This window comes from Juglans microcarpa x Juglans regia, chromosome 8D (genome assembly GCF_004785595.1).
Source record: "Juglans microcarpa x Juglans regia isolate MS1-56 chromosome 8D, Jm3101_v1.0, whole genome shotgun sequence".
Taxonomy (NCBI): Eukaryota; Viridiplantae; Streptophyta; class Magnoliopsida; order Fagales; family Juglandaceae; genus Juglans; species Juglans microcarpa x Juglans regia.
Genome location: NC_054608.1, coordinates 13,119,902 through 13,191,990, shown reverse-complemented (window position 1 = coordinate 13,191,990; position 72,089 = coordinate 13,119,902). Strand labels below are relative to the sequence as shown.

The following is a 72,089-nucleotide window of genomic DNA, read 5'->3' as shown; positions in this document are numbered from 1 at the left end:
AAGAGGTGATGGTTGTGCCCCTACCATCAAAGTTCAAGGTCCCCACCATGGAGATGTACAATTGAGGAAGGGACCTCCTTGAGCACCTAGAAACCTTCAAGGCTCACACGACATTGCATGGTTTCCTGGGGGAGGTGGCATACAGGGCGTTCCCGCTAACCCTAAAGGGCCTCCACGAGTATGGTTCGGGTCTCTAGCGCCCGATTCCATAGACAGATTTGGCGAGCTAGCTTGGCTATTTTTGACCCAGTTCATGTCAAGTCGAAGAAGGCAATGCCTAGCAGTGTACCTCCTCACCATCAAGTAGGGAGATGAGGAAAGCCTGAAGACATACCTGTCCCGATTCAATAGGAAGCGTATGACCACTGATGATCAAAATGAGAAGACAACCCTGGCAGCGCTCCTCGGAAGGGTCTGGCCACGATCCCAATTCATGGTCGAGCTGGAGAGAAGGATTCCAGTGATGCTGTGGGAGTTTATGGACCAGGCCGACAACTTTTTAACGTCGAAGACACTTTTTGGTCCCTATCAGAGCCAAGGAAGAAGAAGCTGGAGCGAGTGGAGAGGAAGGCAAGGGCCCAGCCAAGGTTGAGGCCCACAAGAAGCCAAAAAAAGAGCTCCCATGACAAGAGAAGGGAGGAAGCTTCGACGAGAGGACTAAGACCTTGCTTTGACCGATCCATGTTTACCATCCACGAGGCTGACACCTCCGTCGCCAGCGAAAAAGATGACCTAGGCATTGCCCTCCGTTACTGCACATACCACAGGTCCACCTCACACAACACCAAGGCAACATTACCCCCTGCCTAAAGGTTGGAGTAGGAAAGGAGGGGAAGATCAAGAAAGAGGAGCATGGACCAAGTCGACCGACGCAGAAGGGAAGAAAGCCCTCAGCAATGACAACCATAACGAGGGTCGCAACAAGATCGCCCCTGCTCACCACCGCGGGGGGACCTTCACTTGGGGAAATCCAGACCATAACCGGAGGATTCCCAGGTAAGGGCACTTCCTCCTCAAGCAGAAAGGTACACACTAGGTGGGCTCGGTACCACGAGGTGTACTCGGTGAAGTACCACCCTGCCAAGCATTGAAGGGGCGAGTCGATCTCAATCATCTCCTTTGGGGAGGTTGACGAGGAATGGGTCCTATACCCCCACGATGATGTGCTGGTGGTGATGATGTTGGTCACCAACTTCACCACCCGAAGAATCCTCATTTACAACAGGAGCTCTACGGACATCCTGTTCTGGGAAGCCTTCATCAGGATGGGAATAGACACTGCTTGACTACCTCCAACCCCCATGCCGCTGAAGGGCTTCTCTGAGAATATGGTTCATCCTGTGGGAACCATCACGCTATCGGTCCTCGCAAGTAGCACCCTCTGTACTACCTCAGGCTAGCGGCAAGAATCTCATTATCCTATAACGCCATCATCGGAAGGCCTACCCTCAACAACTTAAGGGCGATCATGTCAACCTACCACCTCAAGTTGAAATTTTTGACTCCCCATGGAGTGGGCGAAATCCGAGGCAAACAGGCCCTGGTGAGAAAATGCTACGTCCAGGAACTAAAGAAGAAGGATAATGGGGTCACCTCGGACAGCACCTCCAAGAGAGAGTAGGGCATGCACCACTTGAAGAGCCCTAGCAGGCCTTAGTCTACGACTCACCCTACCGAGCTTAAGGGGGAGCCGGAAGGTGCATGGTCCCAAAGGCAGAGGTAGAACGGGTGAAAGCTCCCCAGCTGAAGGCTCCATCTCCCCTTATTATGTAATTTGTTATTTAAATACTGTAAATTATTGTTGTTTAATGAAATGCATGATTTTCTTGGACAGTGCAACACACCTATTTCGAACTTTCGCATTACTGACAAAACACTGACAAGATGATCTTCAATTAACATAATCTGCAATGAAAAAATCATTGCCAAATCAATGTCTACCTTCCTTACGATGTCAACGGGCGGGAGCAGGTTCAGTTTCAAACTGCCCAAACAGCGTACCTCTCATGGGATTAAAGGGAGAGCTAGGCCGAAGGCCGCTCTGCCCCTCTCGTGATGGGGAGCGGGCCCTACCCCCCGGCATCCCAAACAATTTACCCTGACCCCCATCGTAGCGAAGAGAAGACCAGCCACATCATGGGAGGTACGAAATGGATGAGTATGCCAAAGGCTGCTTCATCCTTCCGGTGACAATGTGCTGGCCAACCTTTTGGCGGCCCGAATGCTTACCCTGACCTCCACTGCGAATGAAGAATGGGTTCAGTGCCAGCCTGACCCAAATCTTACCTTTCCTTGCAATGTCAACAAGTGGGAGCAGGTTCAGTCGCAAACTGCTTGAACATATTACCTCCTCGTGGGGTAGCAGGGGCAAGTTGCACAAGAGGCTGCTCGGTCCCTCCCGTGAAAGAGAGGGAGTCCAGCCTTTTTGTTGCCGAAATACTTACTCCGACTATCATCATATTAAAGAACGAACAGACCCCACGGCTACCACAAAAATTACCTCCTCGGGGGCTAAAGTGGCAGATTGGCCTGAGGCATCCTGACCCTTCCCTGATGGAGTGCAGGCTAGGTCATTCGACTGCCAAAATACTGCACCAAGGAATGCGGACACCAACAACCCGATAAAAAGCGACAAGCAAATCGCGTCATAGGCCAGAGGGCCCAAGTTTGCGCAATCTAACTCCTACAAAGCTAAGGATAAAGTTATGATGACGTATTTATCTTTCAATCAAGAATTAATTACGCAATGCCAACGTGAGGGAGCGGGTCCAATCTCAAACTGCTCGGACAAAAGAGACGGGTCGAGACAGAGGCCGCTTTGTCTCCCCACAGTGAAGAGTTGGACCTGCCCCACAGTTACCCGAATAACCTTTCCCGACCCCCAAGGCAGCAAAGAGTAGCCCGGATTAGTTATATTCAACTCCACGGCCACGGTGATACTTAGAGGAGCACAGACGCAACTTAACTCTTAAGGGGGGATTTCCATCCCCTCCAAGCCGACGACAGCAAGCGAGGACCAACATACGCTAATGGCATTTCTCTCCTCTTTCAGTTACATACCAAAATAAAGCACAACAACACAAAATGGAAGACCTAAAGGACTATGTGGGGTAAAGCGCATGCACGAGACAACCGACAAAAATGAGGAAATTGGCGTAAAGAATAAGTGGAGAGACATCGGCAAGGGTCTTGTCAAACAATATCGCTAAAGGCCCCAAGAGGACAACTGCCTAACAAGGATGAACGAAGACTGTATAAACAGAAAAGTTGTTAGCCAACGAGGTTGTCAGAAATTGGTTAGGCACTAGCAGGGTGGACCGTAAATCATGACGGCAATCCCCTTGCCTAATGCCAAGCCCATGGTATCCTATGACAAAACCTCCCAGGCCAGCCATAAAAGAAGAAGAAAAAGGAAGAAGAAGAAAGAAAACATCGAAGAAGAATACGCAATGACAAGCAGTCTGGCACAGCAAAGTATAAGGCAATTTCATTAATGATCAAAAGTTACACATGAGCAGCATGGCAACGGCACACAAGTATATACATTCATAAAAAGAAAGAGAAAAAAGAGAAAAGTGAAATGACAGCAACGACTTAAAGAAGCTAGGGTGTAGTAACGCCAGGCACCATGCTCAGAGACCTCGGCATCGACACTGTCGACCTTAGGGATGTCAGGCTCCACCATGTTTAGGAGCAACAAGCTTGGACGTGGTCGGGAAGGCAGGACCCATAAAAGCATCAGGACCACGTCCATCCCCAGCTTGCGGCCCAATGCAAAGGCTTCTCTGTCATCAACAACTTGGGTAAGGTCAAGGTCCCGCAAATGTTTCTCGAAGGTCCGCAAAAATAGCTATGAACTCTCTAGAATGTGGTCCTGCATCGACCTAAGGCCCTTAGCACACCCATGCGCCCACGCAGTATCGAGAATGCCCACAACCAACTTCAGCTAACTGTCTAGGCAAGAAGCAACGTCCTGCACTTGGGACAAGTCACTCTGAAGATCTGCGACAAGTTACTCCAAGCCTGGCATCCTCTGGGCATCTTCCCTCACCTTCTTTTTTAGCTTCTTCCGATGGCGGGTAAGCTTCTCAGTTTTCTTGCGACCCTCCTCCAGGGCAAGCCATACCCTCCTCAGCTCTTGCTCCAGCCATTCTCTCTTGTCCCTCTCGCCAAGAGCGTGTTGTAGGGAAGTTCGGGTCATTGCATGAAGGGCATGGTTTTCCTACTTAACGATCTCTTGGTCGTCCACATTGAAGGTTGCCAGATGAGAGGAACCCTAACAACAAGAGAGGCCAATGTGGAACGGTTAATAAAAGGAATCTATAAAATAGTGAAAGAAAGGAAAAAGACAAAGAAAGAAGTTGCCAAACCTTGTCGAAGAAGCCAGACAAACACTAGACAACCTGATTGATGACGTCCGCATGGCACCCCCTAGTTTCCAGTCGGGCCAAAAGGGGGATGACCTCCACCGAACCCTCTGCATCAGGTGCGTGTGCAGTTGCCTCGGTTCGATGGTCTCAATCAACGACCACCCTAGTTGCAAAGGTCAAAGGTTGACCTTCGATGCTTTCTACGAAAGTCGAGACAACCTCTTCAGCAACCATTCCAGCCTAGACAAGCGGATCTTTGCATGGATCCACTGAACCTTTGCTGACTACAACATCCAAAAGGAGCCCACCTTCCGCTTGGAGCTCCACCTCCGCAACACGATTATTAGAAGTATCGGCAGCCACCCTTATAATGATGGAGTCCAAGTCTCCGAGCCACTCGAGCTCCTCTCCACCCACAACAAGAACAGGATCATCCCATCCCACGGTAGCAGGCAAAGACATTGCAAAAGGAGTTGCCACAAAACTGGGGGCCCCGACCTTGACCTCTCCTTCAAGAGAGATATTGTCAGCAGTGGAATGAGCAAAAGAAGTGGAAGAGACTGCCAGAGGACACTACGGATGTTGGCCCATGTCAGCCCGCTAGGGGACCCTGACCCCTAAGGTTTTCGAAAGTAGGGCGATAAGGTCATCAATTTTCGGGAGCACGCCACCGACGCCAGTCTGTGGGGGAGGCACTGGAGGGATCTCAGCCAAGGGGCTTCTCACCGATGGAACCGAGTTCTCCATAGAAGAAGATTTTGTCGGCACCTCCACGCTAATAGCACAACGGGATGTTTCCACCTGCATGATCAGGACGATGGGACGATGGGCCTTTGGCGTACCTTGTGCCCACCCATCAGGAATCGAGACTTCGGCAAGGGGCTTGCTGTCGACCCCAGCCCCTTCCAAGCAAAGTTTCTTCCCCTTGCCCGCTGGAGAAGGATTCAAGGGACGCAATAGCGATACGCCTCGACTCGACAGGGGTAGCCGTCGAACACACCGCCTTATCCTCAGGAACCCTCCCTCAATCAGTTCGAACTGGGAACTCCCGATGATTCACCTAACCAACCAGGAGCTTTCATCCACGGCCGGACACAAAAAACAACTTTGAAGACCAGTCTTTCGCCTTGCTGTACCACAACTTTGGATTAACAAGGGCATTTGTCACCCTGAAGCTGCAAACATTCCCCTTCTGTCACAAAACAGTCCAGTAAGGCACGCCACCAGATGATACTGTAGCAAATCAAAAGCCTCCAAGCATTCAGGTGAAGCTGGGACAAGGCCAGATTGAGGCAATCCAACAACTCGTGAACGGGAAAAGGGAAAGGAAGCCTTAAGCCACATGTAAACATAGAAGGAAAGAGAGCAATTTTGGAAGAGTAACCCTCGGCGTCAACGACATCCTCGTGTGGACCAGGGACCTCAAAGATCACTGTTTCTGGGACTTGGTAGGTAAGGGTCAGAGATGCTAGGGTGGCCGCTTGGACACTTGAATGCCAAGTCCTGCTCGAGAAAGATGGTCCGACGTCGCCAACTTTTGGTGCGTCTCCCCTACCGGAAGCCGTGGTTTGGGTGAATTTCTCAGGGCCATTGACGAGTGGGAAGAAAGTAACAGAGAAATGAGTATAAGGGAAAAAATATGAGAGTTAGAAGAAAAGAAGGGCGAGAAGATTACAGTGTAGATCCAATCACACTTATAGAGGGAGAAGGCAACAGTTAATCTCCCATGCCCCATGGCAGAAGGAAGAGGTATGAGATGCTTTGAGTCCCAGAAAATACGCACCACAAAGCAACGTGAAGGCGAAGAGCCGCCTGTCGCCCTTGATACTAACACAATTGAAAAGATGCCATCAAATACCAGCGTAGTTACTAGGAGACATGCCAACAAAGACAAAAAGGGAAACTGTACCAGGGTTGCCAAGCAACAAGGAGCCACCTCAGACTTTGAAGCCAAGCACACGTCCGCAGGGGGTTTAAGATTAAAAGGAATTCCCACCGTACTAGTCCGATGAGAATTGGTAGGGTAACTGTAATGGGTTTTTCTCCCTCTGTCTTAGTGAGCTTGAGAAGGGCAATTAAGGGAATAAGAAATGAAGGCCCAACCCAGAACAAATAAACTCTTCAGCCAAGCCCATGGGTAGGCCCCCTTGGACGCAACCTCCATGTAGGAGTGTGCTGCTGGGGGATGGGACTCACCATCCTAGAGGTCCCTTGAATAGCGCCCAGCCCTTGAGTACATGTCCACATAAACGGACGGGAAGTAAGGGGGACCTTCGATCCTCTGACAATGAGACATTGACAAAACACCAAGGACACTAGCAAGGTAAGGCAAATCAGGGAACCACGCCGCATTAAAGGCAACACTACCCGAGCTATACGCCACGTTAATGATGTCGTCGTAGTGGCACGCCGCATTAAATGATTTTGAAAAAAAGAACAATAAAAAGGACATGGACTCCATGGAAGCAGGCACGATCTATCCCACCCCAGACTCCCAGTATAAACAGCAAGTTCTAGGTACGTTAAACTCTCTCTGGTCTTTAGACTCTTTCATTATTTACAAACCTCTAAAATACTACTAATTTTGGCATCAGAGACTCCTCGATCCCAAGGCCACCCTCTTCTAGTGTTTTTCTTCTCTATTTTTGTAAGCCTAGTTCTGAAGACTTGAGTTGTTGGAACCTAATCAAAAGGCGTACAAAACACAATGTTAACACTTACGTTTGGAGGAGATACGATTTCTAGTATCTAGCCCTAGCATAAAATTTGACTTTTGAGGTCAAAGAAAACCCATTTGGGAGTATCTATTTGAAAGAAATAAAAAAAAAAAAAAAAAAGAGGAAAAAATATAAATATTTAAATATTTGACGATGGCAGTAAGTTAATGCACTCACACACCTACATAGACTTTGGCCATGATGAATTTGTGATATGTCCACACATTTTTTATTATTATTTGCTCTTTCATTTTAAACAAGAGAGGTTGAACCTCTTTTAAGGATTGGGTATATGATTGAAACATGGTGCTTAGAAAATTGGTGCACTTAGAAAAGTGAGTTGGTTTTAAAGGAATTATTTTATTAAATTTTTTCAAAAATTGTATATAAAGCTTTATTTTTTTAATTCTTACCAATTTCATATTTTTTATTTTTTATCTTGTTGGCATTTTTGCATATGAGCATTTTTTTAAAAAAACTGTAGTTGTTGGGGTTCTCAAACATCTGGGGTCTGGGCATTTTGTTTTAGCAATAATTATCAATCCTAGTGGGACTTTGAGTTTTAGTGCCAAGCCTACATGAGCAAGATTTTTAGGAGTAATTTGAATTCAGAGATGAGTTGAGATGGTTTGTAAATAGTAGAATAAATGTTGCTTTCCCTACTCTCTCAGGTCTCACACGTCCCTCACGTCTCTTGAGCCCACTCCATATTCACATAGTGCACCTCTCATGCCCTAGGGTTTACTAGATTCACTAAATAGTGTCAATTTTCATCTTCAAGTCCCTCAGCCAAGTAAGCGCCCCATTCTCATCTATCCCTTTTTTCTAGGGTTCAGATATCTTTCCCTTTGGGATTAAGTTTTGGTATCTAGTGGATGTTGAGAATTCGATTTGGATTTCGTGTGTTGGGGATGTAAATTTAAATGCATTATGATTGGACTATGAGTTTGTCTCAAAATATCTTGTATTAAGGATGGTTTTTGGGTTGGCTCTTGGTCTTTGTCATTCAGTTTCTAAGGAGTGCTCACCAAGTGTTTGATGTTCTGTCTCAACTAAAGTTTTTCAGCATTTTGTCAATTAATTTACATGCAGCCATGCACATTTCTCATTCTAGTCATAATGCATTGTAGAGTTGAGTTCATTTGGGGGTCCTTGCCACGTCAAATCAAGCTTTATCACATTGTATTTCACACGGCACACATGGGTTTGGATCTCGTTCTTTTTTATTATGACAATGTCATTAACTCTTCACAGATGAGATTCAAGGATCATGCTCATCGCAAGAAAATGAGCCATGTGCCAACTCTTCGGAACTCTTCTACCGAGGAAGAGCTTCCAGCCTATCCACCTGCACAAACCAGATCCGGTGCAGAATTTGATCGCCTCACCTCCCCTAAAGCTAAGGAGGCATACATAACTATATTCTCCCGTAGGCCTATCTTAGGTGAGCGCGACATCAGTTTAGTCAATTTCCCTTCTACTGAGTTCGATATTATAAGAAGGATTTTTGTGGAAAGACACTGGGAAAGACTTACACATTCTTCTCCTACTCCATGTGTGGAAATAGTCTAGGAATTATACTCCAATATTGCTCATTTTAATTTAGAGGATCATAATAGTACTTCTGTGGTCAGAGGAACCACAATTGAGGTTTCCCCTTCTGTCATTAAGAACATATTTGAGTTATCTGCTGTGGACTCTCCTTTATATCCATACCAAGGTATGGATGCCCCCACCAAAACAGCCACGCGTGATTTATTTGTTGGTCCTCACGGACCAAAATGGAATCCAATGGTTCAAAGAATTCCCATTAGTGTCATGCTTCCTCAATATCGACTCCTTGCCTATTTTATGACTTGGCTACTGGTGTTTCCATTGATTTTCCTAGACATGTTATAGACATCATACATCGTTCCCATGTTAATTTAACATTTGGTGGTTTGAAAACCAAATTGGCTCTCAAGGCTAACGTCCCACTTCGGAAGAATGAGCCAACCATGAAGTTGGTAGGTTCTATTTGAGCACTTACAGTGGTTAAATCTGAAGCCCAGCTATCCAAGAAGAGGCCACACGCTACAGAGTCCACCTTCTCTCCTCCCGAGCTGTCGGTGCCCACATCTCAAGTTCTGAAGCAACTGACCTTACTCTCTCAGAAGATAGACGCCATTGCTACAAAATTGGATGCCAACCAGCTCAGGCTCGAGAAGGACATTGCAGCTGTTCACTGAGATTGTGTTCAAGCGAACGACAGGTTGGTGTAGCTGTCATTGGAAATGCAGTAGGTGTTGAAGAGTGTCATGGACTCGGACACGGAAGAATAGTCACCCCAGTTAGAATATCCTTTTGGTTGTTGTTATGTTTAAGATAGTTTAATATTGAGGGGGAGAACTAAATTTTTAATTTTAAACTATTTTGAAAAAATTACTTTAAAAACTTTTACTTTGTAGTGATTTTATTTAAGTTTATTTTTGCTGAATATAATTTTGATGTTGGACTAGAACATGTTTAGACTTTGAATTGGTTTTTGAAACTTGTGAATTTGATGGTATTAATCTCAGTCACTATTCTATATCTTTGTTTGTGAGTTCAAAATTGTTTGTTTGGAATTTCTGCTCGGTTTTTGTCTGTTGTGGGGTTTCTTTGGTTATTTTTTTCAGGTTCAAGTCACATTCAACAAAGGATTAATTTTGTCACAAATCCACCAAGGGGGAGATTGAAAATGCAAATTTTAAGAGGTTGGCTAGAATTGTGTGTCTAAGATAATAGATATCATCTTTAGTTTGAATTTGTAATTTGTTGAATGTAAAATATTGAGTTTATCTGAAATCTGTAATTAAGTGTTTAGATAAGTCAAAATATTGTTGTGATGATAAATTCCAAATGTAGGTCGAATTTCAAGGGCCTTATCTTATCCAGAGAAGACTTTGAATTTGAAATCAACACATGCTGAGAAGATAAGTTCCAAGCGTTAGCTAACCGTCAGCAAAAATTGTGGTGACAGATTCAATCCATTAGCAGAGTTTCACAGTGACTTGAAAACTACTCCTAGAAAGATATATAAACCTGTCATTTTAATTAGGATGAGCAGAGATTCAGTCCTGGAGATTTTTTAGAGCACTTTTCATGTGGTTTCTCTCAAAAAGTGTGATCGTAATCCAAAGTTGAGATATAGTGATTATGTTCAGCCACTAGAGTTCCAGTAAAGAAGTCAATATTTGAATATCATTAGAGGTTTTGGCTGCTACTATGGTAGAGACAAATTTGATCGTTTGTCTAGTCAAGTAAGAATGTTAATTGACAAAAATTTTGTAATTGAAAGTTGCTTGTAACGGATTTTCAAATAATAAAATTGATTTTTCTGAGAATAACAGCCCTGCAGGATTTTATCTTTAAAGAGTTCTTTAAAGGATTTCCCTTCGTTACCAATTTTGGTGTTATGCAATTAGTTTGTTTTATGTTAATGATGAGTGAATTGGTAGATCTTTGTATTACTATACAAGGGTATTTGTGTAATTTCACCTAACAAGTATGACAAAAATTGCAAAGCTCGAATGAGAAGTTGCTATCCCAGGTAGAGAGGTTCTTGTAAAGTTGTAGCTATGGCTATAGCCTATCCCAACGTATTCCACAATTTGCTTTGAGTTGCCTGCGAACTTATGTTGTGAACTAGAGGCAATGAAGACTTGGTTTTAATGGGGGAAAAAAGGAAAGGGAATGTAAGATTCACTAGAAGTTGGGATAAAATGTGCGAGTACTCTTAACATGTGGGAGGGATGGCATGAAGTTACTACAACAAAGGATAAACAGATATTAGCAATACTAAGGCCTGCTTGTTTTCACAACTATTGTCACCTCATCTCATCTCATTGATCATTACAATTTTTTCAAATTTTCACACAAAATAAAATAAACAATTCAACTTTTTCAAATCCCAAAATAAAAATAATATTAAAAAATATATTTTAAAAATATTTTATTCAACTTTCAACTCTTATCTCATCTCACTCTTATCTCATCTCATATGCGAAAACAAACAAGGCTAAGAAGCATGCAACTGGTGTGTAATTTGGGCATGACAGACATAATCCTGGAAAGGGATGCACTAAGATTGGTAACAGATATAAATCTCGACAATTCAGTTTTGTCTCCTTCTGGAATGTGGTGGAGGAATTCTGATCAGAGTTAAAGAGTTTCAACTCCTACAACATGATTCATAGTAGCATATTGGAAAATGAGGCAACTCCTAAATTTCCTTGTTATGCTTGGAATTTGAAGGACATATTTCTGAAGACAAAAGGAAAAAGTAAGTCACCAAATCACTCAAAAGTATAACCATTAACCCTAAGAAAACAGAGTTACAAACAGTTTCTTTGTACAAGCATCAGAGACAAAATTAAATGACTATATGCCTAAAAGGTAGCAAGGACTACACCTTTCATATTTACACACTTCCATCCATTTCAAGCAACATCTCTCTTCAAAAAGCTTTAGCAGAATATGATTGAACTGCAACAAGTCAGGGATATACACACTCATTTATATATGGACAATAATATAATTCAGAGTTGAGAAATATTAGGTGCTAATCCCCATCACCGGCGTTTGATTTCGAGGAGCTAGCAATGTGGAACTGCGAAGTGTAACTGTTAGAAGCAGCCTCAGAAGCTGGTGGCTCGTTCAGAAATGCCCAGTTGCTTCTAGTCCACCTGCATTCACAAGAGAAATAAGACAAACAGTTTGCAAGCTTTTTTTTAATTATAATGGATCTCACAATCGGTAGCGTTCTAACAAAATTCTCGGAGTTATAAGGTTTATATATATATATATATATATATATATATATATATTTATATGTTTACCACGCCTTTTTCATAATCAGTTTTTCCAGGCTTTTTTCAGTTTCCATGTCCATGAAACCCTGCTGTTTTGTGTTGGCCACAGGCACGGATTTCGACCTCTCCAACTTTTTCCCAGATTCCTCAAACTTGATTTCCTGTCACATTCGTTTCAAGAATTTGTGTACAACCAACAATAAGACAAAGCATATAAAAAAGAAACAGGAAGAGGACCTTAAAATGAAACGAAATTCATGAAAGAGATGCAAAACCTGAATGCTATCAGATAAGGGAATACAAATGTCTCTGAGATGTTCTTCCTCAGCTTTCTTCTTTGCTCTCCAGTAAGCATCAATCTCTCCTCTAGTAGATGACCGATTCCTTTTGTATGCCACTGAAAGAGTTCTCATCATCATTTACCAGGACAAAAAAAAAAAAAAACCCAATGTCTTCCAACAAAAACCCATAATTTGGAAACTTTTTCCAGTAATATTCATTTGGAATCCAAGGTTACCTGACTTTGGATCTTGGACTCGAGAGCCCCAACCTGCCATTAGAGAACCCATTTGCTTTTTCTTTTTCTTTTTTCTTTCTTTTCTTCCTCCTAACTCTATATATATATAAGTTAGCAAAACCTTCTCAACTAGTTGCTTGAACAAAAAAAAAAATGGGACGTGTTGTCTTTGTTAATATCTATCGAGAAGTGTTCTACTTTTAGAAAAATAAATTTTATAAATGACGTAGATTATATTAATTTTATAATAATTTTTTTTATAATTTAACATATTATTTCAACTCACATCAATACATCAATTCTATATTTTTTGTTAAATCTTTTAAGATAAAAATATTTATCATATGTATCATATATATATATATATATATATATATATATATAAATTGATTATCATCATTCCAATCACATTTAATGCAGCATGAGATATGTTTATTTATTATCTATTAATATTTGGTTTGGATTCAAGAATTATTTTAATTTATTTTATTATTTTAAATTTTTTAAATTTTTATATAAAATATAATAAATAATTTAATTTTTTAAAATTTTAAAATAATAATAATATTAAAAATTAATATTTTAATAATATTTTATTTAATTTTTATCTCATCTCATTTTACTATCTAAATCTCACTTTTATATAAATATATATATATATATATATATATAATATCTTGAAATGATCTATTAATTGTGCGCGTAATAAAATTTAAAATAAAGAATAATATTATCAATAAATATATTATATTTTTTGTCATGGGGTCTAATCTTATTTCTTGTTCTTATCCCCCATTCGATTGTTTATCTGAAATAGTATAAAAAAGACCAAAAGTTTGACGTTAGCTGTTGTTTTGGGGGTAATTCCGATATATATGCCGTGAAAATGACAAGTTCCAACCGACCTTTTGTTCATGAAAATTTCTGTAGCAGCCCACAGATTTAGATGTAAGGTGCGTTACAGCATAGACGATGGTATTGAGAATGCAGCTTAAGGTGTCTTCACTTTACTGGTTCCCGTCACTTTTCTCACATCTTTTCGCCATTTTATATAAGGATGATGTCGTGCTTTATAAATGATAATCCCTCAAATCAAGCTGAAGATTACACAAGTAGCAAATTTGTCAATAACCAAGAATGTAACAGCTAGAAAATAAATAAGAAAATTTGACTCTGTTTTAAGCTTGTAACTGATAGAAAATATAGCCTTATTTTTAGTCTTTTTTTTTTAGAATAGATTCTACAAATCATGTATATATGTTATACTGGTCCGTGTATTATTTTTTAGTGTTGTAATACAATTGTTTTCTTGAAAACAAATATTTTGTACATACTCAATTCTCATCATGGTATCAGGAGAGCCCACTTCAATGACAATTCGATCCCCAACCCAGAAAACTCCCAACCTCCCATCAAAAACCCGCAATCCACCACAGATGCTCGCTAATTGCCCTAATTATTGCAACTCAAATCAACGAAAAGCTCACTCCCTCAACCTTTCCTCAATGGCGTGCACAGTTTGAAACCTTACTTATTGGCTACAATCTCATCGACTATGTTACTGGTGATAAACCATGTCCCTCCCCAAATGCTTCCTATGTCTCTCCCCTTGAACAAACCTACTGGGTCAGGTAGGACAAATTGATCCTAAGTGCCATTCTAGCCTCTGCTACACCCACCATAATCCCATTCATTTCCGCTGCTACAACATCTCAAGATGCATGGCACAACTTAAACACCATGTATGCAAGCAAGTCCCGAAGATATGCCATGCAACTAAAGGAGGAACTTACCTTGATCAAGAAAGAAAATCGGTCGATTCAAGATTCTATGCACATTGTCAAGGCTCTTCTAGTTGAGGTTGCATTCAATGATCATCCTATCTCTGAGGATGATCTTACTCTTTACATTCTAAATGATCCGGGACTAGATTTCTGAGAAATTTTTGCACCCATCCTAGCAAGGGAATGCCCACTGTCCTTTGAGGAGCTTCATGATCTCCTTATGAGTCATGAAAGCTATATGCGTCGTCTTGATGCCACCACGCAGCAGCTCATCACTAAGGCGAATTTCTCAAACCGCAGGTCCTTCCCCAATTCGGGAGGAGGTAATGGCTCTAGAGGCTTCAACAAATCAAGGAAAGGAGGCTAGTCCAAGTCTAATGGCTCTTCGGCCCAAAACTGCAACAATAGAGGCCCACGGGACAGCAAAAAGTCCAACAAGCCCAATGGCCCGCGCATGTATCAACCCAAGTGTCAAATATGTGATCAATTAGGCCATATTGCTAAGTATTACTTGCGGTTGAATTTCTCTGAGGCAACATGAGGCAACAATTAACTGTGCTTCTACCTTGCAAGCCAATGACACTTAATGGCTTATTGACTCGGCTACCTCTCACAATATCATCAACGATCTAGCAAATTTATCAGTCCATTCAGAATATGATGGAACCGATGAGATTGTCATTGGTGACGGATCAGGTTTGCGTGTCTCACATATTGCTTCATTGGTATTTCATTCACCCACCCGCACTTTTCATTTAAAAATGATACACTTCATGTTCTGAGTATACGTAAAATTCTTCTCTCTGTTCATCATTTCACTACCCAAAATAATGTTTTTGTTGAATTTCATCCCTCATTTTTTCTTGTTAAGGATCAGATTACAGGGGCGGTTCTACTTAAAGGTGCATGTAAAAATGATGTTTACATGCTTCTGGACTCACTGGTATCCTCTCCAAAATGGTTGCAAATGTGCATGAACAGACGTCACTCGATGGGTGGCACAAATGTCTAGGACATCCGTCTCAAAAAATTATTCAGCAACTTGTTAATTCTTTTTCGCTTCCCATAAAAAACAAAGAGCAAGTGTCTCATCTTTGTACAACTTATTCAATCAATAAAGCTCATAAACAACCGTTTCATCCAACTAGTCTTCAAAGTCATGCACCACTTGATCTAATTTACATTGATGTTTAGGGTCCCTCTAACAAGGTTGGTCTTGAAGGCTCTCGATTTTATTTGATTTTGGTTGATCATTTTACCAAATACATTTGGTTTTACCCCATGGCAACAAAATCCGGTGTAAGTAGCATTTTTCCTCAATTTAAACACCTTGTTGAAACGAAATTTCAAACAAAAAACAAGAATCTTTACTCGGATAATGATGGTGAATTTATTGCTGTTAAACAATATCTCTCTATTCATGGAATTAGCCACTATACCACCACCCCTCATACACCTCAGCAAAATGGTGTCTCCGAGCATCGTCATCGTCACTTAGTGGAAACAAGCCTCACACTTTTACATGATGCCTCCCTACCACTATCATTTTGGCCTCATGCCTTCTCCACAACAGCTTACTTGATTAATCGGTAACCCACTCCCTTGTTACAAAACAAAACTCCATTTGAAACCTTATTCCATCAAATCCCAAATTACCTGAAATTAAAAAAAAATTGGTTGTCTCTGTTTTCCCCTCACCAAACCTTACAACACAAATAAGCTTCAACCAAAAGCCATCCCGTGTCTGTTTGTAGACTATTCTCAAACTCAGAATGCTTACAAGTGTTTAGATCTCTCTACAAATAGACTCTATCTCTCTCACCATGTTACATTCGACGAAACCCAAAACCCATTTTAGACCATTTCCTCTATGCGTACACCAACTCCTTCGTCGTCTTGGACTGCTGCTTCATTGAGATGAATTATTGCATATTTTATACATTTAGAACTAATACATTTTATTTATTTCATTACATTATTATTGGTTTTAGATGAAAAATGGTTAAGATGAATAAATCCGAGTTGTGATTTAAATTGGTTAATAGCATGATTTATGCTTTAATTTTATAACTTGTGATTTAATTAGACAATGTTCATTCACATGCACAACATATTTTTTTATATTCAATTCTTCTTTTTTATTTTATTTTATTTTATTTCTTTTCTAATTTTTATTTATTTTTATATAGGCAAAGAAATGCATGAGAAAAGTCAAAGAAAAAAGACAAGTCAAAAAGTCAAAAAGAAGTAAAAAAGACACCAATCTCTTGGTGTTTGGTTATTAGACGAAAGTAACAAAGAAAGAAAAAATAAATAAAAAAAGAGAAACACACGCACGCACGCCGCACCGAAAAGAAATAAAAAAGGCAAGGGGATTTTTCGTTTGGAGGAGGGGACGAAACAACATATTTTCTTTTTTGGAGACACACACAGCGCGGCGTGAAGAACCTCGAGATCCAACTGTTGCGCTCCAGCCTTCTCCTCCATTGCCTACCACACCAATCTCTTGGTGTTTGGTTATTGGACGGAAGTAACAAAGAATGAAAAAAAAAAAAAAAAAAAAGAAACACACGCACGCATGCCGCACCGAAAGGAAATAAAAAAGGCAAGAGGATTTTTCGTTTGGAGGATGGGACGGAACAACATATTTCCTTTTTTGGAGATGCACACAGCACGGCATGAGAACCTCGAGATCCAACTGCTGCACTCCAGCCTTCTCCTCCATTGCCTACCACTTTCATCTCCATTCATTTGGCTTGCTCTTTTCACTCTCTACTATTTATTTAATTTTAGTTTAAAGTTTGTGATGTATTTTTGATCTATTTGCTTTAGACCTTTGGGTATTTTATTTGCTGTTTGTTTACTTCGTGTTAATTATTTTTCTCGCTTCTTTAAGTTTTCATTTAATAGTGATTACAAATGCTATGGATTGATTTTGAAAATTTGTGATTTGAATACAAGGATGATCTCTAGAATCTTGATTTTGGGGCTTTTCAATTCTCAGTTCATATTTTGTCAATTACTTTCTAATCTAGTTTAATTCTTACCTTAGTTTTATTAATCTCTTAATTTCATTGCTATTAGATTGAGTAAAGCTTAATTAGGACTTAAATAATTTCAGTTTTATTATTTAATTTTCAGATTAATTAAGATTGTTTAGTTCAGTTGATTATTTGGTTGTTAATTTCAATTTGTTAGTCTTTTACATTTCATTTCGACACTCAAAAATCCAAAAATATGAATCTAGTCCATGACTTGTGCCCTTTTCATTCCCGTTGCACTCTTCCATTCATTGCACATAGCACCATTTTTATTTTCTCTTTGTGAATATTTTCATCATTTTAAATGAGTTTTATTTTAAGTAACTTTTCCTGAGGAGACGATCTAGGAATTTTTTCCTAATTATTACGTGACATCCTACTGCACTTGAGATAGCCTTTGTGCTACTCATTTTTTAGTGAGTCACTACTCCACCCATTTGTGTGCCGATTCCACTGCGACAAATGCCAATGACCTCAGATCGTGCCACCACTTCCGCATGACCTTTAGGCAACTCCTCTGATCTCCCCTCTTTTGTTTCCTGACATTTGCAATTAAATTCTCCATGTTCTAACCCTAATCTCTTGCATCCCAATGAGGGCTTCTCACCCTCCACACACATGGAAAATCCTCTACAAACCCACTTGGAAGTCCCTGATTTCTCACAATTTTTACCCTCCACAGAAAATCCTCCACCACATTCCCACACAAAAGTTCCCAATTCCACACAATTTTCACCCTCTGTGTCTATTGATCCAAATGTGTCCTAGCCACAAAGAACTCACTCCATGGTCACTAGGTCAATGAACCAAATTTACAAACCTAAGCAATTTCATGCAGTCACCAAATATCCTATTCCCCCTACCATTGAACCTAGTTGACTGAACCTCACAACTCTAATGAGATATGGCACATGGATATTAGTTTCTCCACCCAAAAAATGTAATCCCATAAGCTGTAAATGGGTGTTTCGGGGTAAGAGAAAAGTCAATGGGTCGATTAATCGTTTTAAAGCGACGCTTGTTGCAAAAGACTTCAATCAATGACTTGGTTTGGACTACAAGGAAACATTTAGTCCGGTTGTGAAACTGGTTACTATTAGGACTATTTTAATAGTTGCTGTGACACAATGGTGATTATTGAGATAATGCATTTCTACATGGTAAGTTGACTGAGGATATACATGGTTCAACCTCCAGGTTTCAAAGATGACACAAAACCTAATCATGTTTGTATGTTAAACAAAGCAATTTATGGCCTTAAACAAGCCCCAAGAGCATGGAATTCAGCTCTAAAAGGTGCAATTCTAGATTTTGGTTTTGAGAACTCTAGAGCAAATTCTTCATTGTTCACCTATAAAACCAAATCTATCACTTGCTACTTCTTGGTGTATGTGGATGATTTGGTTATCAAAGGAAATGATTCCACTTTTATCTCGTCAATCATTGACCAACTAGGCAATCAATTCTCTTTAAAAGACATGGGCCAACTACATTTTTTCTTGGGTATGGAGGTTATTCCAACTACAAAATATCTCTTTTTGTCACAACACAAATATATTAGAGACTTATTGACAAACACCAACATGCATGGAGCAAAAGATGTTACCACTCTGCTATCCTCAAGCACTACTCTCAACTAATTGATAGCATATCTTCAGTTGATAGCACAGAATTCAGAAGTGTCATTGGTGCCCTGCAATACTTGTCACTCACACACAGTAAATAAACTGTCCCAGTTTATGTATAAACCAACAACAACTCATTGGACAGCTGCAAAAAGGTTACTTCAATACTTGAAGCATACAATTTTCCATGGGATTCACATTCGAAAAAGCTCAACCTCCAACCTTACCACATATTCCGATGCCGATTGGGCAGGTAACTTCAATGATCGAAAATCCACTTCAACATACATAAGTTTTCTTGGTTCTAATCTCATATCTTGGAGTTCAAAAAAAAACAAAGGGCTATCACATGATCATCAACTGAAGCTGCATATAGAGCACTTGCAAATGCTGCTTCTGAAACATTATAGCTCCTAGCACTCTTTGCTGAACTCGGCTTCTCCATTTCAACTTCTCCAAAGCTGTTATATGATAATTTGGGAGCTACACAATTGAGTTTCAATCCAGTCCAACATTTAAGGATAAAAAACATTCAGATTGACTTACATTTTATCCACGACATAGTGCAAAAGGGTACTTGAATGTTCACCATGTCAACATACAAGGTCATCTCGCTGATATCTTAACAAAATCCTTGTCACGTCAGCACACATAGAATCTTAGAAACAAGATTGGAGTAACCGATGACAACTCCATTTTGCGGGAGCGTATAAAGAATGATTCCTCAAATCAAGCTGAAGATCACACGAGCAACAAATCTGCCAACAATCAAGGATGTAACAGTTAGAAAATAAACCAAGAAATTTGACTCTGTTTTAAGCTTGTAACCAATAGAAAATATAGCCTCATCTTTAGTCTTCTTTCTTAGAATAGATTCTGCAAATCATGTATATATATGTTATACTGATCCGTGTATCATTTTTTAGTGTTGTAATACAATTGTTTCCTTGAAAAATAATATTTTGTGCATACTCAATTCTCATCATGCTTACTGCTAAGTGTACCATTAGTTATAAATTTTTTTTTTTAATTTTTTAAAGTATTTTTTTAAATATTCTTAATCATTATAAAAAAATAAAAAAATATACAATTTTACTAATAGTCACTTTCTTAATCATTAGGTAAAAAAAGAAAAATAAAAAAAAAATTAAAATGCATAAACAGTTAGTTTGAAGGGCTCCACTAGCATTTTTCTTTATATAAAACTTATCATTATTACAAAGGGTGTTAAAACACAAACTTATAAGAAATCACTGCTGATTTGTCTTCTTCATCTTTAAATTATTATAAAAAAGCAACCTCGCCATTTTGAAAAAGAAAATATTAATTTATGAATCATAAAATTCGTATCACACAATTGGATCTAAATTAAAGACAATTAACGAGGAGAGACAACACTTCTAACTTTTTTTTTTTTTGAAAGAAATCATTATTTTTCAAATCAGAGTAGCAATATAGCTTGGGACATCCTCAAGCTCAACAATTACATCATCAATGTCAAGAGCCTTCTTAGTTAAACAATGAGCCACTTGATTAGTAGACCTGTTGTTGGTGTGATTCACTTTCCAACTTTCAAATCTGTTAAGACTCTTTTTCGCATCTGAGATTATCACACCAACTTGACCCCATTGCTCACTGACTCCATTAACTCTTTAACAATATTAAGAGCATCACCCTCAGGCATAATCTTCATCAAACCAATGTCAAGTCCCAGCAAAACAGAATGAAAAGCAGCATATGCCTCTACAAGATGTGGATCAGGAAAGAGGGGTTTGTTCATTCTCATAGTTCCCATGACTTGCCCTTCCCAGTTTCAAATAACAGTGTCAATGCCAACCCTACACTTATTCTGATCAATAGCAGCATCCCAATTGATATGGAGGGGCTTTCCACTAAGCAATAGGGATAGACTAAACTTCTGGAACCACTAAGGACTTGTTGTGCAGCAGCATGAGATCTTGTAATTTTTTATTAGTTTGCTTCAAAAGGATTGTGGGACTGGTAAACTCTTTATGAAAGACCACCTCATTCCTTGTCTTCCAAAATCTCCATGCCACCACATCCATCTCTATCAACACTTCTTCATTCAATTACTCTAATAAGCTAAGCATTAGTTCTCTGAAAGTTTGATTCCTAATGCTTATCTTTTGCAGCTACACAGAACATAGGCCCCAAACATCTCTCATTGATTCACATTCCCAGATTGCATGTTCAATGCTTTCTTCATGCAGTAAGCAGATTAGACAGTTTGGCTCATTGACTATCTTCTTTCTAAATATGTTCTTCTTTGTTGATAAACTATCATTGCACGCCTTCCAAAGAAAGAGCTTCTTAGCATTTGGAACAACTAGTTTCCACAGCGCTCCCCATATTTTCTTCTTCTCAAAACAGCTAGATTGTCCCTTAGGCCTCTAGTGAAGCTCAAGTTGCAAATGATAGGCACTTCTTACAAAAAAAAAATGCCATTAGTTGTGCATCTCCATATAAATTTTTCTAGACTACTGCAAAGGTTCAATGGAATCTTCTGTATGGTTGCTGCCTCATCTTCAGAGAAAATCTCCTCGATCAATACAAATCCCAAAATTTTGTGTCTGGATCAATAAGCTCTACCACTCTTGCCTCTGCATTAAGTCTTTGAACCCCGCTTTGTACTCTAAAGGAAGTAGGTAGTGGCAGCCACTTGTCATGCTAGATTTTGGTACAATTACCATTCCCAATTCGCCACAAAAGCCCTTCTTCAAGTAGAGGCTTGGCTGCCATGATACTTCTCCAGATGAGGGAATGACTTTTACATAGACTAGCTTTTAAGAAGTCACCATAAGGAAAGTACCTAGAAGAAAGAACACTAGCAGCCAAGGAATGAGGATTCTGAATCAATCTCTAGCCTTGCTTTGCTAACATTGAAATGTTGAAATGTTCTAAGTCTTGAAACCCAAGTCCACCAACAGCTTTGACCATTCCCATTTTGTCCCATGAGCACCAATGAATCTTCCTTTCTTCAGCTTTCTAACCCAACCAGAATTGTTGCATGATTTTGTTGAGCTCCCTCAAAATGTTCCTAGGAATCTTAAAAACTCCCATGCAATAGGTGGGGATAGCCTGAATCACAACCTTGATAATGATCTCTTTCCTAGCTTGGGACAAGAACTTCATTTTCCAATTATTGATTCTGCCCCTCACACTATCAAGAATGCTCTTCAAACCTTTGATCTAGATCTGCCAATCTGAGCTAGCAAGCCTAAATACTTTTCATAAGGATGTGTAGATTGAATAATAGCAACTTGAATAATGATATCCTTGACTTCTAGTTGGTGTTTTTACTGAAGAATGTGGAGGTCTTTTCTTTGTTTAATCTTTGGCCTGAAGCAAGCTCATAAATGTCTAGTAAGTGAATTAATCTACTCCACTCTAGTGGGTTGGCTTTATAGAACAGGAGGCTATTATCAGCAAAGAAGAGGTGGCTTATGGGCAGTTGGTTTCGAGTTAAAGGAACCCCTGCAATTGCACTTGAGGATTCAGCTAATTGAAGGAGGTTGCTAAGAGCTTCAACACATAGAATAAAAAGATAAGGTGATAATGGATCACCTTGTCTAATGCCATGAGGAGTGAAAGCTTGCTAAGGAATCCCATTTATAATAAGAGCATAAGAAAAAGATGAGACACACCTCATAATAACCTCAATCCATTTATGAGCGAAACCCATCCTTATCATGACTGCTTCCAAAAAAGTCATTCAATCATGTCATATGCCTTGCTCATATCCAGTTTCAAAGCCATGTAACATTCCTTTCCTTTCAATTGACTTTGCATGGTATGCATTGCTTCAAAAGCCACAATGATGTTGTCTGTAATCAATCTTCTAGGGACAAAGACAATCTGAGTTGGAGAAATAACAGTAGGGAGGAGCTTCTTTAATCTGTTTGACAGGACTTTTGCAAGAATCTTGTAGATTACATTGCATAGGCTGATAGATCTGAATTTAGTGACTTTAGTAGGATTTTTTTACCTTAGGAATTAAGGTAATATATTGGCATTGAAATCACTAGGCCAAGAGCTTGACTGGAAAAGCTTCTTGAACTGTAGCACGAACCTTAGAACCCAAGACTGCCCAGTGGTTCTGATAGAATACAGCTGGAAAACCATCTAAACCTGAAAAGTCTAAGCCATTCATATGAAAAATATCATTTTCTACTTTTGAAGCATCAATTCCTTTGGTTAATAAGGCATTCATCTCACTAGTAATGGAGGGCTTAATATGCTTAATACAGTCCTCAATCTTATCAAAACTTGAAGAAGTAAAAAGATTTTGAAAAAAACCTTGAAATAAGTGACTCACCTCTTCTAGTGTGGTGGTAGATCTTCCATTCTCATCATAAATTCTTTTTATGGAGTTGGTCTTTTTTCTTGGTTTGCACACTTGTGGTAGAAACTTGTGTTCCTATCACTATCTTTCAGCCACTATTGTTTGGCCCTTTTCTTCCATCTCAAATCCTCCTCTTTAAGCAAATAATCCACCTCCCTCTTCAAGTTGTTGACAGTAGCATTGTCATCCCCAACATTGGCCTCTTGAAGCAGTTTTAGCTAGTTGAATTTTGTTGATATAAGGCCCTTCTGGTTTTTGAAAGTCTTCTTGCTCCATACCAAAAGGTTATCCCTACATCTTTTCAAACCATTTGTAGCCTCTTGAACACTGGATAGTTGATGAAGAGTGTTATCCTAAGCGCTAACAATCAACTCCTAACATTCTTCTCGCTTGCCCCAGCAAGCTTCATATTGAAAAGGTTGTGTCTTCTTCCTCCCCCCCTTATCATTACAAACTAGCAAAAGTATTGGACAGTGGTCAGAACACTGAGCTGCTAGAGAGCCAACACTAGAATCTGCAAACACATTGAACCAGGACCGATTTCCAAAAGCTTTGTCCAAATTTTCTTTTGTAAAACACCTCCATTCTCTTCTTTAATCTATTTGAAACTATCTTCCTGAAATTGCACCTCACACAGGCCACAAACCTCAATTGCTTCTCTGAAATTTTTCATCTGCTAGTATGGTCTCTCAATAGCCGCTTGCTTCTCATGCTGGTCCAGGATCTCGTTGAAGTCCCCAATGTATAACCAAGATCTATCACCCTGTGGCTTCAAGACTCTAAGGAGATCCCAACTACCAATTCCTTTTTAAGCTTCAAGGCTTCCACAACAACTAGTGAGAAGAATTTTATTCCCTGAGTCTGGTAGAGTCACATTGAGGGAAATGGGGCTTCTAGTGTAGGTAGCTAATTCAACCTCCATATTAACTATCCATAGAATAGCAAGCCCACCACTGAGCCCCTTGCTATCCATTACAAAACTTTACTGAAAACCAATCTTCCTCCTTATCATCTCCACCTAGTTTCTGCTACACTTCTAACTTTGGCAAATAGGTTTCGTCGCTAAAGTTAAAATATATTTTTTAGTCGAACATCATTTACTCCCAAACATACAAATATTAATGGAGTATGCAATCATTGTGCAATCCTTTTGAAAAAGAGTAGAGTACACTATTAAAAAATTATTCATTTTTATGTGAGTCCCGTATTTGCTCTTTTTTTTTTCAAAATGGTTGCACGACGCTTGCGTACTCCATGATCGCAAATATAATTTCTCTATAAAAAAAATCTCACTCAAATTTTCCAAAATACCAAAAAATCAAAATACTATTTTCTAAATAATATTTTAAACAAAAATTAGAAAAAAAGGGCCCCCTTAGTGCTACCACCACAGGGTGGCGGCCTAATCAGGTGGCCAGAGTGTTTGGCCGACTTTTATTTATTTACTTTCCCTACTATGAAGTTTTAAAAATTATTCATTATATTAGACTTAAAATAGTTCTTTTTACCATTCATCAAACATCCAAGAACCTAGTCTCAAGAAGATTTTAGAACTATTGATAAACATTACTTAAAAGTTTTAACCTCATGTTAAATCCAAATACATCCTTAATTACGTATTGAAACTTTAGTTAGATTTATATTGTGATACGTGACTTGATACAAGACATCAGATATATTTTATAATAATAAAAAAAATTATTTGGATACCACGTTAGATTGTAAGTTTAATTTTAATTTTTTGTTTAAATCAAGAATTCCCCACATAAGTTATTTTTATCTATATAATTATTTTATAATATTCAATAATTAGTAAATAATGCAAATTCATGTTCTTTATTTATGTCTCTAATCTAGAGTTCAAATATAAATCTTAAGCTCTAATTTTACTACTAGTGTCAACCCAGATTTCGAGGCCAGGCCCATTTGAGAAGCACAACCCTTTCCAAAGCCCAATCCCAGCCCGTAGAAAGAGAGAGAAAAAAAAACAATCTAAACGATGTGGTTTTAACATACTTTTAAAATCGTCTCTTTTTCCCTTCCCCGTCCAGCGCCTACCCCCCAAATACCCTCTATCGCTCTGTTTCAGTTGCCTCTCCACGTCGTGTAGCTCCTGTCATTGTGCCGCACACTGAAGCCGCACTTCAAGGCATACCGACTCCCACCCTCTGTTCTCTCTTCATATCGGTAAGTTCTCTCTCTCTCTCTCTCTCTCTCTCTCTCTCTCTCTCTCTCTCTCTCTCTCTCTCTCTCTCAGCTTTGCTTCCTCAATTCTACTCAGTTTTCTACTATAAGCTCGATTCATGTTCCGAGACATATCACGGTGATACAACAAACCACTTGCTGATTTCTGTGAGCACCCCGAGTCGACTTGGACCTAGGTAGTTCATCTCTCTCTCTTTCTCTCTCTCAACTTTTTAATTCATTCTTCGGCATGCGATACTTTAATCCTTTATCAAGACTAACAAATTTACATCTATAAACACACACATTGAGATCATGATCAGTTATTTGCATGCATCCTAATTACGCCCAAAGAATAATGCGGTAGTTGTAGTACAGTTTTGGGGTGTCGATTCCACAGAGAGACAAATTAAAAGAATTGTAGAAAAAACAAAAAAACTAAAGAAAGAGATTAAATTATTAATGAGAAAACAAAGATTAATTTTAAATGCAAATTAAAGTGAAACAAAGTGACTAACGGAAAAAGTACTCAAGTTTGACAAACAGTAAAGTGTTGGGAATCCTTTGCACAAATATGATATTTTAATTATTCTTAATTCATTGAATAACTCAATTGGGAACTCAATTCCTAATATTCTCAATCGGAAGGTATAAATTTATAAACCAAGATCAAACCAAATGTAACTCTTTAAAAAATCATTCACCACTTTTAAAATACGTAAATTATTATCACTATTGAGAAAATCCAACGATGACAATATACTCAAGAAGTGATATTGCAGCAAAGAGTTAGATCAATATAGAAAAATAATTGATCAAACATAATCAAAGAGTCAATCCATTCAATAGAAAAAACATGACCGAATCCATAAACAGAATAAATTCTATGATTATTTCGAGAAGAAAACATTAACGATGAATTGAGAATAATAAAACAAAAGAGTTTTAGTAATTGAAAATCAAATACATAAATCAAGAATAAATTAAAAATACCATCTAATTTGCAAGTTCATCCCTAACCTTACTTGAGAATTTAGTTACCAATAAATATAATGGACAACAAAAATCTCAAGAGAAAAATAAAGCAAACGGTGGCCATGGAAATTAATTTTAGATCTTCCTCCTTCGAACTGAGTCATCTCCCCTTCTTCTGCACTCCCAATTTCGTGTTAATGATGTGGTTAAATAGGGTAGGAAAGAAACTCTAATGTCTTCATATTCCCGCACACAAAATCGCCTAAATTTTAGGACTCAATTTGGCAGCCATGTACGCACTTCAGGGGTTCGAATTTGAAAATCTTTATTAGATACAACTTTGTAGCCCTTTAAGATAGCTTTCTAGCACATTAAGAATCGCATCAACCTGATATTTGAGTAAAAAGTTATGATTAAAATAATAAAGTATGTTCATTCTATCTCCTAGTACATTTTGGATTCCGATCCGAATTACTCTAAAACCCCATCATTATCTTTATTTGAAGAGTCTTACACTCCTTGAAAGTTCTTAGGTTGTTCCAACTTCTTGTCCACTTGAAAGTCCTTTAAATTTGAATGGGTTTGGACTTGCTCTTTTATAGACTCTGAAATTAAATATAAAAATCTGTTTAGGAGTATCCCAAAGTAAATAGAAACTCAATTCAAGAATACACATTAATTCTAATGATTTCTATTAATATTTTGGCATTTTAGTCCAGTAATAGGGTATTTAGAGTGCACTTTCGTACACTCATCACACCCCCCAACTTGCTTATTGCTAGTCCCTAGCAATTTCTATGCTAAAGAGTTGAAAGAGATGATAATCACTAAAATAGGCCACTAATTCACATTTTCCAAATTCACATATAAAAAAAAAAACTAAAGAATCCAATAACCCATCAAGATCAATCCACTTATAGCAATTCACAGAGTGTGTGTGTGTGTTTTTCAAGCTAAAACCATCTTACCATGAACCTTGACACATGCAACATCAAGAACATCTTAAGCAAAATGTTCAACTCCATAACTCAAGGGTATAATAGTGTTTCGTGTAAGAGCTCTCTATATGGAGTTGACAAATGGTGTACACACAATCACATAAAGATTTAGGTAATTATGAACAAGCAACAAGCAAGCATTGATCTTATGAAAGGAACACTAACAAATGAGAATTCAATCATTCTTTCCAAAAGCTTACTTAGGATCAGAACGGTCAACACAAAAGATTGTAATGTGGCTTAGGTTCAGGGCTATATGAAAAAAAGTAAAAAATGATTCAAAAACTTTCAAGTACATACAAAGGGAATCTTATTAAATATCTCAGTAGACCACACTTCTCACTTAATGTTCTCTTCAACCTTTCAAATCATCAAATAATGCCTCTTTTTCTTTTTCTTTTTTCTTTTCTCTTTTTTTTTTTTCTTTTTTTCTTCCATCATTTTCTTTTTATAATTTGGTGATCAATTACATGTCACCCTGGTATTTTGCTATTTCTACCCAACCTTGGTATTTTTGTCTTTGAAGCTCACTCACTTGAACACCTTGTAACTCGTGTTCTTCCTTTTTTTCTCTCTCTTTTCTTTTATTCCTTTCAAAAAGAAGAATTTCACATCTAGTACACACTTGGAAGTAACAAGGATAGGAAAAATTAGTGTATAAGCTATACTCCAATGTGGAGAGGCATGCATGTGGGCATATGAAAAGAAAATGTTACATGTGTTTATTGGCTCAAAGTTGGCTACTAGGGGTCTGTAATGGAAAGGGTTGCTTGAAAGGCTCAAACATTGATCCTAATTTGACCTTCGTCATATCCCAAGTATATCCACCATCTTACCACAAACCATATAATGATATTCTCAAAACAAGTGTCCAATTCAACATATCAATGAACGCTTATCACAATTTATTACATTTGTAGGCTCTCAATCCTCTCCAAAACTCACATTAATACTTAAGCAAAAGAGTTCTCTAGCTACATATGTCAGACCACCATCTTACCACAAAATTTGGATGAGTGCATTAAAGATTCTGTGAATCCTTCAGTAAAAAATGATTATGGTGGGTTTGATAAATTCACGAAGATGGCTATGAATGAGAATGAGTACACATGTGAAAAGGATGACGTGTGATGCAAAATTAAAAAAAAAATTGACACATGAAAATATGCCACAGAGTTCTAACAAGCATTTTCAATACTGAATTTGCACCACCACCCCCCAACTTAAATGAACCATTGTCCTCAATATTTAAGATTCAAATTTGAATGAGGAATAACTAAAACAGGTAGAATACACCTGATGAGTGACGTGGGTAGCTCGCTAAGCACCAAAGATGGTAACCTGAAATGACAAAATGAAACTAACCTGCAAACAAAAACAAAGAAAACAATAGCAAACAAAAAGGAAAAGAAAGAAAATAAGAGAAAACAAAAATAAAACAAAACAAATAAAGAAAAACATACCTGCGTGGTGTGGTCAAGGTTGATAGACCGGATCCACAAGTGGAATGTCTTCCACTTCCGGAACTTGTCTATCAATTAATACTTTAAGTCATTGGCCATTTACTTTAAAGATTCGACCATCCTTAGGATCCTCTATTTCTACCACTCCATTTGCAAAAACATTCTTCACAATAAAAGGGCCAGTCCACCTAGACCTAAGTTTTCCTAGGTGTTTATGGAGTCTAGAATCTTATAAGAACACTCGATCATTAGGCTTAAATGTTTTTCTCAAAATATTTTTATCATGAAACGCTTTCATTTTAGCCTTATAGATTCTAGAGTTCTCATAAGCATCATTTCTCAACTCATCTAACTCAGTCAACTGAAATTTTCTAAGCTTACCTGCTTCTCCCATGTCAAAATTGAAATGTTTAATGGCCTAATAAGCTCGATGCTCGAGCTCCACAGGTAAGTGGCAAGGCTTTCAAAAAACAAGCCTATAAGGTGACATGCCTAAGGGAGTTTCGAAAGCTATACGGTAGGCCCAAAGCGCATCAATTAGTCTCAAAGACCAATCTTTGCGATCCAAGTTGGCCGTTTTTTCTAAAATTTTCTTAATTTCTCTATTTGCAAGTTCTACCTGTCCACTTGTTTGGGGATGGTAGGCAGTAGAGATCTTATGTACCATCCCATATTTTTTCATCAAAGCCTCAAAAGAACGGTTGTAAAAATGTGTACCCCGATCACTAATGATAGCACATGGTGTACAAATCGAGATAACACATTCTCTTTGAGAAATTTAATTACTGTCCTATTATCATTACTCTTACAAGCTACTGCCTCTACCCATTTTGACACATAATCTACTGCCACAATAATATACTGGTATCCAAAATAAGGAGGAAATGGTCCCATAAAATCAATGCCCCAACAATCAAAAATTTCAATCACCAAAATTGGGTTTAAGGGCATCATATTACGATGGGACATAACTCCAAACTTTTGACAGTTTTCACATGAGCGACAATAGATGTTTGCATCCTTAAACAAGGTGGGCCAATAAAATCCACACTGCAGAATTTTTGCAGTGGTTTTCTTCATTGAAAAGTGGCCCCCACAAGCTTGGGAGTGACAAAATTCCAAGACGCTAGCAATCTCTTCATCAGGGATGCAACGCCTTAAAATTTGGTCAGTGCAGTATTTGAAAAGGAAGGGTCATCCCAATAGAAATTAAGTACCTCAGTCATGAACTTCCTCTTGTCCTGAGCGTTCCAATCCACTGGTATCTCACCTGCAGTCAAATAATTCACAATGTGAGCAAACCATGGTAGAGAAGTAATAGAAAGTAAATGTTCATCAAGAAAATCATCCCTGATTGGCAGGTGGTCAGATGTGTCCTCAAATGTGAGCCTCGAGAGATGGTCAGCCACCATGTTCTCCACTCCTTTCTTGTCTTTGATGGTAATGTCAAATTCCTGTAAAAGTAAAATCCACCGTTTCAGTCGAGCCTTAGCATCCTTCTTTGTAAGAAGGTACTTAAGGATTCCATGATCTGTGAAAAGAATAATAGGAGAACCAATCAAGTAAGTACGAAACTTATCTAAAGCAAACACTACAGTTAGCAACTCTTTTTCAGTGGTGGAATAATTCATCTGAGCACTATTTAGAGTTCTACTAGCATAATAAATAACAAAAGGCTTCCCCTCCCTTTGCTGTCCAAGAATAGCACCTATAGCAAAATCACTAGCATAACACATGATCTCAAAAGGTAAAGTCCAATCAGGTGGCTACATTATGGGTGCTGAGGTAAGCTTGCCAATTAGCGTTTTAAAGGCCTCTTGACAAGCTTGTGTCCACTCAAATGAGGCATCTTTAGCTAAGAGGTCACATAGTGGTCTAGATATGGTGGAAAAATTCTGTATGAACCTCCTATAAAAGCCCGCATGTCCAAGAAAGGATCTCACATCCTTTACTGTCCTAGGTGTAGGCAACTTAGAGATTAATTCAGTCTTAGATTAATCAACCTCTATCCCCCTAGAAGAAATAATATGCCCTAAAACAATACCTGAAGGTACCATAAAGTGGCATTTCTCTCAATTCAAAACTAATTCCTTCTCCTCACAACAAGTCAGTACTCTCTCTAAATTCAATAAGCATGCATCAAAAGAAGATCCAAAAACAGTCAAGTCATCCAAAAAAACTTCCATGCAATTTTCAACCATGTCACTAAAAATGCTCATCATGCAACGTTGAAAAGTAGCAGGTGCATTACACAATCCAAATGGCATTTTACGAAAAGCATAAGTACCAGATGGACAAGTGAAAGTGGTTTTATCCTGGTCTTCTAATGCAATTTTAATTTGATAATAACCAGAATAACCATCCAAAAAACAATAGAAAGGAAGATCAGCCATACGCTCAAGAATTTGATCAAAAAAGGGAGAGGAAAATAGTCTTTCCGGGTGGCAGCATTCAATTTTCTATAATCAATGCACATCTGCCACTCAGTCACAAGTTTTGTATGGACTAACTCTCCCAAGTCATTCTTCACCACAGTAACACCTGACTTTTTAGGAACAACCTGTGTAGGACTTACCCATTTACTATCAGTAATAGGATATATCATTCATGCATCTAATAGTTTCAACACTTCATTTTTCACCACTTCTTTCATAGGAGGATTAAGCCTACGTTGGGGGTCTCTACGAGGGCTAGTTCCTTCCTCTAAATTAATTTTATCAGAACAGACCAGGGGACTAACACCCTTTATATCAGCAATGCTCTAACCTAAGACTGACTTCACTTAGGGTTCGAATTAATTTCTCACCTTGAGACTGAGACAATTCAGATGAGAAAATAACAAGAAAAATATCACCTGGACCAAGGAAAGCATGCTTTAAACCTTTAGGCAGAGGCTTCAATTCAACTTTAGGTGCTTCCACACTTGAAGGAATTTATTTTTCACATTTCTCAGGCAACTCCTCAAACTTCGGTTGCCATGCCCGAGTGCCGTAATCCTGAGTTCTATAAAAAATAGCACAAATATCAACTGCATCAGATGGATCACTGATAGAATCAAACTCAGAATTAACAAGAAAATACTCAAGAGAATTAAAATCATGAGCTATAGAAATTCCATTATCCATGAGTGAGTCAATCATATATGTCTGGTGGCTCTCATCATCATCTTCTGGTTGTTTTGCAATATGAAAGATATTCACCTCGAGAGTCATGTTTCCAAAAGATAACGTCATGAGCCAATTCTTGCAATTAATAAGAGCATTAGCAGTGGCAAGGAAATGCCTACTTAAAATCAATGGAATTTTAGAAGTGGTATTAACAGCATAGCTAGTGTCAAGGATTAGGAAATCAACAGGATAATAAAATTTGTCAATTTGAATTAGAACATCCTCTACCACACCTCGGGATACTTTGACTAAACGGTCAGCCAATTACAATACCACAATAGTTGGTTTGATTTCTCCCAACCCCAACTGCAAATAAATAGAATATGGCATTAGATTCACACTAGCTCCTAAATCTAGCAAAACTTGCCCAAACTCATGATTTCTAATGCTGCATGCAATGGTTGGACAACCGGGATCCTTGTACTTGGGAGGAATCCGCTGCTCAATTAGAGCACTAACTTGCTCTGTCAGGAATGCTGTCTTCTTCACATGGTGCTTTCTCTTAACTGTACACAAACCCTTGAAAACTTTTACATAAGTAGAAACTTATTTAATCACATGCAATAGAGGAAGATTGATTTTTACCTGCCTTAGATTCTCTAGGATTTCATTGTTAGGATCTAAAGTTCGCTTGCTTGATTTCAAAGCTTGAGGGAATGGTACCTTAACAGGACTTTTTCTCACCTCAGGTTCCTTGGTCAGCTCGGCATCACTACTATCTTGATCCTTTTCCACATCCTCTGATTTGTTCGTTGTTGGAATGTGTAATGACTTACCACTTCTCGTTACAATGGCATTCACATCCTTCAAATTCTCTTGTGCCATGTGTTGACCATGGAGTGCGGACTGAGCTTGAGAATGGAACTTACCTCGCTCATTCACACTCAATGATTTGAGTTAAAATATTTTATTAGATTTTGAAAAATAATAGAGGAAAAAGTTAGAATAAAAATATTATAAAGTTAAAATATTGTTAAAATATAATTCTTTAATATAATATTTTTAAAAATTTTAAAAAGTTGTATTATCTTTGTGTTTTGTTTTGAAGTTTAGGAAATTTATAATTATTAGATGAAAAAATTGAAGATTTGAAATTAAAACGTATTTTGTATTTGAGTGATATTTGGAAAGAAAATTAAAAAAAAAAAAAAAAAAAAAAAAAAAAAAAAAAAAAAAAAAAAGATGAGGCGAGTGCCCAAACATAGCCATAGAGTCTCTTTCTTTGTGTTGGATTACCCTTTACTTGATTGTTTTGTCGCACAGATTATGACCTTTGGGAGTAATTAGGGGATAACTAAGCTTTTATCAAGTTATGATCTTAGGCTTGAGTGGGGTCCAAGCCATGTGACATCCACCCTTCCAAGCCAAAAGGAATTAATCCTATTTACTTTTCAGAGTGATCCCTGGATTCAAAACATGAATTTAAACCTAAGATGATTGCTACATTTAAAAATGAATTTTTCAAAAATAATCTCTCAAACTGATACGACTTTATCTGATCCGTTAAATCTACTTTATTTTATAATATGAAAAATCACATCAAGTCACGTCAGTTTGTAGAATTACTTTTGTGTAATCACTTTGTAGCTGAGCGCTAAAGAACATTCTTCCAAAAAAAAAACAAGAAAAAGAAATCAATAATTGCTAATCCACATGACTATTGATTCGATTCCAGACCATGCAAACTTCCTGCATGTCATGATACAGATGAAGAAGCAACCTGACCAAGAAGTTAGGCATCTGAGAGCGAAAAAAAAAAAACTGATATATAAACTAAAATTCCTCTTCCTTCACACACCCATTTAAGAAAGGTACTTTTACAGCAAGATATTCTTGTGTGTCATCTCTTTGAAATTTCATGCATGGATTATTTAAGATTGCTATTCCCACTGCCATCGTTAGGACAGCTTAGTTCCAACCTATTTTGAAGCTTTTCTCTGCAGCACAGGTAATACTTCCATGCCACCTTTTGATCATTTGTTCCATTCTCTTTGAAATCAACCTCAAACATGCCTAACCATGCACTTAGGAGCCCTCGATAAGTTTGCGACTTTGCTTTCAATATGTTTGAGGAAAGGGTAAACAAATATCAGTTACTGTTTATGCATTGTTCATGTATATCATGATTCTTTCATGTTTTTCTTTTTCTTTTTTTAATTTAAAGAGTAAAAGTACTAGATGCAAGGACTAGTCAGAGCAATACGATCTTACCAAGAAACATTCAGGGCTGCAATTCTGCAGCAGCATGGGAATGGAGGAGCAGCATTCGAAGTGGAGAAATTCCTTTCGCGTTTTGGAGGCGTCACCTCCTCCTCTAGATCTTCACCCGTGCAGCTGAAGGGGCTGGAGAATGTGACGGTGGCAGAGGTGCTGATGACAAAGGGAGGAGAAAAAGTTGGTTCCTGGCTGTGGTGCCACACTGATGATGCTGTCATTCATGCTGTAAAAAAGGCAAGAGTCCTAGTTCAATGATATTTCATTTGTTTTGAAAACTTCAAAACTATTAACATTACATGCATTTTAAAATAATGAATTTGATAATATAGCAGATGGCTGCAAATAATATTGGGTCGCTAGTTGTCCTAAAACCAGTGGTGCAACATCTTGCAGGACTCGTCACCGAAAGAGGTAATTCATATGGTTTTCTTTTTTCTTCTTCCTTAAGAAGAGGACGAGATTCTAATTTTATTACTAAATTCTTATTTATAGGATAATACTTTTGTAGTATTGCGGTTAGGGGTTACTTAAAAGAATTCCAAACGATGAGCTCATGTTAAAAACTATATATACATGAAAAATTATTTGTGTAATTCCAGGCTATGTAAGTCTCTTAAAAAAAAAAACGAGACCTACACGAAAAAACTCGTTTTTTTAACGAAGAGTCTCATTTTTTTTCAAAAGACTTACACGAGACTTGCACACTTTAAACTTATATTTAGTATTAAAACAATAAGATGTTTTTCTGCCTAGTTTATTCATACGATATATGCAAACAATTGGGGGGACATCAACCTTAGTCAAAACAGAAGTTTATTTTCTTCTGATTTTTTTTTTTTAATGGTGAAACAAACGAAAGAGCAGACTACACGATGAAAATAATCGGGCAAGGAAGATCACCGACGCTTACAAGAGTTGGGGAAATTATGACTGATAAGGTTATTTCATGCTTTTGTTAGTCTAGTATTAAATCTCTGAAATACTTAAAAACCAGGCTATTCATGACCTCTTTTAACTTTCTCGGTTGCTAATTTGCCTTCAACAGGACAAACTGATAACGGTGACATCTGATACCAACATTCTTAAAGCAATGCAGCTCATGACAGGTGAGAGGGTCATGCTAGTAACTCGTATTCTGCAACATCCAGTAAGGATTGAAAATCAAGATCTATCTCTTCAAGTTCTTACTCGAATTTGATGTCTCAAGTGTGACAGATACTTAACTGGGTCCTACAATATTTATTGATTATTTAGCGCTGTCCAAAAAAATCTACAGAGGAACTGATAATACTCTGTAGAGCTCATTTCATGTGTCTATCTCTCCTGATATCTAATTGAGGTCTTATATGATCCGATCTTTCATATGCCTCCATCCAATGTGTGATAGACAACCCACACCCTTTTTTTTGCACCTCTAATTCTCTTTTTGCATTTTCTTTTGTTTTAAATAAATATGCAAAATAATAGAAAGAGTAATGAGCAATCTTGGTGTTTGCAGAGAATCGGATACGACATGTTCCAGTGATGGATGGGAAGATAGTTGGAATGATCTCCATTGTAGATGTTGTAAGAGCAGTAGTGGAGCAGCAAAGTGGAGAACTGAAGCGATTGAACGAATTCATTAGAGGTGACTACTATTAGAACCTAAACGACACCTACATGCAGAAGGATTTTAGATTTTGGATATGGAGCAATATTTAAACTGTTACAAATACAAAGAGATTATAATAAAATAAATTTATAAATTGATGTAGTTTCATATGATCCGTTACATCTCCTTTACGATAAAAGTAACTTTACAATCAAGCCACGTAATTTTGTGAGTTTACTTTTGTGTAATTTCTCGTATTAAAGTATTTCTTTTTACAGAAACCGTGAAATCCCAAAAGGAAAATATCAGTTTCCAAAATCAATATTCTTGTATGCGACATGCTGAATAAACAAAAAGTATGTTAAATGTCTACCTTTGTCAGTTAATAGAATGTTTGGGTGTTTTGTTGTCCAGAGAGAGAGAGAGAGAGAGAGAGAGGACATCAAGATCTTTCACACAACTTGGAATGGGACCATGTCAAGATCTTCCACTCTACTTGGTCCTTTATGGATTGAAAATGAATTTCTGAATCTGCATATTAACTACCAAAAAGCAAACATACTAGAGATCGCACACAATACACAATGTATATCTTGCTCAGTCGAACTGCAAAGCACACAATTACCAAAGTAACCTTTTCGTTACACTGTACAAGGAAATTGAAACAACACTACAAGGTCAACACTTTGCTCATCACAACTGCAACTTGGACTTTACATTTCCTGTATAATTTTATATACCATTACGGATCAGATCAAGGATTCCTCAAGTTCGAGCAAGAACTTGAAAACTTCAAGTAGGAGATAAATAAACAGATGAAGTGAGTCCTACGATATGTATTGTTCAAGTAGTAACAAGAACTGTTGTGGGACCCACTTCATGTGTATATCTTTCTCCTATCTAAAGCCTTTAACTTCGGGTAAGAACATGTGGGGGGTCTTTCTCCTATGATTCCAGTACTGTACAACTACAAAGAGTTGCACGATGGTCTGAAACTCATGCCACCAGCTCCAATGAGAGAATGCATATATGACAGACGGATGAGGCTGGTGGGAGACTCAATCCTCTTATGTCCTGTGTTTTTTGTATGTATATATCTAATCTGAGACCAAAATTATGCTAAGAGCTACGTATGGAATATAGTGATAAAATCTTTCCAAAGAACCAAAATGCCCTGTAAGACGGTTTCTTCTCTTCATTCTGGCAGCTGGAGGAGCTTGAGATGTCGAGCAGGGCCAGATCAATTTCGGGAATTGAACATTCTGGAGGATCATCTTTGACATTTTCCAAGAGTTGGAGCAATTCGGAGGCAATTTTTTGACCTCTGGAATTCCCATTGAGAGACAAATCGAATAAAGATTGTATGATGGTGCCTCTCATGACCAGTTGACAGAAGTCGGCATGCTCACGACATACAAAAAGAAGAACATCTGCAGCATGTTCTTGTTCCTCCTTCGTTCCAGTTTCGAGTATTTGGGAAATGTCACTGATGCACGAGCTGCTTTCAGCTACTGCAATCCTAACCTCTACTATACTGCATAGGTTCCTAATGATCTCAATGCAAAACCGAGCCAGATCTGGATCACCCAATAACTGAATCAGCTTTGGAATGCAGTCCAAATACACTATATGGTATCCAACATCACAATTGAAGGATAAATTACACAGTATCTGCATGGCAATACTGTGAAAGTCCCTGGTCTTGGTATCGAGGACTTTAAGAATGGAAGGAAGAACACCAGATGCCACTATCATAGACTTGTATTTAGGTTGGGAAGACAAAACCTCTATGATACCAAGGACTTCTCCAGTGATTTCAGTGTCAATATATGATGCCAACACGTAAATCCCATCTTTATCAAACAGTAGCATTTCACTGCTGCATGAAACAGCAGAAAGTTGATCAGCATAGGATCTAGGAATTTCTCATGCACCAAAATATAGTGAACAATAGAAAGAAGAACAGGTTCATGTTCACAGAAACCACTACCAAAGGGTGGGAGCAGAAATAGAGGTAAGAGGATGAAAGAATGTTTTGCCCGTATATATACTAGCAAATCATTTACCATTTAGTACTTTCTACAACTGTTTGGGAAATCCATGGAATATCTTTCATATAAGTTCACAGTTACCTACCTAAAAGTTTAAGCCCCCAAAAAATGATTTTTTTTTCTGATTAGGTTCTATTATTTTGATCTAATCATTATAGCTCTTGTTGTCGATGTGAAACCATACGTTTGTAGCATGCCTTATAGTCTTCAATCCTATGCCACTCTCTTTCAATTTTTCTCATTTCAAGAAAAACTGGAAAGCCTCATGCCTTGAGACCATAAAGGCTCATAATTAAAGCTATAATCTGCAGAAAAGAAGAAAAAAACTGTCCATGCAATAGAATTATCACCTGCTATTTCTCAAAATCATCAACAGCACCTCTGCTCCATCTCTCTGTTGTTTTACATCATTTAATTCATGTGCATCCTTCAAAAATTTAATCAAAGGTTCGACACAACTGTTGGAAATTGTAGTATGACATGCGTGTTTATTTTCCCGAAGTGTTTTGTTCACATCTCTAACTGTCTTGCACTGTGATCCCCATGAAAGTGCAGCAAGTCTGGAAAGAGACGCCAACATGTTTCCATAACTCTCTGTAGAATTGTTAAGTTCTTGAGAAACTGCATTCTTCTGTCTATGCCTACAACTTAATCTGCTTTCACTAAAGTGGTCTAAAATTTCTGGAACATCATCAGTCCCTGAAGAGCGTATGGACACAGCACTAAGTTGAAGGTTCAAGTAATTCACAGAACAAGGAATGCTGGCAATGGAACTGGAAAATGAAGAATCCAGGGAGACATGAGAGGAAGTGTTTGGTTCTAAATATGGGTCAGGAATAGTAATCCCCTGCTTGGAAGACCAAGCTGATACGAGTTCCTTCAGTACAGAGTTTGGAGTCATGAACAAGTTGTCAAGCGTCATTTGAGTTATAGGGCATGTCTGGTTACCCTCATTAAACCACTGCTCTATCCAAAATCGTTCAAATGTCAGCCCAGAAGCAATAATCACTGGATCATGCATCACCTGCAGAGAGATGGGACACTTGAACTCCTTGGGAGGTTCGGGTGTACCAAAGTCATCGGCTTGAGTCTCATCACACTGCATATGGCTGTCATCATCCTGGTATCGTCCAATTATTGTTCCATATTTCCTCAAAAGATAGAAGAGCCACTTCAAGATTTTTTTCTTAGGGTCTGTGTCAGGGGCTTTATCATGTAAACTCTTAATAGATCTTCTCTCTATCAAAACTGCAGAAGGGGATGTAATTTTTAATGTCAAAGCTGCAAGTCGAACAGCCTCGAGTTCTAAATCATTCACAGAATTGGACACAGGAATTGCTTGTCGAAGCAGTCCTAATATAACCTTCCCAGCCTCTTCTTCAGCAGGTTCAAGGGGAAACTTTGTGCGCTGAAGATCATGGGCAATTCCAGATATCTACAGAGAATGTTCAATTTGAATATTTAGTTGAGGGATTAAAAAGTGCACCGACCAGACATAAAATGTAGTGACTGGGACTACTTAAGACAGAATATACAATATAAGGTCGTCAAAAAATACAGCTAACAATTTTTCAAATTAGAATTGCCAAAATAAAAGCAAGACAGAAAAAATAAAAATAAAAGGGATGAAGAAGAAGACAAAAGGAAACTGAGACTCTTTCAGCAGAGTCCATTTTGGAAGTCTGTGAAACAAGTAAGGATCCTTTAAAACAACAGTCGAAGTTAATTATGTTCTGTTTCATACTGCATGAGCATGTAGAGCCATCAGAGGTGTGTAGACTAAACCACTCAACTCTTTTAATTCTCTACTCTATTCAACACCGTTTACCAGGAAAAGTTGATTGGGAAGGAGACTACTACTGAGGCATCGAAGGGAATACAACCTACAAAGCCATGCATGGAAATCTAGAACAAATGAATTTGAAAATCTCGGATTATTCACCATTACCTAAATATATATAATATAAGGGCTTGAAGTATTGCAAACCTTTCCAGCCAACAGCAATGGGACCATATTTTGAATTTGACTCAAAGATACTTCCAAAGTTTTTCGTATTTTCTTACATCTGGAAACTATCCTCTCTGTTGTAATTGCCTGAAAATAGTGAAGAACGATGCAAATAAAAGCCATGAGAAGATACGTACAAATATGAATAGGACTGAACGCAATGCATGCCTTCAAAATGTACTTTACAACTTGGAAAGGTGTGAACTCATCTGTTATAGTTTGTGGCATTAATAATGACATGTTCATTGAGCAATAAACAAGAGTCAGAATAAGGCAACAATCAAATTTGAAAACACAACCTTTTAATGAAAGATTAGCATAATAAACTGGTAGCTCTCCTCAGGTATTTGATCTTAGGATTGTTGTTACTGTTAAAATAGCGGACATAAGTTAACGGAAACAATCAGAGATGTTGCGTGGGAGTTATACAATTCACTTTAACTGATAATAAATTGATTCCTTGGCAACCTCAGCAAAAGGTCACTTCAAAATGGTGTAAAAAGAAAAATATTGAAATGACAACAGTAACCAAGATGCAAAAGTTATTGGTGTTGTTCAACTACAGTAATCAACTTCTATATGGTTTAAAGCTGTAATAATGTTACCATACATTCCGGTTGGTTTTAACAGATTTTATAAAATAACAAACACTATCCTGAGACGATTATCTGTAACTAAAAAATGCAATCTTCTTTCTTATTGCTTGGCTTTATTTATTTTAAGAGCAAGAAGAGGATGAGACATCTGCTTCTCGTACTCATTAGAAATTCAGGTTTGCACACTAACAGATGAAAAATTGTATGAATGCAGATATTTTTGTCAAAGGCCCCAATTGTGTCCAAACTATGTCAGAAAAATATGTTTTTGTATAGGTAATAGGAAATTTTATTGATAAACAGAAGGCATAGCCCAACTGCACAGAATGTATACAAGATAATATATCAGCAAAATATGTACCAGGTAGAGTTTACTAGACTCTGAGCAGTGCTGTATAAGTAATTTTGCTTTATCCAATGCCTGTTTTATTGTGCACATTGCCTCTATTCCCGATGTGCATCCTGGCTGGGCAGACTCGATTGCTGGCAATATTTCCGAGATTCTGTCAATGAATTTCTTGAGTTCTAAACACATTAAACGATGAACCTGCATCCATTGTAATTTAGTCAGAAAGTTGTAGCAGAACAGGGAAATTTGGAATAAACAAAGTTAAAAAATACATTAACAGAACCATAAAGCCTTATCCCTCTGGATGGTTTGAAATATAGTTAGCCAACACTTCTGTACATTTTAGAATGGTTGACAACCTAGAATCAATTATCTATGTACTGATAGGGAATAACATCAAGACCAGTGAACTCTAACCCAGAGCTGTCCATGAGGGTTTGGAAAATTTCATTAAAGAAAACTTCAACATTTGTGTATGAGTTATACATTCTATTAGGAAAAAAGAACAAGAAATACTTAAAGAGGGACTTTTGTTTCTTCTACATGATATGAGAATCCAACACTCTTGAAACTCGGAAATCTCCCCCATATATGTTCTTTTGGAAAGTGCCACGCAAATCACACCCTAGAATCAAACACTCATAACTACAGGAGACCGCTTAATCATACAAGCTAAATGCTCTTAATCACACTTCTCCTCAAACCATCAGCTCTAACACCACTAGTTAGGGAGTGAAACACTTGGAGTAGTTATTAGGCTTACTATGTGTTCAACCACTGTCATCTCGCCAGAAAAGGAAAAAAAAAAATCAATTAAGAGACTATAATCTCATAGGCTTGTGTTAAACCTTGAGATTTCATGAAACAACAGAAGTTCTTTCTTTGGGTCTAGTAAATGAATGAATGCATATGAAGGCATATTAAATGAGTAACTTCTATGATTGATGATAAAACTTATTTCCAATTAGCCAGAGACGATTATTCACCTTAATTGTACAATGATATCGAAGCTCAACGACTTCAGCACCATTGTTCTCCATCCAATAATAGAGTATCTTCAATCTGCAAATTGACATGATCAATTTATTTGCATAAATTGGACTTTTTTTTTTTTTTAAATGCAGAAATTAATAAATCATACAACTTCCATTACTTCCGAATATCTACAATAGCAATTCTATCAAGAGTAGTGCTAGGCTGCCACCCAGCAATGACAGCTGGGCGTGCCGCCTAGCACAAATTTGTCTTTTTATTTTTTTCTTTTTTTTTTATTTTCATATTTTCTTTAGCATATTTAAATATTTTTAAAAAATAAAAAAATATACTAATATACTAAAATCATTTCCTTAATCAGTAAGTAAAAAAAAAAATAACATACATGAGCAGGCAAAGTGAGGGGCAAAGCGGGATACTATCATTTCTCTTCTATCAATATTACACAAATAGCAAGACTGTACTCAGACGACAAGAAACATTAGAAAAAGGCAAAAAAATAACAAAAACCAATGAAAACACGAACCCAGCTGCTCTGTTTGTATACCAATTGGCTAAAATGGGTAGTCAATTGCGATAACAAAACTCGCAAAAAAATCCTGATTTACTTTGGTCAATCAAAGAGAATTACAGTTATCTTTTTGTTGTCGCAAAACTAGCATAGAAAGGCATGAAATTTCTAGCACGCCCACAAAATAGAGCAATAAACTTGTGATGAATCCAGGTGTTCCTAGTCTTAGATCATATGGTCCCCAGCGAGGGCTTGAAATCCAACTATTATAGTAAACAGAGTCCCACAAAAAGATAACAAAAAACTGGAAAAAAAGTTTTGCAGAAAAAGATAAGAAACGATTTTTGTAAAAAAAAGTCGAAATTATCTGAACCAGCAGCCCAAATTCCAAGACATGCAGCTACCAACAAAGAATTCCTATGATTTTACAGAGTTGGGTTCCGGCGTTAAGTACCAAGCAGCTGTTTCGCAGCCAACCAAGTCAAGAAGAGAAGGCCGAGAGCAAGTTCATCAACAGCAAAGCAGATTTAAGAAACTCAGTAAGAAGAAGTGCTATATGGGCGCCAAAATCACTTTGATTTGAGCCTTCATACTTGGAATTAGCAGAGAACGCCTAGCTTTGTAAAATGAAGAATCACTGAATATAAAGCTCATATATACGATGAACATAGGCTGTTTCTACTTTCTACTTCTGGGAACAATTAAGAAGCCTTCCATCCCTTCCCAGATCATTAAAACTGTCAAGGTTTTTATGCCAAAGAAAAAAAATTATATAACTTTAGCAAATGGATTCTTTCTGATAGAAAGCTTTGGAGGGGCCCTGTCGTTTTATATATGACATTTTCAGAGCAATAAAGGTTCCTTTGAATATACATACATGGAAAGCTCTATTTTGCCGCCAAGTTGCATGTACCGCTTGATAATTTTTTTTTTTTTTTACGTAATAATTAAAATGATTTTAAATGTATTAATATATTTTTTTATTTTATAAAAATAATATATTAAAAAAATTATAAAAAAATTTATAAAAACAACTAGCGGTCATTAGGAGTGGTGCTACTCAGGCGACAGAGGAGCACCGCTCATACATATATATATATATATAAAAGATATTTTAATGATAAGTAAATAAATGACTCAGATTTAAGTTAAAAAGAAGAAAAAACTCTTCTTTTTAAACAAAATCAAATTTGTTTGCTTGATTTATTATACTATTCCTCTCAAATGATTTTTAATGTTATTATTATTGTTTTTCATGAATATAAATTTATTGTGATTGTTACGATTGATTTTGGTTTTGATATGAATTGTATTATATATTTATATGTATGTATGTATGTGTGTATATTATATATATATATATATATATATATATATATATATATATATATTTCAGAGACAATTAGGGTGGGTTGAAGCATTTCAACTTTGACCGTAACAACTATCAAAGACAGTACAATAAGAAACAATGGAGATGATTACTCCACATATGATATTCTAATCTCTCTCGTTGCTTCAACACGGCAACAAGATAAAGAGTAAGAATAATGTTTAGTGTGCAGATAATTAAAGGCATTCTAAAAAGACAACTACAAAGGCACATGCCTGGAAAATTCTATATTAAAACACACTAACTTTGTATTCTTCCAGATTTGACATGACATGAATGCTCTAAAAGACATACGAACAAGACGACGACCCAGTAAAAGGTTGAAGACTGGGGGTCATCGATAGAACAGTGTGAAATGGGCAGCTCTCCAGGCCTCACAACAATGGTACTTTGATAATTTCTATATTCCACGCCATCTTTTCCACTTTTGAGTTTTGACTGGCAGTCAACGCGTTAATATGACTACAAGTCTACAAAAGTCTGCAACAAAAAAGGCTTTTTGCAAACGATTTTTTTTTTTCCTTGCTCTAATGTATACATTTTTTAAAATGAATACGTAAATGGATACGATTGCAACGAAAAAACTTCCTTGCAAAATAATCAATGCAAAAAATTTCGGATTTGGAATGCCAATTCACTTAGCAAAAGAACCTCGGGTTGAAAAAAACGACATTTTTGCTTTACAAAAAGTTTTTAAACATGTATGTTGCAAATCAGATGATCTAATTAGCGTCGATATAATCTCGTTACAAAAAACATGTATCCTCATTAGCAACGAACCAAATTCGTTGCAAAAACATGTACCCGGTGACTAATTGATCATTACCAATGAAATTCAATCGTTGCAAAAAACTAATTAGCAATGATATAATTTCATTAGTATCATCATTAGCAACAGTATGATTTCGTCACAAAAGATATTAGCAACGATTTCAATTTCCTTGCAAAGTCAAAATAATAATTATAAAAATAAATTAGCAACAATACGGTTTCATTGGAAAAACATGTTAACAACGATATAATTTCTTTACAAAAACATAGTAGAATAATAAAAAGCTTATTATCAACGACATATTTTCCTTGTAAAGATATTTTATTTCCTTGCAAAAACATGTTAGCAACAATATAATTTTCTTGCAAAAAAAAATTAGTAAAAACTTTTATTTCCATGCATATAGAAGGAGCGGAATTAAAAGACCTCATTACCAATGATATTTTTTTCTTGCAAAAATATGTTAGCAACGATTTAAATTTCTTTGCAAAAAGATGTTATCAAAATTATAAAAACTTCATTAGCAACGATATAATTTTCTTACAAAAATAAATTAGCAACGATACTCATTTCATTGCAAATGGAGCAACTGCAACATGATGCTTTCCTTGCAAAAAGGGAAAACCATTTTACCTACCAAACCACATTCCTTGCAACTATTAATCCTATGTTCCTCTTGATAATTTATATTCTTTCTTATCTACTTTATTCTACCCTCCATTAATAGTAACCACCGAAAGTAGAAAAATGAGAGAGATAACAGTGTGAATATACTCGATCGGGAGGGCAAGCTGCAGCGATCTAATTTTCATTTGCTTTGGGTTATTTCCCATTCTTGGATTTGACTCATTCCCAAAATTTGTTGTTTACATATAATACTCTCTTGCATCTAAGAAAGTCCTGCATCAAATAGCTTCAAGGTAAGCCTCCTCCATAAGTGCATGTATATATACTATGCAATGGACCTCTATGCTTCTTAAATTCCTCTGGACAAATTTCTATTGTACTGTAACATTGATGCAGTTTTTCTAATTTATACATATTATGATGATTTAATTATTTTTATGTTTTACCCTTCATTTATATTCATGACAATAGCACCTAACATTTACTCAATCCGAGTTGCCTAGATGTCCATGCATGTTCTTGTTTTTTGTGAAGATTTTTCTCATCTCAAGGTGCCAACCCAATCGATGGTTAATATTTTTTACATTTACATACGTGGAATGTAAACGCCATGATATTACTTTTCACTTGCCATATACAAAATTTTGCCCTCCAAGTGTTTGATATTTTGTCTAATGCAAAAGATAACAATTATATGTTTAGTCAGGTGATGATTGTTAGAATTAGTCCTTGGAATTTAGGTTAAGGCATCTCATGTACATTTGTATGAAACTTCTCTTCCGACTATATATATAGGCCAATTGCATGTTAATGTTTTTGTATGTCCCTCATAAATGATGACTTTATATTGTAATGGAAGTGTAATGAAATGGTGTATGTGGAGTGCTTGTCTGAAGGCTATTGTGCTATTTTTTTAATGAAATGGATGGGCTTGTAGGTTGTGATTATGGAACATAAATATGACATTATTTTAAGAACATGATCATATTCTTGTGCACTACTTGTTTGAAATTGATATGTTATTTGGACTTATTAGTGATATAATAGATAATGTGAGATGAGATTGTAAGAGATCTGGTTAATCTGATGGTGCAAGAGACATTGCAGTATATTTTTTTTTATAAGTCCATGGCAGTGTATGTAGTAATTGTCCAGTGAATTTAATTGCATTGTCGACTAATGGAAAGTAGGTATATAGACGATTTATTGAAATTTTAAATAATTTGGACTTGTTTGCAACAACTTTCAAAATCCAGCACATTTTGCGAACCAAAGCTAGAAATAATTGAAACGACAAATATAGCTAAATTTGTGACAAATTTCGTGAATTCATTGCATGTTTACGTTGCAAAAAACATTTTCTGGTCGAACTATACGTTTGCAAGGAATACAATTTGTTGCAACTTCACAATTTGAAAGGAAAACAATTCATTGCAATGTGAAGTACTTTAGCATGGAAAGTGTTTCGTTAGTGAAATACATTTACAAGGATCATTGCAAATGTCTATTTACAAGGAATATACATCGTTGCTATGATACATTTGAAATGAGATATTTTGATTTGGGGTTGGAAAGGCACCAAAGACCTTTCTCGGGTCCATTTCCCGGCAAGGCAACAGATCAGCACACAAGATACTAGAGGGAAAGGGACTATATATACAAGAATATGTTGCAGTGGAAAGTTACAAGAAAGTGTGCATTAGGGGCCATATGGATAATGAAAGTGACTTATCTCATTTTATCATTATAATTTTTTTAAATTTTTACACAAAATATAATAAATAATTCAAAATTTTTAAATCTCAAAATAATAATAATATTAAAAAATAATATTTTAATAATATTTTATTTAACTTATAACTTTCATTTTAACTAATCTTATCTCAATTCGCTATTCAAATGACACCTAAAATTGTCCACATATACATGCATATCATTAGTAACAAAGAAAACTGTAAGTCCCGTTTGGATAGTGAGATGAGATAAAATAGTTTTAGATAAAAGTTAAAAGTTGAATAATAAAATATTGTTAAAATTTTTTTTTTAATATTATTATTACTTTGAGATTTGAAAAAGTTAAATTGATATTTAAAAAAATTGAATTGTTTATTATATTTTGTGTGAAAATTTAAGAAAATTATAATAATGAGATAAGATGAATTGAGACGGTTTATAAATCGAAATGGGGACTCTCATCATCATCGTGTGCCAAGGCTGCATCGTTGTCTAGGCCAATTTTGAAGGGGAGCTGCTCAGATGTTTACTTGCATCAACTTGGGCCTCTCAACATCAGCGTCCTGCTTGGTCTAGATAGTGATATGCACATCCAGGGATGAAAAACGAAAAAAAAAAAAAAAAAAAAAAAAGGTAAACCGATAGGACTGAACCGAATTGGTAGATTTGATCAGTACAAGGTTCGGTCAGATCTCACCCCGGTTCCATTTTTTTCAAAATTTTGATCCAGTTTCGATTTTTTTTTTCTAATATCATATCGGACTTCATATATATATATATATATATATATATATATATATATATATATTAATTTTTTATATTATATAAAATATTTTTTATATGCTTTTTTTATATTATATATAATTTATATATAAAATAATTTTGTATTATATGATAAATTATTAATTAATATAATATTAAATTTTAAAATCCTATATAAATAACTATATGTTATTACTTTAATCTTTTGTATTAGTAGTTAAATAAATACTATATCACTAAATATTATCATATACTATAATATATCACTATATGATAATATAAAATAATATATTATATATATACTATATAATATACAATACCGAGCCAAATTAGAACCGGTAAAATTAAAAGTACTGGTTTAGAATTGTAACTGGTGCAGTATCAATTCTTTAAATATTAAAATCGGTATATACCGATTCGGTTATAAAATATATCTAAAATTAAATTAAACCGGACCGATTAACCTCTAAGCACATCCAAAGATAGGGCTACGATGTAGTAAGCTGAATCACCTAGACCATCAGCATCGAGCATTACGTTGGATTTGGGCAACTTATCGTAGCTCTCCCCACGGCAAGTTCCCTTTGGATGAGCAAGCCGTTATAAACCTGATCTCTATTGCCTAGGACGTCGATGGTATAGGTCATCGCTGCCGTATCTAGAGTCCATCACAATCCGATCTTCTAGATTTTCAAAGACCCAAGTAGTATTCCTTATTGATGCCACGCGCGTGCCTCAACTAGCTAGCTTTTGGTTTAATTAGAGGTCTAGCAGCCAACTAATCCTGTTTGGTTTGCTCGAGCTCAGCGTTTCAAAGTGAAGAACATTGATAGTCTGACTTTTATACACCATTGATTTGTTAATTAATTCTTTTTAGTTTGTACTTGTGTTATTAGTTTTTCTTAATTGATGTTCTTTTCTTTTTGAGACATTATTTTATTCATATCCTCTTTTTTGTTTTTTCCAATTTTATGTTGGCAAATGATTTCCTATTTATATTTGTTTTCTTTTTTTAATATATTTCAATTGTTTTAACATTGTTATTCATTCAAGTTATTTGACAATTTATAATATTTTTAGATTAATTTGTACTAGTTTTAGATTAACATGTAATAGTTTATACTACTTTGTAATAGGTTAGAATTATGAGAACTAATTTAACTACAAAAAGATTCTACAAAAATAAATTTACAAACTTACATGGTTTGATGTAGTATATTATATTATAAAATTACTTTTATTATAAAGTAGATCTAACGTATCATATGAAGTTAAATTAATTTGAAAGTTTACTTTTATGAGATCTCTTTGTAACTACTAACTGTAACACTTCTCATTATTAGTTAGATACTTTATTCGATTTGTTTATCTTTAGAGATAATATTTAATTTTATATTTTTTTTATATTTTAAATTTTGTCTCAATAATTGTAATTTCAAAGTGAAGAACAGGTTTTGAAATTGGCCCAAAAACTACAAAAATAGATTTTGGGCCCAAATATCGGGCGCGAGCGGGGCTTTTGGCGCCAGCTCGCCAACTCGCCTATACACAAGCAGAGGCCTACCTACCCTTCTGCTTGGGGCGGGTAACACTCATGGATAATGATAGGCTTACAACCCTTTTACCACATTTTTAATTACTACTCTTAGTATATATATTTGTTTTTTTTTCTTTTAAGTATTTTTTTAACATCTTTAATCATTAAGAAAAAATTTTAAAAATATACAATTTCACTAATAGTCACTTCCTTAACTATTAAATTAAAAAAAAATTAAAAATAAAAAAATAAAAAAGAGTAGTCGAAAGGTAATAAAAAAGTGATAAGACTATCATTATTCAGTACCCATATATTGTAGAGTGCCATTGAATTTGCATTAACAGAAACTTAGGGTAGAGGTAAGGAGGTCCTTACTCCTTCAAGGGTAGAGGTCGTTGCTTCTAACGAGAAAGAATCCTAAAGTAGCACTATATAAGGAGTCTCAACCAATGATAAGGAGTCTCAACAAACCCTAGGGACCAAGGTGCTTGAATGCCAAGAAAATGACCTTGTAGTGGGTTGGAGTAGTAGACTTCTCCGAGTCATTAAAAGTACATCATCGCGGCCTCCTGGGGTTTTAGGGTCAAAGGACAAAGTATCAACAATAGGTCATGAAAAGTTGTCACTCGATGGCTTTTTACTGAAAAGGGAGGCGCTTGCCCCTTTTCATGGTAGTCAGCCAACTCATCTAAAAAAGAGCCATCAAAAGCACTATTCTCAATGGTAATGGAGCTTGATCTTTGGCTCAAGCCGACTTGCACCCAACTTTTTCTTCCCTGAAATGTTTGTATTAGAGATAATATCAAATCAAGAATTTAATTTGATATTTTCATGTTTTGATTTTCATAATAATTAAAAGATTTATCTTATCTCATCTGAATGTAATTATCCTATAAGAGTGGTACTGCTAATTTGCCATCTGCATGTGCCCACTCTTTGTGCCACCTAGTACAAATTGTACTTTTTTTTTCTTTTTTTTTTTCAAAAAATTTTTAAACATGTTTAAATATTTTTAAAAAATAAAAAAATTACAAATACACTAAGAGTCATTTTCTTAACCATTAAAAAAACAAAATTTTACATGAGTGGTCTAAATGAGGGGGTAAATTAAGGAGGCATAGTAGTATTATTATATTCTATAAATAGTGATCTATGCTTTGTATTCAATTATGCTTAAGAATAAGAAAGATGTAACTCTCGAAACCTCCCCCCCCCTCCCCTCCCCCCCCCCCCCCCCCCCTCTCTCTCTCTCTCTCTCATTCATCAATTATGTATTATGTTTTCTATCAGCTTGGAGGGTTGCTCATGAGGGGTTCCTTGATTCAACACCTCTTGCCCTAGGGGATCGTTAGCTTTCTTTCTTTTATCAACCTCTTGATCAGCCTACACCGGACCCTCAAATAATAAGTGAAACAAAAACCTTACTAACATGAGTTCTCATTCTTCAATGCCCTATAACTCACCTTCCTAAAGTGGTACCTTCCTTCAAGGAGAAACTATAATTGACTCTATAACTTAGGACAATAAAAACACATGTAGAGTACAAGAACAAAGAGAACAATAAATAAGTAGAAGGCAAATCTCATGGTTGGAACTCCCAACCCGAGCAAGACACAAAGAAAAACCTAGAATCCCAATTTTCATTGCTAGAATATTTGGTAGGGATTATCACCAGCTTTTTCTTATAGCAAGCGAGATTGAGAACTCTAGAAGCCATTTGCCTGGGATACCTACTGTTAGGAGTAAAGGAAATCCTTAACCAAGAGGTTAGTGTTCGAATACTTGACCCCTTCAATGCCATTGGCCAATAAAACACAACAACGCATCAGTATTCTTCTAGCATTAGGGAGGAGCTATGAGGGACGTCATTTTTTGCCTGACATAGGCTTAGTCAGACTTGTATTAGGACTCAGTGGATGTATGGAAATAATTCTCATCTAATCTAATCCCATCTCATCCAATCTCATTTTCTTCTCGGCCAAACATCACTCAAGCACAAACACTTTCAAACTAATCATTACAACTTTCATAAACTTTCAAACAAAAAATAAAAAACAATTCAATTTTTTTCAAATCCTAAAACAAAAATAATATTCAAAAAATAATATTCTATAAATATTTTAATTTTATAATATTTTTTATTCAAATTTTTATCTCTCATTTTTCAAAACTCAAAAAATACTTAACTCAAACATCTATCTCACTACTATTCACAAATTATCTTACTACTATTCACAAAATTCTCATCTCATTTCATTCTATAAGCATCCCCACAAACCTTACCATTTGGTCTTCGATTTTCATGGTTCAAGCCAGACATTCAATCTTAAGTAAATTACCCTATACCATGTTGGGTTTGGCTTTCATGATCCTGTTAAATTGTACTAGATACATTGTATTTGAAAAATGAATGGACAAGATTGCTTTATATGAAAAAATAAGTTGACTTTTGCATCTATCTTCCAATTTTGTCCATTCACTTTTGAACAAGATATGTCCATTGAAATTTTAACAGGAGGTAAGCTAAATCCGTACCATATAATAGTCTCAAAAACTAACATAAGTAGATGGAAACCACATGAAACCCAGATGTTAAAACCCTTTAAATTAAGTGTCTATTTGGGTTTGAGTTTGGAAGTTTAAGGAGTCAGTTTGGAACACAATTGTTGTCAGACTATTTCACTACTATTTACTATTATTTAATAGTTTACTGGTCACAAATTATTTATTATTATTCACAAACTATTTCACTACTATTTAAAAATGATATGAGATACTTTTAGTATTCAAACGAAGCTTAAAAGTACTTTTAACAATCTAAAAGTTCTTTTAAAGAAAAGATTTTATATTTGGTAAATTCATAAAAAGTTCTTTAAGCACCTAAAGAAATCTAAAAGTCCCTTTTTTCAAAAAACACCAAATTGAAACTTTTATTTAATAACTCTAGTAGATTCCTTACAAGAGAATGGGAAATGAGTCTGCACATCAACTTGCACGCGATGCTTGGAAGGTTGAAGATATTGAGATGTGGTGGGAAGCTATTCCAATGTGTGTTGCACAGGTTGTTTGGCTTGACAAAACTTATATGTAATCTATTATGATGTTAATGATTATTTCTGTTATTAAAAAAAAAAAAAAAACTCCCACAAATAACAATACATTTTTTAAAAAGAAACTACTATAACTAACTTTAAAAGTGTTTTAGATGTATGTTTACCAAATAGTAAACAACTTTTTAATTGTAAAGCTTTAAGCTCTACAATTAAAAACACTAATATGAAAAACTCTATTTCTTACGCAATTCCAAACAAGCATTAATGGGTTTCCAAACGCACTATATCATAACCTAAATAAATGAATTGAGACTCATTTAATTCCCAATATTGTGTGTGTCTCAATAGATATATGCTCATAGTATATATATACAAATCTAACAATTCAACTTTTATGTTTTTTTGCTAATTTGTTTTCATAGGTTTTTTGGTTGTTTTGCCAGTAATCTAGAACTTAGATCAACGTCAATCAGCCACACAATGCCAGCCATGCACGTGCCTATTTGAAGGACCACAACAATCATGCTTCACCACATCTTCAGTTAGAACCTCGTCTTGACCAACACATGTGGAACACATTCCACCAAGCTCTTCCTCATCTATGCTACCTCTTGTGCATTGCTTTTTTAGGAACTCCATGCACTTTCCTTTACTTGGACTATTGGAATGGTGGCTTGATTTCCTGTTGAAAATTCCATTCTAGAGACTTGGCTTGACTATGGCTCGACTTTGGCTTCAATGAACTTTGGCTTAACCTTGGCTAGAGTGAACTTCAGACAAATATTTCTCTCAACATCCTCTCAACAGCTCGCTCGAACGAAATTCAGGCAGATTGTTTTGCCTGAGTGAATTTTCAGAAAACCTAGTTCTCACACCTTTTATATATAAACGTATTTTTGCAAAAAAGTGGTCTATGAGTTGCAGCCAAAACAGAGAGAAAAGAGAGAGAGAGCTCCTTTTGTGAGATTTGAAAGCTCATTGGGTGTATTCGGGCTTTTAGGATTGAGGAGTATTTTTTATTACTCTATTGTATTCCATCTTTGTGATGATGAATTATTTAATATCGACTCTGCTTGTGGATGTAGGCTATTATTCAAACCAAACCACTTAAATCTTGGTATTCTTTATGTGATTGTTGAATTGTTTGTTATTTGCTTCTGCTAATATTTCAAAGTTGTCTCTAGATATCCAGTTAATCCTAACAAACTGGTATCAGAGCACTAGGCTTTGTGGAAGATCTTGAGAGATGGCTATGGCAAAGTTTGAAGTTGAGAAGTTCGATGGCCATAATAGTTTCAACTTGTAGCACATCAAGATGAGAGCCTTGTTACGAAAACAAGGGTTGACGAAAGTCTTGGAGGAGAATGTGTTAGATGAACCTTCTATATCAACAAAGGAAGAGAAAGAGAAAATGCATAGTGTGATGTTGTTATCTCTTTCTGATGGAATTTTGCACGAAGTAGCTGATGAAGAGACTGGCGTAGATATTTGGATGAAATTGGAGAGTTTGTATTTGAAGAAGTCACTCACCAACCGTTTGTACTTGAAGCAATGGTTGTACACTCTCCAAATGAAGAAAGGTAATCCTATGTCCGACCATCTGGATGAATTTAACAAAATCATTATGGACCTAATGAACATCGATATTAAACTTGACGAGGAAGATTAAGCTTTAATTTTGTTGTGTTCGTTGCCTATGTTGTTTGATAATTTTGTGAACTCAATGTTGTATTGTAGAGATACTATCTCCTTGGTGGATGTAAAATCTACTCTGAATTTCAAGAAGTTGAGAATAAGTTTTGGTGTACAAGATATGCATAATCAAGCTGATAACTTGTTTGTGAAATGTTTCTCTAGTATAGATCTGGTGGAAAAAGTTTGGATTAGGGTGTGAGTAATTCTAGTGGCAGCTCTAGATTTAACAAGAAAAACATTAAATATCACTATTGTCACAAATTTGGTCAATACAGGAATAAGTGTTCGAGGTTGAAGAACAATGATGAAGGTACAAGTTCCTCTAATCTTGTTAGTGCTGTTGAGAATACTAACAACTCTGATGTTATCCTAGTAGTGAACGGCTCTAGTGGTCCTTTTGGTGACAAGTGGGCTCCATATGCATTCCATATATGTCCCAGGACAGATTGGTTTACTATCTACAAATCAATTAACGGTGATTTCATTTTGGTTAGGAATGATATAGCTTGTAAGATTGTTGAAATTGATTCAATCAAGATTAAGTGCATGATGGAATCATTAGACCTTTGTTTAACGTTCGGCATATTCCATTTTTGAAGAAAACTCTTATATCTTTAGCCACTTTTGACTCCTTTGGTTATCAGTATATAATTGAATGTGGGGTCATTCGAGTCTAGAAGGGCTCTTCGGTTGTAATGAAAGGAAATAAGATTGATGGTCTTTATTTTCTATTTGGTTAGATAGTGATTGGTGTAGCTACAAGGTTATCTTCAGACGTTCCAAATTTAGGTATTACTCATTTATGGCACATGCGATTGGGCCATATGGATAAACGAGCATGATTATTTGTGAGTAGACAACTTTGCTTTTGTGTAATCACAAGATAGGGAAGCTTGATTTTTTTGTGTGTAGCATTGTATCTTTGTGAAGCATTGCATAATCAAGTTTACTGCATTTTATTTGTTCTGATCTTTGGGGTACATCTTGTGCAAGGTGGTGCTCTGTTCTTACTCATGTTGTCTGGTGACCGTTTTGAGAAAAGACTGGACTTGTTTTTCAGAAGCAGTGAGTGACGTGTTTGATGAGTTCAAACACTTGGAAAGGCTTTGAGAATCTGACAGGAAAGAAAGTAAAGCGATTTCAGATACTGTACAATTGGGTCCACTCCACAACAAAATGGAGTAGCTAGCGGAGGATGTATGCTTTTGGAATGCCGCTTGTCTAAAGATTGGGTGAAGTGGTCAACACAACTTGTTATTGGGTGAACCTTTCTGCTTCCATAGCTTTTGAGTTGATTTTTCCACAGGAGATGAGAGCAGAGTTATGGTAAGAAGGTGGAATTGCTAGGAGAGCTGCACAAAAGGAGTGCAGGTGGCACTCTAGATCATGCTATTGGAAAGGAGCCCGATTATTATTTTGGAATTTGCGCACAATGAGAGTAAGTCTACAGTTTCATCTAGTAGATATAAGAGACAGTTTGGTTACCTTTGGGATATGCTCATGCAGACTTTGTGGTGCACGTGCTTTGCCAAAGAATATTGGTTATTAGCCTTCTGCATGTCTATATTCAGAAGCCGTTGTTCAAGTAAGCAGTTTGTATAGTCGTGCGTTGCTTTTGTGTGAAGAGGTTGAATCTATTCTTTAGGACCAAGCTTGTCATTTTGAGTTGTCTATAGAGATGAAGGCTTCTGGGTGGAAATGGGTTTTCAAGAGATAGGCATTGTGTGTCCCGTTTGAGATTTGCAGAGGAGTTTTTTTTTTTTTTTTTTAATCTTTGGTGGGTATCTTTGATGTCTTTGTTGTCAAATAGTGAAATTTAATTTGGTGAAATTCATTTTGTTTAGGAATGACGAATTTCAAGCCAAGATAGAGATTTGTTGGAATGATGGCCTGATTTCCTATTGAAAACGTCATTCCAGAGACTTGGCTGACTGTGACTCGACCTTGGCTTGCTTCTGGCTCAACCTTGGCTCAAGCAAACTTCAGACAAATTTTTCGCTCGACAATTCGCTCGAGCTAAATTCAGACAGATTGTTCGCTCGACATCTGCTCGACAGTCCACTTGAGCGAATGTGCAGAAAACCTAATTCTCATGTCGTTTTATAGGTAAATGTATTTTTGTAAAGAGAGTGGTGCATGTGTTGTGGCCAAAACAGAGAGAAAAGAGAGAGAACTCATTTTGTAAGATTTGAGAGCTCGTTGGGTGTATTAGGACTTTTGGAATTGAGGAGTGATTTGTGATTGCTCTCTTGTACTTCATCTTTCTGATAGTAAATTCCTTGAGATCGATTTCGCCAGTGGATGTAGGCTATTATTCAATCCAGACTGCTTAAATCTTGATGTTCTTTGTGTGATTATCGAATTGTTTGTTATTTGCTTTAACTAATCTGCTTCAAAATCATCTCTAAATATCCAGTTAGTCCTAGCGCGGACAACATTGCAACCCGTCAATGGAATGAGTTAAAAATCACACGAGTGATCATAAATTTTGGATTTGGTGCCATTTCCCGCTGGCTGTTGTTTTTTATTTTTTGCTCTAAATTAACTTATTTGTGGCATTTGTTGGTCTCCCATCCCCATCGTTTGTATTTCCTTTTAGTTTAATAAAACTATTATTTCAATTTCATATCAAACAACTAGCCAAAGGTTCTCCATGTCAACATAGGACTGTTCATCAAGGCCGGTAAAAATCTTTTCCAGCCTGGTCCGGAACTCGTAAAATCAGATTTCAGTTTTGGTATTTGGTTTGGAACAAATCCGGGCAGTAACTTGGGTACACCTGGGTTCCGGGTTTACAACCCAATACCCGAATTTTATTTTATTTTTATTTTTATTTCAGCATCTACAAACTTCACTAACTGAAAGACAATTCAGACAAAAACTTGGTCAAGAATTTGGACACGTGAAATGGACAAAATTGATCTTACATTGCCTTTTGGATTTCCAATCCGTATGCTACAATCTCAACATGGAGTGTTCCTATCTATCTCTTCACGTGATGTATACAATGAGAGTTCTCTCACATGACGCATTCCAAAGTGAAACCTATGCAGACATACACATCGCTTTCCTAATTGAAAATCTTGCCATGTATTTCCTATTTTGTATTTACAAACTGTACACCACAATTCGGATTAGTAAAAGAAAAAGAAAATTATGTTGATGATGAAGAGATGCCAGCTTAAAAAAAAATGGGGATTCATCGGGGTTCCAACCCAGGTCTGACCCGAGAAAACCCAATATGGGTTTTCGCCCGAGTTTGAAACTCGGGTTCCGATCTGGGTATACCCGGGTTCCCGGACCAAAACCTAAATGAATAGTCCTAGGCCAACGTGAAGGACAAAAGTTTATAATTAAGAGTAAACAGGCCAATTGGTTGCCCATAAAATTTTGAAAGGAAAATACTTTAGCCACACAGGAATTAAATAAAAATAAATCCACAAACTGACGTGGCTTGATGTGGTACATCAGATTGTAAAGTTATTTTTATTGTAAAGTAGATCTAACGGATCTCGTGAAGCCACGTCAGTTTGTGGATTTATTTTTGTATAATCTCTTTGTGTCTTTAGCAGTTCTCATTTTGAAAATAAACCTTGGAATATTTCATCATGTACAGTATTTTGTATGCATATATCTCCCATGATATGGAATTGTTCTTGCCCTCTCCTCTTAGGGGTTGTTTGGGATTAGAGATGGTTTAATTTCATCTCATCTAATCTCATTTCTGTCTAAACATTACTAAAAGACAAACACTTTTTAATTTCAAATTTTTAACTTTTTCATCTAATCATTACCTAATCATTACAAGTTTTTCAAACTTCCAAACAAAACACAAAAAATAATTCAACTTTTTCAAATCTTAAAACAAAAATAATTTGAAAAAATTATATTCTAACAATATTTTAATTTTATAATATTTTTATTCAGTTTGTCTCTATCATTTAGCAAAATCTAATAAAATATCTAATTAACTCAAAATATTTTACTGCTATTCACAAATTTCTGGTATCATCTCATTCTACAAGCATTTATTTAGGGTGGATAAAAGTACAAGATAGGCCTTTTGAGGCCATGACCCTGATAAAATATTTTAAAATTCTACGTCCAACATGCCAAGAAGCATATTCCATCTCCGCTCCATCACAAAATCACATATTTCTCATTGGTTAATTGGCAAGTGAATATGATCTCTCGTCCACTCATCTTTTTGTAATATTCACTACCAAAACAATATCCTTTGATCACTACCTTTTCCAAGACGGTCTTCGATCTCAAATTTATTCCGGTCTTTTGAGTCATGTGATCCATGCAAGCAGCTTAAATTCCAGGCCAATTTTCTATGATGCAAATTAAAAAGACCTCCATTTTCCACAACCATTTAGTCCGCCCGTCAATTTCTGATGATCTTGATAAAAGGTTCTGCAGAATTGTCAAACATTCAGACCTATATACACAGAAGCAAAGTATAAAAAGGATTCGTTTTCTTTGAAGAAAATGATAGGAACCCATGATATATATAAGATCGATATATATACCTCTTTCCAAGGTGGAAATCTCTGATGATAAGGATTTCATGAAATAGGAAAATTCTCATTATTTCTACACCACACATCACATATAATTTTATTTTATTTTTTTATTTTTATCTTTTTATTCTTTTTCCTTAGCAAGTATATATGTGGTGTAAAGATGATAAATAAAAAAACTCAAATAGTTTAGCAACAATAAAACTAAAAAACGTAAAAAATAACTTAAAAAATAAAAATAAAAACAAGTGTGTTGTCTGGTGCGTGAGATTATTAATAGCAAAACTCTATGAAATATAAGAGATTTGGTCAAACTTACTTACGCATTGAAGAAATTCATGAGCCTAATTCATCTCGTAAAACTGGCTTTACAGGAGAAGATTGCTTATTTTTTATAAACATGTCCAAGACCTTGTCTAAAAGTAATGTGAGATTATTCCTCAACACCCTCCTTCATGTGTAGGCCAGTATTTTTCTTGATCCTTGTACAAGGTAAGTAGTGTGGACCCCATTCGTCCCGTGGTATTCTTATACCATGAAGAAATTTATGGGCCTAACTTATATCATAAAATCAGTTCTACAAAAGATAATTATTTATTCCTTATAAACATATCTAAGACCTTATCCACACGAATATAGGATTATTCCTCAACACTCATTTTCCTGAATTTGTTTTTCTTTTCCCCCTAGGTGGCAGATTCTCAACGTGGGAATATTATACTTACGTACGCATTTGGCCAAACGATTTGAATTATTCTCCTTCAGTCATTTCCTTCCTATATATACTCAATTCAAAATATTATACTAACCTTTAGAAATTCCACCATGAAGGGCAAATATAATAAAAATATTTTCAGAGAATTTAATTTCCCATTTTGCCCTTCCTGTAGGAAACGAATAACATCTTGCCTATACCCTTAGAATAAAGATTACCAACTTGGAATACTAGCTAGTACCTCATGACCGCACTTTCACGTAGTTTATAATAAGGAATAAGCATTGCAATCTCTTCCCCATTCAATGCTTTTGACTTCAATCTTCTTCCTAGCTTGAATATAACTTACTAAAGCTAGCTGCTGCTCTTTCACTTTCTCTGTCAGTTTCTTTCAGTTTCCTGGGTTCTTTCTTTTGCTTTAGCATTCATTCAATACCCTTGCTTATAGCTAATTAAGAGCAATATTAATGGCATCGAGCCCTTTCACTTCTTCAAGTGGTTCCAATTGCTCGAGTACTAGCAGTACTTGGACGCCAAAGCAAAATAAGCAGTTTGAGAAGGCTCTTGCTTTGTATGACAAGGACACCCCAGACCGTTGGCAGAATGTGGCCAAGGCTGTGGGTGGGAAATCTGCAGAGGAAGTGAGAAAACACTACGAGATCCTTGTGCAGGATCTGATAAACATAGAATCAGGTCAAGTTCCTCTTCCCAATTACAAGACCACTGGGAGCAACAGTAGATCAGGATCTGGCGATGAGCAGATCAGGTAAATTAAATGCACTGATGACATATATTTGACCTACTTATATATATATACCCTTAGTTCAACCATGCAGATCGTCTTTCTTAAATTATTATCTGTCCAAAAAGTGTAACATTTTCAGTCTCTTTTAATAAGTGTGCTCCACTCATGATCAAATATTTAATCAAATTGGGGTGTAGAGTGGAGTTAGTTTTGAACGATCAGAAACCATATATCTTTCTGATCATCACCATGTTAAATCACCAACCGTTCTAAAAGTTTAAATAGTTACGAATACATAATATATAATGATCTAACACAAAAAAAATGAGCATTTGTGACTGATTATTTGTAACGAAAACAGACTACTTTTAGATAGAAATAATCATTTTTAAAAAAAATAATTGATCACAAATAAACAGTTTTCTTGTAATAGATATACATATATACGTGTGTTCATCAATCAACTTATATTCATGTGTCGGCAAGTGTCAAGCACAAGCTGCTGATTACATGCATTATTAGTCTCAAACATCTGTCATCATACCTGCATGATCTGCATGCAGCATTAATCATGATTAATATATTACCCAACACCAGAGAACTAGCTAAGAAATCAGCCACTTTCCTCAAACAGATTGATTATATATATTGCAAGCAAATAAAATAACCCTATGTTTTTTTTTTTTTTATCGTTTTCAAGTTGGAACCCTGAGAGCTTGTAACTAGCTGCTAGCCACGTTCCCGCAACACCTTTCCTTCACGTAAATAGCTGCTAGCCACTCTCAATAAATATACCCATCACATAAAATATTTAATTAATTGAATGAAGTGTAAATTTAGGTTCAAATTCGGGATTCTATTCTAATACTATAAAAAATTATTATTTATTTCAAAAATTTAAATATTTAAGAAAAAATAAATTTAATTATTTATATTGGTTAAGTAATATATATATATATATATATATATATATATAATATAATATATTTGCGTACAAAATGTATGTTAATTTTGACGTTTTACCATCTGCAGGCGCATGAAGAATCTAAGGCTCTACTAGTAAAAGCCTAAAGCGGCAGTCATGTGGTCTTTATCTTAGTAGTATATGCACACAGTACAGAAAGAAAGTGATGAATCGCTCAACTATGAAACAGTTCAACAAATGCATAAAAAAAAAAAATTAAAAAAATGAAAGGACTCTATTTATGGGCTCATGAATAAGTACTTTTGTCATTGTCATTGTCTTATATATGGTGATCTGATGCTTCTACTGTATTCATTTTTAAAGCGAAGAAAATAGCCACATTGAATGGAAATCTACTGATAAAAATACAATCAATTTAAGTAGAAACTAAAAAACACAACTGTAGTGATGAAAATCAATATTGAAACAAGATATAGAGGTCAGAATATTTGGTACAGAATCATAGGACAGAAGGCCGATCAAGGATATATATAATATATTATATATGAGAACTAATGCCAAAAAAAAAAGTGCTAGTATGATTCCCAATTTATGTGCCCACCCATATATTTTAATTTTTTCTTAATAGTTAAGAAATTGATTCTTAAAAGATGTTTAAAAGGAGAAAAAATAAGCTATTTACATTAGTATGCATATTTGGGGAAAAGAAATGGAGATGCGGGGTATCGATCCCCGTACCTCTCGCATGCTAAGCGAGCGCTCTACCATCTGAGCTACATCCCCTGATATGTGCTGTAAAACTGAACATTATTATATATTCTAATAAAAATTGTTTGGCGATCTGGAAATGTATGTTGTTAAGACCATTATAAAATTTTCTTCCAAATTTGTTGTATCAATCATATACGTCCACACTGTCAGAGATTAAACTGAGAAGCAGATCAGGACAAATGCAGAAGTACGCATACCAAGCTTACAAGCTTACAAAGAGACTGAGAGCAACAATGAAGAAGAAAACTTGTGATCTTTTTTATTGAATTGGAGCCCAGCTAGTACGTACATACAGGTCTTTTTATGCACGGATGAACACATGAAGAACTACCATAACTAACTATCGTAAGAGATTGCTGACTTGGACTACCCAGCTATCCTATCTCTAATACATATTGTATCTCTTCATGTTGCAATCATTTCAAAAACTGGTCAGAATAAAAACTCTCACCATTGTTATTGAAACTAGCTAAATCCGCCGTAGCACTTAATTTTGTGAATTTGTGATACTCTTGACGGAGTAATGTGTAACATGCACAGGGGAAGAGGTATTCGTAGGCTCACTTCAAGGGTGAGCTACCTCCAGAGAAGAAGAAAGAGAGAGAGAAGATTTTATGCATTCAATTCGTAGTGTTTATTTCCTCGCCATCTCAGCCCATATAGGTAGGCCGATAGTGGTAACAACTAGTAACAAACTTAGAGAATATTCCTTTTGAGTCTACCTGGTGCATTAAATATCCAAACATGAAAAGTAATAACAAGAAATAAACTAACTACAGATTGGACCCAGGCCTAGGCCCATTTATTTAACTAATTAACTCAAGAACTTCCAGCCCATTCGTTGCTTTTGTCCACCGAATTGGAGGCCTGGTAATAACTTTAGCCCATAAAACTTAAGCCCGCACAAATACTAAAGTCCATCAAACAAAAAATTTCCTTCTTTGACAGAACCACCTTGGGCTTCCAGATGCTTTGTGACATTGCCCCTCTATTCAGAACACCTTACCCACAAGGTGTGGGTAGGTGTCTCTTAGGCGATGGTAGGGCTCCCAGGTGGCGTCTTCGGTCATCTGCCCTTGCCATTGGACCAAGATCTCTGTCAAAGGGCATCATCAACCTATCGAAGGCACCGATCGAGAATCTCCTTAGGTTCTAGGTTAAAGAGGCCCTTGGAGTCCACTAGGGGTAGTTGTGGCATGGGGATAACAAACTGGATCAAGTCTCTTTTTAAGCAACAAGACGTGGAACACTAGATGAATGAGGGAGGTCTCTGGTAGTTTTAGGCGGTATGCCATTGTACCGATTTGTTCCTTCACCCAAAATGGGCCAAAAAATCTTGGTGAGAGCTTGACATTTCGGCATTGGGCTATTGAATGCTGCCGATATGGTTGGAGTCTAATGTAAACAATGCCCTTACCATAAATTCCCTTTCTTTCCTCCTCAAGGCTGGATATTTCTTCGTTCTATTATGTGCCTTGTGAAGGTTTTGCTTCAAAAGTTGTTTGATTTGTTCATGGGAACGAAGAGAGGAGTCTACTGCTTCAATCTGCGAGGACCTTGGTGAGTAATTCAACAACCTGGAAGGGGGTAGCCATATAGGGCCTTGAAAGGGGTTAACTGAGTAGAGGAGTATTTAGTGGTGTTGTACCACTACTCAACTGGTGGGATCCATAAGGCCCAGTCCTTCAGCATCTCACCCACAAAACAACGTAGGTAATTTTCAAGTATTTTTTTTACTACTTCAGACTGGCCATTAGTTTGTGGGTGATATACAATAATGAAAGCCAGATCAACCCCTTGTTGTTTGAACAACTCTGTCCAAAATCTACTAGTAAATGTTTTGTCTCTGTCAGATATTGTGGAATTGGGCATGCCGTGGTGCTTGAATATATTTTTGATGAATGAATGGGCTAGTGAGGAGGCAATACGGGGGTGAGAAAGTGGGGGTGAAGTGGCTGCATTTGGTGAGACGATTAACCACTAACCAAAGGCAAATTAATGATTGGGAAGTTGGAAGGCCTTCTATAAAGTCCATAGTGATATGGGTCCAGGGTTTTGAGGGAATGGCTAGGGGTTGTAGGAGGCCTCTTGGTAGAGAATTTTCTGGTTTCACACTCTAACATATGTCACATCCACTCACAAAATTACACACTTCAGTTTTCAGTCCTGGCCAATAGAAGTCCAACTAACTCTATGAATGGTTTTATCAGAACCCAAGTAGCCTCCTGTAGGACTGCTGTGTAACAGATGGAGGAGTTTAAGTTTAAAGGCAGGGTTCCTTGGTACATACAATTTGTCCTAGTAGTACAGGCAACCAACCTTCCCTCATAGAATATTTAATTCCCTTGGCCACATTTTCCAGCAACTATTGGACCACTGCATCTTCCTTGTAGTACCCTTTAATCTCTTTTAACAACTCCAACGTAGGCACAAAAATCATAGTTAGGGTGATAGGGATTTCTTCTTCCTCTCCTCTCCTAGAAAGGGCATATGCTGCCCTATTATCTGACCCCTTTATGTACTCCACCACAAAATCATAGCCCAAAAGTTTGCTTACCCACATTTGTTGCATTGTTGTCCCTATTTTCTGGTCTAGTAGAAACTTTAGGCTTTGGTGATTTGTTTTCACTGTAAATGGCCTCCCTAGGAGGTATGGTCTCTACCTTTGTACTGTTTAAATCAGTGCAAACAATTTCTTTCCATAAGTCAACATTACCAAGGCCCTTCCCTTCAAGGTCTAATTGTAGAAGGCAATAGGGTGCCCTTTTTGCATGAGGAAAGCTCCCACAGCTTTCCCAGAGGCATCACACTTTATTTCAAAGGGTAGAGTAAAGTTGGGCATTGCCAAAACTGAGGGACTTATCATAGCCTATTTGAGGTCATTAAAGGCTTTTTTTGTTGCTTTAGACCACTTAAATCCATCCCTTTTTAATAATTCTGTTAGTGGGCAGCCATTAACCCATACCCCTTGATGAGCCTCATGTATTACCTAGTCAAATCTAGAAATCCTCGCATGATTTTACAGATTTTGGACGAGGCCAATCCCACATGGCCCTCACCTTTTCTGGGTCTGCTTTTACTCCCTAGGCTGAGATAAAATGTCCCAAATAAGCTACCTCAGGGCTAACAAATTTTCACTTGGGACATCTTGGCATATAACTGGTGTTGCCTAAGAGTGTCCAATGCAGTTTTAAGGTGCAGCACATGCTCGTTTTCAGTTTTGTTGTAGATTAAGATATCATTAAAAAAAAATACAATCTTCAAAAGAAGGGTTCAAAAATCTGGTTCATCAAACTTTGGAATGTGGAGGGTGCATTGGTCAAGCCAAAGGACATGACCAAAAATTCATAGTGTCCGTCATGGGTCCTAAAGGCAGCTTTTGGTATGTCATCAGTTTTGACCCTAATCTGGTGATAACCAAATCTAAGGTCTAGTTTTGAGAATATTATAGACCCACACAGCTCATCCAATAGTTCCTCCACCACTGGTATGGGATACCTATCCATCACAATGGCTTTATTTAAAGCCTTATAATGAACACAGAGGCACTATGTCCCATTAGCTTTCCCAACTAGTAGGACAAGTTAAGAGTAAGGACTTTGACTTGGTTGAATCACCCATGTATAGAGGAGCTCCTTTACAGTCATTTCTATTTCATCTTTTTAGTAGTAGGAGTATCTATAGGGTCGCATTGATATAGGTTTGGCTCTAGGTATTATGGGAATGAAATGGTCTTGGGATCGATTGGGGGGGGGGGGTAAGCCTGGTGGTTTTGCAAAAACATTAGAAAATTGGTTAAGTAGGTTTTTAGTAAGGGTGGGGATTTAGGGATATTCTTTTCAACTTCTAGAAGGTGTACCAACACTCCCTTATTCCCCACACAACTAGTCTTAGGTATCCCACCCACTTCAATCAATTTGGAACTGGATAGTCCCTTCAACCGAACTAGTTTTCCTGCAACTACAAACTACAATGTTAAGTCCTTGAAATTCCGTAGAATGGATCCCAAGGGCTGGAGCCAAACTACACCTAAAACCAAATCACATCCTGCTAGCATCAAGACATAAGGCATTTGAAGTGATGTTCATATGTTGGATGGACATTGACACCTGCTCAATTTTCCCTTCATTGGAAAGCTATTCACAACTAGCCACTTTAACCAAGACCCTCTCAGTCATATTTACCCCCAATCCTGCCATGCAAACTACAGTTGGGTCAATAAAATTATGGGTATTGTCGGTGTCTGTGAGTATGACTACCCAACAGTCCCCAATCCTCCCCTTGACCCTCATAGTCTTGGGGTTTAACAGCTAGTAATAGCTTGTAGGAAGATTTCTAGTTTCTCATTTAGTGTTGTTACATCGAAAATTTCTCCCTCAATGGGGTTCTCCCCTAAAACTCCCACCAGTATCTCCTCTGTCTCAGGAGAGCCATAGATCTCTTCAATGAGGTATAGCCAAGGCATTTGACACTTATGGTTTAAGCTCCACTTGGTCTCACATTAATAACAATGACCCTTTTCTCTATGGTCTCTCACTTGAGTTTTGTTGATGTTTTGGATGGGAAGTGTGATTTTTCTAGGTTTTTTGGGATTTTGGTAGTGGGAGAAAGCGTTTGGAGGGAGCTGGGTGAGGGAACTAAGAGAGGTAAGCATTACTTCTAATAAATATTTTTTTGACACCCTAGTTTTCTTCTTGTAACTTGGCCAAGCTATAGGCTGAGAAGAGAGTGGGGGGATTAAACATCCTCACTGGGAAGCGAATTTCTTCCTTGAGACCACTCAAAAAGCAACTTAGCTTATAGTGGTTTGATAAACCCCTTAGTCTATTAGAGAGTGACTCAAAATTGGCCTTGTACTCTTTTATATGCCCAGTCTATTGCAACCTAGTCATGGCCGCCATTGGGTCATCATAACAATTAGGGAAAAATCTAAAAAGCAAGGCTTTCACAATTTGTTCCCAATCACTTAATTATCCCGATTCACCTAAGTTCTGAAACCACACCAGGTTTTTGCCTTCCATGTGGAATAAAGCTAACCTTAGCTTGTGTTGTGGCAGGGTATTATGGTAATTGAAGAACTGTTGTACCTTATGCAGCCAACCAATTGGGTCCTCATCACAAAACACTGGGAAGTCTATCCTCATAGCTCGAGCTTTCACCTCTCCCATCGGCACCAAGGCCATGTCCTGTTGCCCTCCAAATCTGTTAGAAATCTCACCTCTGTCTTGGTTTTTCTTCTGTCACTCTAGGGCTAGGGTGGTCAGTTGCCTTTACAAAGTCAATATCTTAGTTTCCAAGCTTTTGAACTAAAATTCAGAGTTCTTTTCAGTGAATTAAAGCCCTCCTATAGTTGTGAAAGCCTTGTATCATCTTCCATTAAGACGCTCTTGTTGGTGGGGGATGGAAGTATCTCTGATACCTACTTTGTAACACGCACAAGGGAAGGGGTACCTATAGAGAAGGAGAGAGAGAGAGAGAGAGAGAGAGAGAGAGAGAGAGAGAGAGAGATTGAGAGAGGAGATTTTATGCATTCAATACATAGTGTTCAGTCGTCTTAGACAATATAGGCCGATAGTGATAACAACTTGTAACAAACTTACAGAATATTCCTTGTAGATCTACCTGGCGCACTACATATCCAAACATGAAAGTTAATAACAGGAAATATACTAACTACAGATTGGACTCATGTCCCAGGCCCATTTATTTAAGTAATTAACTCATGAACTTCCAGCCCATTTGTTGCTTTTGTCCACCGAATTGGAGGCCTGGTAATAGCTTTAGACCATAAGACTTAAGCTTGCACAAATACTAAAGTCCATGAAACTAAAGATCTCCTTCTTTGATATACCCACCTGCGGCTTCTAGATGCTTTGTGACATAATGGGACCTTATTGGAATGGCTCAAAGAAGTTCAAATAAATTTGCGCTCATCTGAAAGCATTTAGTCAATGTTACAATTAAAGTAGTTTATAATCACTATAAAAGGGTTTAAACGTCTCTGTACAAAGAAATGTGGAGTCTCATATATCACCTTTCAATAAGAAATTCAAGGTAATAACTTGTTATCACTCCAACATACTTGCTTTTTTGTAACAGGAAAAAACCGGACATAACCTTGTCAGTATTTTGTTCAATCCATATAAAAAATATTTTTTATGATGTTCGTAAGTAGATGTACATTTGGGTAAACATCTAATCATGAGAAGCTTTTGGGGAAGAAACGTATGTCCAAACTATTGTGCTAAGATGGGAGGAAAGACACGTCCCAAAAAAAAACATGCCAATGAAGATCAATAGGTTCGAATAGATTATTCATGACAACCCGAAAGGTTGAAGAGGCGTTGGTGAGGCTGAATGACATAACTAAGAACTCATTTGGACATCAAAAATGAGAAGCTAATGTACATATAGCTCGCACAAGTACTAGTCATGACTTGCGCACACATCTTTCTTTGTGTACTCTTTTGATGTGTGTATTGGCTAGCCACATTTTGCGCGTTACACAAATTTGTATGTTTGTCAAAAAAGCATATAATAGTTGTATTGCTCTTCATCATTTTCTGTTGTCATGAGTATTTATGTAATGTAGTTATTTCTTAATCATCTAACCGTAATATATATAATGAAAACAAATCATACAATGAAACAAAATATTAAAGCAAAAATATATTAAAGCATGGAGTAGTAAATATATACTAAGTTGGGTTTTTGAGAGAGACATAGAAAGGGCGATTCTGAGGTGACTTTTGGCCCTTATTTTGGATATTCCACTTTTTTACGGACTTACCTTTTTTGGTAGGTTTCACAAGTGTTTGTGAGGTTTGGAGGCACGGTGGCCATGGCTCCGCCGTTGGATCCACCCTCGGCGGGGTTGTCTTTGGAGGATGCTGGCAAGAAATCGTATGCTCAAGAAATGGCGAATTCTTTAGAACATTCTACTTTTCATTTGCTTATGCGATACTCGGTTAAAGTTGATGGTGAACCAGGATTCGTGTTTATAAAGGTGGAGATGGCTAAGGTTGCTAATGACTCCAAGTTTGCTCTTGTCCTAAAATTTATGCGTATTGAAATTATCCAAATACCCCTGTAATGCAGCAGAAATATCTACCAATTCACTCAACAAATTGGTTAGAATTCAAGCATGTAATTAATTTAATAATTAAACAATAACATAAAATACATAAATTGCATAACACTAAGATTGGTATCGAAGGGAAACTCTTTAAATAACTCTTTAAAGGTAAAACCCTACGGGGCAGCCAAACCCAGGAAAGTCAATCTTATTATTTGAAAATCAATTACAAGTACTCATCAATTACAAAATTTTTGTAACTTGACTCTCTTACTTGCCCAGACAAACGACCAGTTTGTCTTCTACCGCGGTAGCAGCCAGAACATCTGGCGATCTTCAAATATTGTCTTTCCTCTTAGAACTCTAGGTACTGAAATCCAATCACATGATCATCCACGCACGAAGCAAGATCACACTAAAAGAGAGATCACAAATATGAAAATTCACTAAGAAATTTTCTCACCAAACAATGCACTAGAAAGTGCTCTAGAAAATATGTAGATCTAAATCTCTGTGGATCCTAACCAGTAGGATCCTTTAAATAAACAATCTGAAAAAAAGTCCCAGTTGAAGTATGATTCTGCTGACGGATAGAATCTGTCACGAAGACGTCTCCTGACGGATTGTTGACATGTTGCGATAACTGATTTATGTTCAGCTTCTATTCTGGATAGCTTCTTGATAGTTCGAAATTCTTTTTGCTTGATATCTTCTTTTTGAATCTTCTATTCAGATCACTTGATATATTCTATCTTTTCGAACATTCAATCTTGATCAAAAGTCTTTTGAACCTTTATCTATTTAACCACTTATCTTAGAATTCAAATATTCATAGATAAAAATAAAAACAAACCTTTATATATTAATCTATTTATCTTTGAATTTAAATATTTATAGATAAAGATAAAGACAAATTACATTCATCCACTAATTCAAATAGGTCCTAGTTATCTAATCCTAGCCAACAAACTTTTACATCAACACGTATAATGCCTTCCATTGATGCGATCAGGAATACTGTTATTAAATCATGGGGCCTTATGGAAGTTCCTGTCATTAGTTTCATGGATGATCACCATGTTCTGCTACATATGGAAAATGAACATGATTTTGTGCATGGATGGGCACTTGAAAGGCATATGATTGGTGGATATTCTTTTTGCTTATTCAGATGGACGAAGGAATTTGATTTGACAAAAGAATCGCCTATAGCACCATAATGGATATTCCTGCCAGGCCTGCCGATGCATTTGTATCGGACGGACTGTTTACAAATTTTGACGACGAGGTTTGGACAGTATTTAGGTACAGACAATGTTACTTTGCATAAAACTGGGGCGTCTGGGGACCGAATCTATGTAGAAGTTGATTTATCGAAATCCCTGTCCAAGGATTTCCTATTGTTGTTTCGGCTACTAGAAAGATTTGGCAAGTGGCTAATTATGAGAAACATGGATTTTATAGTATGAAATGCCATCGACAAGGGCATACGTCAATGGTGTGTAGAGTGGGTTCTAAGAGGCAGGAGGAAGAACAGGCTGTGGGAAATCATAAGCAGAAACGTATTTGGCAAGATAAACAAAAAAATAATTCTATGGAGACGGTGAAGGTGACAAATAGTAGGGTCGAGAAGGGGGACACAGTGACAGTGACAGACAATAAGGGATAAGGGGAAGAATATAGTAGGCAAATATATATAACAGGGCCATATAGTTGGTGAGGCTCCAAATGATGTCCGAGTTGAGGTGGTCAAGGTCGGGACGATGAGTTCTTTGTTGGTGGACGTAAATGTGGCAGAGGATGAGGAATGTGAAGAGATTGAGTGTGAAACTAATGCCGCAATCGAGAATGGGAATCATGCTCCAATGAATATGGCAACAGAGGTGATTCAAGGGAGTCCAAGTGTTAGTGATGAGGTTCTGGTGGTTGAAGACGTGTTTGTTCATACAAACTTCGAGGGTGGCCAGAGAGGTGCTGTTACTGAATTATTGGAGTGAGAATGTGGACGTGGGAAAGAGAAGGCCATCTCATATGTTTTGGATGGGGTGGAGTGACAGTTTCCAAATCCTGCTAGAGAAAGGGCCTATGATTCAGAACTCAAGCACTCGGGTAAGGACAACCATCTGCAGGATAAATTGTAAAATAGTGTGAGAAAATCCCAGTGAGTGTCCACTCGCTCATCAAAATTGGACCTATGATTGAAACCTTTCTAGTCTGGAATGTCAGAGGCTTAAGATGTTCCAGACGGAGGCTAAAAAGTTTAGTGAGGATTAAAAAGGCTGCCGTAGTAGCGGTCCTAGAACCATTTTAGGAGGCGACGAATATGTCTACCTTGGCTCTTTTTTTGGGTCTACCAAATTTCTATAGTAATGCAGTCGTTGGTGGCAAGGTCTGGGTGCTATGGAAGGAAGGTTATGATTTTGTGTGTTCTAGCTTAATGTACCAATCCTTATCTAGTTGGTTAAGTGTGGCTAATACTAAAATGTTGGTTACATTTGTTTATGCAAAATGTACTCAGGCAGAATGCAGAGGACTATGGCATGAATTGAATAATATTCATATGGAGGAACATCCTTGGGTGGTGATTGGCAATTTCAATGTTATTCGGTTTGATGGTGAACGAATTGCAAGCAACCCTAGGACTTTATCGTCTATGACGGAGTTCAATGAGTGTTTAGATTCTTGCGCCTTGTTGAGATGCGGTTTCAAGGTCGTTCAATGATGTGGTGCAATGGGCAAGACGGTTGGTCTCTGAAGTGGGCTCGGTTGAAAGGCGATGATGAAAATTGCTTTTGCTAATACATTTGGGTCTTCTTACTTGGAATACTTGCATCGAAAATCTTCTGATCATAGTCCTAAGATGCTTTTCTTTGATGTGCTGAGAGTTTCCTATGGCCCCTCGCCTTTTAAGTTTCAGAACATGTGGTGTTCACATTCTAGTTTCCTGCTGTGTGTGGAAGACATATGGAAACAACCGGAACCTTGTTCTGGTCTAGTTTGCCTGGTTGCTAAACTGAAAAAAATGAAGGTGGCTTTGTGATCTTGGAATGTACAAGTCTTTGGTCGGGTGGACCAAAATATTGAGTCACTTGAAGAGAGGCTGGAAGTCTTGGAACATCATCTGCAAGTTGAGTGTACCCCTAAAGTCGAAGAGCAATTTTTTATCACTAAAATGAAGTTTGCTGAATGGGAGAATAGGGAGGAAACTCGATTAGCTCAAAAGGCAAAGAAAAGATGGCTACAAGTGGGGGATCAAAACACCAAATTTTTTCATGCAACTGTCAATCAAAGACGTAAAGTTTTGTCCATTTCTAAGATGCAGCTTGATGATGGTACTATGCTGGACACTCCTAAGGAAGTTCATGCAGGGGCTACGGATTATTTCAGTGAATTTCTTTCCACAGTGGCGA

At 36.8% G+C, this 72,089-nt stretch overlaps 4 protein-coding genes and 1 non-coding gene across 9 annotated transcripts; 2 read left to right on the top strand and 3 right to left on the bottom strand.

Annotated features, from left to right (window-relative positions):
* Positions 1–11,403: 11,403 nt before the first annotated feature.
* Positions 11,404–12,530, bottom strand: LOC121243492. Its single transcript, XM_041141615.1, has 4 exons — positions 12,437–12,530; positions 12,195–12,316; positions 11,947–12,080; positions 11,404–11,793 (listed from the first exon to the last, which is right to left on the bottom strand). The coding sequence occupies exons 1-4, from the start codon at positions 12,486–12,488 to the stop codon at positions 11,670–11,672; spliced, it is 432 nt and encodes a 143-aa protein (XP_040997549.1). The 5' UTR covers positions 12,489–12,530; the 3' UTR covers positions 11,404–11,669.
* Positions 12,531–33,608: 21,078 nt separating this feature from the next.
* Positions 33,609–36,648, top strand: LOC121242936 (CBS domain-containing protein CBSX3, mitochondrial-like). Of its 2 annotated transcripts, none has more exons than XM_041140957.1 (6): positions 33,609–33,984; positions 34,215–34,487; positions 34,586–34,664; positions 35,118–35,191; positions 35,299–35,359; positions 35,752–36,648. In XM_041140957.1, the coding sequence occupies exons 2-6, from the start codon at positions 34,215–34,217 to the stop codon at positions 35,892–35,894; spliced, it is 630 nt and encodes a 209-aa protein (XP_040996891.1). In that variant the 5' UTR covers positions 33,609–33,984; the 3' UTR covers positions 35,895–36,648. The 2 variants fall into 2 exon arrangements, with proteins under 2 accessions (XP_040996891.1, XP_040996890.1); XM_041140956.1 differs by having other exon boundaries at positions 33,611–33,984; positions 34,203–34,487.
* On the bottom strand, positions 36,466–43,147 carry LOC121242935 (U-box domain-containing protein 5-like). 4 transcript variants are annotated; one of them, XM_041140952.1, is made up of 6 exons: positions 42,807–43,147; positions 41,835–41,910; positions 40,861–41,046; positions 39,883–39,990; positions 38,246–39,330; positions 36,466–37,723 (listed from the first exon to the last, which is right to left on the bottom strand). In XM_041140952.1, the coding sequence occupies exons 2-6, from the start codon at positions 41,886–41,888 to the stop codon at positions 36,964–36,966; spliced, it is 2,193 nt and encodes a 730-aa protein (XP_040996886.1). In that variant the 5' UTR covers positions 41,889–41,910; positions 42,807–43,147; the 3' UTR covers positions 36,466–36,963. The 4 variants fall into 4 exon arrangements, with proteins under 4 accessions (XP_040996886.1, XP_040996887.1, XP_040996888.1 ...); XM_041140953.1 differs by having other exon boundaries at positions 36,466–37,720; XM_041140954.1 differs by lacking the exons at positions 41,835–41,910; positions 42,807–43,147 and having other exon boundaries at positions 39,640–39,990; positions 40,861–40,901.
* A 16,302-nt stretch (positions 43,148–59,449) lies between these two features.
* On the top strand, positions 59,450–61,183 carry LOC121241982 (protein RADIALIS-like 6). The gene is made up of 2 exons (XM_041139854.1): positions 59,450–59,929; positions 60,941–61,183. Exons 1-2 carry the CDS (start codon positions 59,631–59,633, stop codon positions 60,966–60,968), a joined length of 327 nt encoding a protein of 108 aa, XP_040995788.1. The 5' UTR covers positions 59,450–59,630; the 3' UTR covers positions 60,969–61,183.
* A 360-nt stretch (positions 61,184–61,543) lies between these two features.
* Positions 61,544–61,616, bottom strand: TRNAA-AGC. The gene has a single exon. It is a non-coding gene; the product is annotated as a tRNA-Ala (tRNA).
* Between the last annotated feature and the right edge of the window lie 10,473 nt (positions 61,617–72,089).

Bases quoted from the DNA above. Each gene is read 5' to 3' on its own strand.
- LOC121243492 (XM_041141615.1), bottom strand. From the start codon at position 12,488: ATGGGTTCTCTAATGGCAGGTTGGGGCTCTCGAGTCCAAGATCCAAAG. The intron at 12,081-12,194 runs GTTTTGCATCTC...CGAATGTGACAG, and splicing joins CCTTATCTGATAGCATTCAG to GAAATCAAGTTTGAGGAATC. The intron at 11,794-11,946 runs GTAAACATATAA...TTGTGAATGCAG, and splicing joins CTGATTATGAAAAAGGCGTG to GTGGACTAGAAGCAACTGGG.
- LOC121242936 (XM_041140957.1), top strand. From the start codon at position 34,215: ATGCAAGGACTAGTCAGAGCAATACGATCTTACCAAGAAACATTCAGG. The intron at 34,488-34,585 runs GCAAGAGTCCTA...ATAATATAGCAG, and splicing joins TCATTCATGCTGTAAAAAAG to ATGGCTGCAAATAATATTGG. The intron at 35,360-35,751 runs GTGAGAGGGTCA...TGGTGTTTGCAG, and splicing joins AGCAATGCAGCTCATGACAG to AGAATCGGATACGACATGTT.
- LOC121242935 (XM_041140952.1), bottom strand. From the start codon at position 41,888: ATGGAGAACAATGGTGCTGAAGTCGTTGAGCTTCGATATCATTGTACA. The intron at 41,047-41,834 runs GTGAATAATCGT...CAATGGATGCAG, and splicing joins GATATCATTGTACAATTAAG to GTTCATCGTTTAATGTGTTT. The intron at 39,991-40,860 runs GTACATATTTTG...CACTATTTTCAG, and splicing joins AGTCTAGTAAACTCTACCTG to GCAATTACAACAGAGAGGAT.
- LOC121241982 (XM_041139854.1), top strand. From the start codon at position 59,631: ATGGCATCGAGCCCTTTCACTTCTTCAAGTGGTTCCAATTGCTCGAGT. The intron at 59,930-60,940 runs GTAAATTAAATG...TACCATCTGCAG, and splicing joins TCTGGCGATGAGCAGATCAG to GCGCATGAAGAATCTAAGGC.